General features: G+C 36.2%; 2 protein-coding genes, 1 long non-coding RNA gene and 1 other non-coding gene across 11 annotated transcripts; 3 read left to right on the top strand and 1 right to left on the bottom strand.

Annotated features, from left to right (window-relative positions):
* The first annotated feature begins 891 nt into the window (after positions 1-891).
* Positions 892-1,338, top strand: LOC121250449. Its single transcript, XR_005937789.1, has 2 exons — positions 892-969; positions 1,071-1,338. It is a non-coding gene; the product is annotated as an uncharacterized LOC121250449 (long non-coding RNA).
* Positions 1,339-1,734: 396 nt separating this feature from the next.
* Positions 1,735-3,396, bottom strand: LOC121250448 (phospholipase A1-IIdelta). The gene has a single exon (XM_041149579.1). The coding sequence runs from the start codon at positions 3,157-3,159 to the stop codon at positions 1,900-1,902; it is 1,260 nt and encodes a 419-aa protein (XP_041005513.1). The 5' UTR covers positions 3,160-3,396; the 3' UTR covers positions 1,735-1,899.
* Positions 3,397-34,196: 30,800 nt separating this feature from the next.
* Positions 34,197-34,303, top strand: LOC121251305. Its single transcript, XR_005937973.1, has one exon. It is a non-coding gene; the product is annotated as a small nucleolar RNA R71 (small nucleolar RNA).
* Positions 34,304-44,301: 9,998 nt separating this feature from the next.
* On the top strand, positions 44,302-62,393 carry LOC121249178 (sec1 family domain-containing protein MIP3). Of its 8 annotated transcripts, none has more exons than XM_041147889.1 (9): positions 44,302-44,475; positions 45,057-45,092; positions 45,661-45,858; positions 48,855-48,998; positions 56,585-56,734; positions 59,148-59,651; positions 60,133-61,683; positions 61,763-61,831; positions 62,123-62,393. In XM_041147889.1, the coding sequence occupies exons 3-9, from the start codon at positions 45,811-45,813 to the stop codon at positions 62,249-62,251; spliced, it is 2,595 nt and encodes an 864-aa protein (XP_041003823.1). In that variant the 5' UTR covers positions 44,302-44,475; positions 45,057-45,092; positions 45,661-45,810; the 3' UTR covers positions 62,252-62,393. The 8 variants fall into 8 exon arrangements, with proteins under 8 accessions (XP_041003823.1, XP_041003819.1, XP_041003820.1 ...); XM_041147885.1 differs by having other exon boundaries at positions 44,302-44,652; XM_041147890.1 differs by having other exon boundaries at positions 44,304-44,460.
* Positions 62,394-72,089: the final 9,696 nt, after the last annotated feature.

Here is a 72,089-nt window from a genome sequence, read left to right as displayed (position 1 = left end):
ATTCAATCTTTTCAAATCCCAAAATAAAAATTATATTATAACAATATTATAACTTTATAATATTTTTATTTAATCTTTTCTCTCATTTTTCCAAACTCAATAAAACATTTTAACTTAAACTATTTAACTATTATTAACAAATTATTTCATTATTATTTACAAATGATTTCACTACTATTCAAAAAGTTCTCATCTTATTTCATTCTTCAATCATCCTCTAAGGCCCAATATGGTTTCACATATGATTTCAACTCATCTGATCTCATTTCAGCATCCAAACACCATTCAAACACAAACACTCATCCTCAATTTCAAATTTTTAAATTTTTAATTTTTTCATCTAATCATTACCTAATCAATATAACTTTCACAAACTTACAAACGAAATACAAAAAATAATTTAATTTTTTCAAATCACAAAATAAAAATAATATTTTAATAATATTTTAACTTTATAATATTTTTTTTCAGCTTTTTCTCTTTCTTTTTCCAAAACTCTATAAAATATTTTAATTCAAACTATGTTACTACTATTTACAAACTATCTCATTATTATTCATAAATTTTTCATTTTATTTCATTTTGTAACCAAACAAGAACGAAGTGTTTTAAGTTTTTAACCCATAAAAAAAAAAAAAAAAACACTAATGAAATGGTAAAGGAAAAGGTAAATTGCATGTTTCCATGATCCAAACCAATAGGGCCATGATTTGTAAATCAGAAATGCTTGGGGTTATGAGACTGGGTCCCGAAAGTGCCAACTGATATATTTTTTTAGATTAAGTAAATATCTGTTAATGATGTTGTGATTTTTTTTTTAATATTTAAGAATATAACAAAATATATATGAAAAAAGAAAAAAAGAAAAATGCATTTAACCTTCTTGGGATAATTTGTTGGACTATACCCTCGGTGGACTCTTTGTAAACAAAGTTTGACCTCACCACTCCTTTACATTTCTAAGCATAGGTAACTCAACATCGCTCTCTCTCTCTCTCTCTCTCTCTCTCTCTCTCGGTATAATTGAAGTTTCAAATCAATTCTACTAGAAAATGGCTCGAGTAACGTAGGTTCAGAGTTGCGTTGCAAGCACCGTGTAAACGGCATCTGAACAGAGCAGCTCCGTTCGGCAGGAGTGCACCACAACTGTTTGATCAAAGTCCTATATGGAAATCCTTTCACATTTTGAGTACATGTAAATAGAAAATAATAACAAACCGATCCTAGCATAGTTGGAGGTTACGAATTCCGACATAGATACATGTATATTAATTCCTAACACAGTTGTTCATTTATTATACTTACTCACAAATAGTATACATACTTATTCCTAACTCAGTTGCCCTCTTCCACATCTTACAGCAGCAGTTGCTTGGCTGATTGGAGTAGATTTCTTCTCTGGATTGCCTTCTACAACGCTTTCTCTAATTTCATTCATATTCCAAATTCAATACTATATTTTTGTTTTTCTAAGCCAACGCAAGGCAAGAGAAAAGGAATTAAATAAAGAATAGGCAGCACCGCAGCAAATGAGTACAATCCCTACAGGCTACAGAGAGATTGTAACAAATCCACCATGTCTCACTTGTGAGGAGAAGATGAATCTGACAGCCATCCTAATTGCAGACAATTCTATACATTATTTCTTAACCAGGTTTGGGTTTTGCCTCCTAAACACAGTTATCTTATAAAATGTGAAAATAAAGCACAAAAAATAACATAAATTCCTTGAGCAGATAAGAAGCACATTCTATTATACTAGTTCTAGATGAACAAGGAGGAAGCTGCTGCATCCGTGTATGCCACCGACAGATGACTAAATACAAATTGAAGTTCAGAACGCGGAACAGATAAACCCCAAACCTTCACCAAACATTCAATTCATGATGTTCCTAAGAGTCAATACTCTGGGACAGGAAGGTCCTCATCATCCGGTGGAGCCAAAACCCATTCCCCGTTCTCATCACGCACCAACCCTTTGTTCTTCTCCACCCACCAAGACCCTGGTATTAAGCACTCATCCTTGAGAAACTCACACGACTTGTTCACCAAAGCCAGGCTTCGCTTCACCTTCAGCTCAAACTCCCCCTTCTCCCCATTCCACCCAGCCACCACATGCAGCATGGCCTGCAAATTATGCCAATCAGACGGATTCTTCGAGTCCTTCAAGCTTGTTGACTTTCTTGTATCTATCACCAGCTCGACCCCTGTGTACTTGTACCCCAGCAACAGCCCTGGATAGTGCGGTATCAAATCGATGGTGTTCTTTACATGCAAAACTTTAAGATTTGGATACTTCTTGAGCCTCTCATTGAAAGCTTTGTTCCCAACTTGTGGGCACCCGAAAACAATGGCTGAAACCGGAATATCAGAAACGACATTCTCCACCAAATCAAAAGCGCTCACGACCGACAAGCTTGCACCAAGACTATGCCCTGTTAATGTCACGCTTAACTTCTCCTCTTTGTATTGCTTCATCAGCTCCTTGACCTTGGTCAAAAGTTGTGTTCTTGCGTTTGTTTTTGTAAAGGGCGACTTGGGGTCGTTCGAGATGTAAATGGTAAGCCAACCACTCATAACTTTTGGCACCTTTTCATTATCACCATCGCTATCACTACTGCTGCTGCTACCATCATTGCCCACTTCAGCAGTCGCATTTGAACGAAGCAACTGCTTGGCAGACTCGAGGTCGGCGTCGAACACATTAATCCACTCGTAGCTCCTAGTCGTTCCGCGCCATACGACGTAGATTTCTCGTCGGTCTAAGGCGCGGCTGACCTCATCGGTGGTCACGGCGATATAGCCGATCCAGTTAGACTCACGGTCCCAGGCCTCGCGGGACTGCGAGTGGAAAAGAAAGGCTTCGCGCTGGCCGACTTTGGCAGTAGCATAGAGGAAGGAGACGACTTGGTAGTCGGAAGCGGGCTCGAACATGACCTTGTGGAAGAAGGAGGCCTTGCCGTAGCGGCATGAGCCACAATACTTGGAGTTCTCGTCGTTGTTGAAGGAGTCATAGGTGGCTTGGCAGAAGTCGCCGCATCGGAGGATGAGTTTGCGGAGGGAGAGATTGAGTGGGTCTAGAAGCCCTTCCCAGCTGTTGCTTCCTAAGAGTTCTGACCATGACGGTTCAGCTTCAGCTGATTGGTTTGTTTTGTTCATGGCTTCAATGGAGGCGTGCTTGGGATTGCGAGGGGAATGAGCTTTGTGGGGATGTGAGATCGACTGAGAAGGGAAAGTATGTTTTGTGCTCTTGTTAGTTGTTACCCATCATTTGACAAATAAGGTTTTGTGGGATTTTACGGGAAAAGGAATGGGAAATAGCGTTGGGGATTACAAATGGGTGGTAATGGAGAAGGTAGATTCAAGTTGGCGGCCATGGTGTGACCCACAGGCCACAATGAAGAAGCCATTTGTCAATTTTGCTTCCCAATATATATTATATTGATTAATTATTGGATATTTTTGTTATGTTCAATGTTTACCTTAATTAAAATTTTATTTAAATGAGTTTTATGACAAGAGAGTTGGTGAGAATCAAGATACTGGAATAGTACTGGAGATTTTTAGAGGAATCTTCAGGTATCCAGTGGAAATTAGGGGAAAAATAGAAAGAGGCTATTTTGAACGGATCTGTTAAATTAGAACGGTTAGGTTCTATATGAAACAGATGAGTAATAAATGGCTTTTTCAAATATTCAGATTTTCCTTTTGGGAGGAAAAACTGGGGAGTAATGAAAGTAGGACCTTTTGATGCAATTGCTTTCGCATATGGATCAAAAGGTGTAGAAACCATAGACGCGAAGGTCGCCGGTTGCACAATTTTACCAAGAGGTGTGAACCTATTGGCAATATCTAGTGCTGTTGAGGAGACACTGGGCACAATGGAGGATCCAGACTCATTCTTGATGAGTTTTATACTGGGTATTGGAAGTGAGGGGTTCACTCTCTGTTTCTCTTTTCCTTTATTCTTGCTTACGCTCATGGTTAGGTGTCTGCAAGAACTCTCTGGTAAGAAAATCAGGGATAGAATTATCAGTGCCTTTGATGTATTCAATATCAAAATCAAAAACACTTAAAATACCTTGCCATCGTGCAAAAATATGTTTTGATGCAATGTTTTGAACATCTTGTTCTAAAACAAATTTAGCACTCATGCAGTCAATACGAAGTAAAAACTTCTTGTTTAACAAATCAGATTGAAATTTAGAAATACATAGTACTATAGATAAAATCTCTTGTTTAATAGTACTATATTTTTCTTGTGCATGATTCCAGGTTCCAGAATGGAAACGAACAATTTGTTCGGAAGAACCTGGTGAAACAGATTGTTTCAGAATGCCACCATAATCAATGTTTGAGGCATCTGCTTCAACGATTTTAAATGAATTAGAAGTGGGGATACCAAGGCACGAAAGGGTCTTGACATGTGCTTTGATTTTCCTTACTATTTTAGTATGGATTTCTGTCCAAGGAGGAGGATTTGAAAGAAGTCGTTCGAACAAAGGACGACATTGTTTCCTCATATCCTTGTAGAAATCAGCAACATAATTAAGAGACCCTAAAAATCTCTGTAACTGATTTTTGTCAAGAATGACATAGGGAATTTGTCGGCAAAATCAATGGCTCTTTGAATAGGCCTGATTTTCCCTTCAGGAATATCATAACCAAGGAATCTGATCTTGGTTTGGAATAGTTTGATCTTCTTCGCAGAAACGACAAGACCATTGAGTCTAATGATGTCTAGAAACGAATTCAAATGTTTCCAGTGTTCATCAATAGATTTAGAAAAAATAAGGACATCATCTATATAGACGATGGAAAAAGCAGAGAATGAGTTGAAGACGTCGTTCATGATATGTTGGAACTAACTAGGGGCATTTTTGAGACCGAATGGCATCACATTCCATTCGAAATGACCGAAGGGGGTTACAAAGGCTGTCTTGTACTGATCTGACTCAGCTATCTGGATTTGCCAAAAACCAGATTTGAGGTCAAATTTGGAAAAGACTACAGCATCACTTAAACTATGAATTAAGTCATTTTTTTTGGGAATAGGGTACCTAATCCACTGTAACACTTTGTTCAAGGGTTTGTAATTAATGACTAGACGAGGGGTGCCTCTCTCTAGTTCAACATTTTTTCGGACATAAAAGGCTGGACAAGACCAAGGGGACTTGCTTTATCTAATTATGTCTTTTTTCAAAAGATCTGCAATTTTCTTTTTGCAGAATTCTAAAGTCTGACTATTCATCTGAATTGGTCTGGCTTTAGTGGGGATCGTGTTTTCATTAAAATTTTTTATATAGGGAAGAGAAACGATGTGTTTCTTCCTATGCCAAAAAGCATTTGGTAAATCAGAACAAACATCGAAAACAAGATGCTTGTTAAAATCATCAATTTTTGAAAGTAAAATTGGTGAAGATAATTGTTCAGAAATCTTTTTGTATCTTATTTCCTGTTGGAGGAAATTCAGATGCTTTTGTTTTGCAAAAAACAAAGATTTCAAACCTTTATCTTGATCAATCTCTTGTCGAGATGCAAATTTGAATTTGACCTTTTGACCAAAGGGGTCGGTAGTAATACCATCTTTTTCAGTCAAAAATGGATATAAAGCAGAAATAAATAGAATACCTAAAATTAATTTGTCAGACATGTTTTTGAGTAAAACAGAAGGGATTTTAAAGCAAACATTGTTTTGACAAACATGAGCGTTGTTAAGCTCATATGTAATTTTCATTTGAGATGCATTTGCAGAAAATAATCTCTCAGAAGATTTTTCAAAGTATTTACTAGGAATGAGTCCTTCATGAATGCAATTCAGGTCTGATCCGGTATCAATCATAGCAATGACAGAAAATTGAAAATCATGGGCGACCACAATGGTAACCCTTGAAAACCATTTTGGAGGAATGGTATGATGGATTAAACAAATCTGGTTATCAGTAGCTAACTCATGTTGGCTTGAACCAGAATCATTTGTTTGCTCATTGTCAGAAGAAATATCCTGATCAAGTTGTTTATCATTTTAAACACTAAAAATTATTGTTTTAAAATCTCATTTTCAGACTTAAGGTTGTTTACCTCAGATCTGAGTTCAACGATTTCTTTTTTAATAAGATTTATTTCGTGTTGTAAATCATTTGTAGAAATTTCCTTGGGTTTTTTCTTTTGAAATCTCTCCAAGGGTTCTTGAAAACTAATCCTTTGCTTAGGGAGTTCTGGTTCTTGGCGAGCCATAACCTTTCTTAACTTAAGAAAATATTCTTCTTTAAGCTCAGGATTTGTTATTTGAGAAATCAAGGTTAGCAATAGGTTTTCTTGTTTTTCAGATTTGGACTAGACATGGATTGTCTTACCGTTTATCTGGCAACAAGTATCATTACAATTGCAACCTAGCTTAGGACCAGTAGAATCTGGAGATTCAGTTTCTGAGTGATATTCTGAATCACTAGAACTGGACTCAAGGATATCAGATGATGAAGACGAAACTATTTCTAGGAGTCGAAATAGTTCTTCTTTATCATTGTTATCAATATTCAACTGATTAAGCTTCTTTTTTAATTTTTTTATCGTTTTTGGCTTTCTGAGGGCATTTATCAGCGAAATGTCTTGGATTGCTACAAATAAAATATTTTCCTTGAGAAAAATCCTTAAATTTCTTTTTCTTAGAAAATAGCTTAGAAAATAGTTTTTTGTAAGCTTTCTTATAAAATTCATCACGGGGCTTTCTCCTGATACCGCCATGAGGTTTAGAAAACTTGTGCTTTCTTTTTGAGGGAGCTATAACAGGAAGTCCAAATTGTTCATAAAATGTTCCCATTTCGTATTTGGCTTTCTTTCTATTTCTCATCTGCTCTCGAAGCATTCTTTGATCATTACACATACTAATACCAAGTTTCTTGATTACTGCACAAATATCACCATAGGTGTATGCGTCGTAATTAAGAGACCCAGCAATAGTAAGTTCATTATTCACTTTGTAAGCAAACAAGCGAGGTAAACCATCAATAAATTTCTCCTTCTAGTAAGGCTTCTGGCTGTCATCCCGAAGCATTACTTTGGAAATAAAAACATCTTGGTACCATCTGTAATCAGACATCTGATGACATCTAAGATTGTTTAACTGGTCGCTGATGCGGCTAGTTATATCAGATGGTGTGCCAATAAAATGCTTTAAAATTGTGTAAACCAAAGTATTAACTCCATCAGACTGGGCTAATCCAATGGATTCATCAAAAATAGGTAACCCTTCATCATTACACTTGACAGCGTTCTGAATGGTTTCCTTGGCATCTCTGGTTAGGTGTTTATCCCACTAGTTTCTTAAAACACCGAAAAATCCTTGTGTTAAAATCTTAACAATATCAGGTTGTCTGATACTGTTGTTCACATAAGCATTTGCTACAAGAGACATTTTACTCATGGTATTCATGATTTCTTGTTCAGAGAAACCATCAATATTCCACTCGTAAACCTTGTCGGCAAAGTAAGAAGATTGGCTTTGAAAAACTTTTTCTTCAAACTGTAAATCAGGAGGAGTAGGCCTGGAATACCAGTTCTTCATCAGACTCATTGGTTTGGGTCCTTTTGAAGAGAATCTGGTAATTTCAGGTTTTAAAGCAACATCTTGAAAATTCTTTTCAAGTAGGTCAAGATCCTTTTCTTCAAAGGAGTGATAGTTAGAAGACTCATCTGTAGTTTCAATCAGAACTTTTTCTTCTATTTCTTTGTTAGACAAAACACTAGTAGAAGGCTGTTCTCTTTTCAGATCATTAAGCATTTGATCAATCTTATCTAAAGTCTTTGTCTGGGGATTTTTAAAATCAATTTTGGCTCAACTTTCAGGTAAGATAATCAAAGGTTTTTCAATCATTTTCTTTGGTTGATCTGTATTCAAAACCAAAGGAATAGGATCAGGTTTTTCAACATTTTCTTCAATCTGATCTAACTGTTGTCCGATCGTATGAAGAGCAAGATTCACAAAGTTATTTTGAGAAATAACCTTTTTTGTTTCTTTGAGAATCTTGTCATTCTCAGGATCTCTGGAAACAGTTTCCGAGATTTTGAAAGGTGAAGCAGATATCTCAACCCCTTTGTGGGTGATGAGAACAGTCTCCAAAGGCGGATGGCTAGACTGGACAACCATTTTGCCTTCTTTCTTGACAAAATTAGTTTTAACAACGTTCAAAGTATTGTTAAAAACGTAAATATTTTCAACAAAATCAAAGAAAAGAATATGCTTTTGCTGCTTATTCGTTTCTTCTTTCCATTTCCGATGAGTCATCTTCTTTATCAGATTCATTATGAATAGGCTGGTCTTTAGAGGATCCAGCATCCTGTGCAGAGTAAAAAACAGAAGTAACTTGAGAGGACGTAGAGAGTTCTTTCAGTTTTAAAACAGGATTAACAGGTTGGGCAGTTTTAACAGAATCTTCCAGAAATTGTTTGAGATTTTGGTCTCTTCTTACTGGAATTTCTGACCCTACAAAAGAAGAACTAGATCCAGCAAAAGAATTTCTTCTTAGCCCTGGAGATCTAGTCTGATCAAAACTAATTTTAATGGTTCCATCAAAATACTGTTGAATGTTACTTGGATAACTGTCAACAGGGTTTCGAGGGATTGGAGGAGCCTCTTCTTCCAAAATCCATTCTTTGGGAAGAATTATGTCTTTTCAAAGAATCATTTTTGGAGTTGAAACATCCGCATCTGGGGTCGAACTCTAGATCAGAAGAGTTTTTCCCTGGATGGGTTTTGCAATTACTTTTGGATTTAAACTCGTTTTTAAAAGACGATAATAAATCCTGTAAATCAAAGTAAGGGGTTTGCTACCCTTAAGTATATCATATCCAGAAGTTAAAATATTTAAAGTCAAACATTTTGAAATATGTTCATCATCAATAGCAAGAGTTAAATCTGGATAACAATTAAAATGGACTGGTTCATCCGTTAAAGAGGATTGGATCATTCCGAGAATACTTGTTTCAAAATTATTGAATTTGGCATCCCTTAGACAGAATAATACGGATGCATTGATGCCTCTCCTTGTTAAAGGTTTAGCAGCAATCTGGACAGATCCAATATGAATATATCTAAAACTTTACTGCAAAAATTTTGTCATCTGTTCTTTTGGGAAGAGATAACATTTTTCTTGAGTTTTAGAAATAGCATAAGATTGTTCAACAGTACGCACGCAAAATTGTGTGTGTAAGGATCTCTCAAACCAATTGGTTCGATAGATCGTGCTAACATCAAGTTTTGGAATCTTCCATGATCTCAGCACAGGCGACTCTGTTGCTTCAAAAGTACAGTCTTCCTCATTAACAATGTCAAGCAGCATGGCCGACCTGGAACTAATTTTTGAATTGGATCTATTCATCCAACTCATTTTGTCCTAGAACAACACCGACTGTTACATCTCAAGGGTCTACGAACTTACCACTCTCGGCCCTCGGGTTTGAACCTATAGCCAAAACAGCGGAAAAGAAGGAAAAGTCGAAGCTGACTGAAGAAGAAAAGAAGGAAGGGAATGGAAGGAACAAGATATATTGCACAATAATTAAATTATGCAAGCACAAAATAAACAGGCGATTAAACCGGCCATATGCATGTATGAGTATGTAAAATTAGTTGTAATAAACATATAAGCTTTATTAAAATTAACAAGCATAAGGTAATTACAGGTGCAAGGTAGTGCAGATTTGCACTTACATAAAACAGGGTAAATAAGGAGACTCAAGAACAGGGTAGAGAGGATCAGAAGTTTTTTCTCGAGTGAGTTCTGGTTTGAGTTCTGCCTTAGCTCAGAACAAGGTTCTCCTTTTATAGCATAACGAGTTCTTGTTTACAATTATTAAAGTAAAACAGTAAATCAATCCGTGAGTAAACAGTGAGAACTGTTTAGTCACGGGGCTCATGGTATCATCATTGTGTCTCTCAGCTATCCTCGTGGGTGGTTGCTCTGGGCGCAAGATGACAAATTAGCATTCGGTCGTCTCTGTGTCTTCCAGCTGTCTCTGTGGGCGGCTACTTTAGGCACAAAGTGACAATTATCTCAAAGAGGACTATGGTTGGTATTATTTGAACTCAAGTAGTAGTCAATCATCTTCCAGCTTTGGAATGCCTTCTAAATCATGACCAAATATATTACTGTACGAAGCCTCTCTGAATTCTCATCGTTTTCAGAATTATCACTCGTAGACTTAGACAGTTGTTGCTCCAACAATTTTATTAAATCTTTTTTGCCAAGTCTGTTGAGGATATTATCTTTAGCAGACTTAGAAGATTTCTTTAAGGATGAGCTGGTGGCTTTTCCTCTTGATGAAGCAGTTGGTGAATTAGGAGCCTGAACTCTCAGGGGATATTCGGGGACTGGTGAACCAGATTTGATTGTTGGGAATTCATTCTTGTCTTACAGATCAGGAGCGACTTGAGGAAAATCTTTAATCATCTGGTTGATTACTTTTTCAGTATATCCAAACCTATCCCACCATTTTGTGAAATAAACTCGGTCAATTATATCAGCATTTTTCTCATAAGTCCATTTAAAGATCCACGGTAGTTTGTAGTTCTTGCAAAAATGAAGCTCATAAGGAAACATCTGTGAATGCCGGTTCAGTTTTGTACCAGCAACTTGTTGATAAAATGTAAAAGCTCTGACGAGCTGCTCAGGAAGATTCTGCGAAATTAATCCGAATTGGTCCCACCATTAGAGAAACCAGTAAGGGAAAGTTCCTTTGAATCTTGTATCAAAATTGATGAACCATGAATGGCTCATATCTGGTACCTGAAAGAACATGAAACGTTTCCAGGCAGTTATGTAATCAAAATAATTATAACTCAGTGCAGAGTCTGAGAGTCTTTTGGGAGTCCATGGGTTTGTTCCCCATTCAGCCTCGGTCATGACTCGGAGGATATAAGCACTGTGATAGATTAATTTGGTGGAATCATTCTTATCATAAATGAGTTTTATGACAAAAGAGTTGGTGAGAATCAGGATACTGGAATAGTACTGGAGATTTTTGGAGGAATCTTCAGGTATCCAGTGGAAATTAGGGAGAAAATAGGAAGAGGCTATTTTGAACGGATCTGTTAAATTAGAATGGTTAGGTTCTATATGAAAGAGATGAGTAATAAATGGCTTCTTCAAATATTCAGATTTTCCTTTTGGGAGGGAAAACTGGGGGGTAATGAAAGTATGACCTTTTGATGCAATTGCTTTCGTATATGGATCAAAAGGTGTAGAACCCGTAGACGCGAAGGTCGCCGGTTGCACAATTTTACCAAGAGGTGTGAACCTATTGGCAATATCCAGTGCTGTTGAGGAGACACTGGGCACAATGGAGGATCCAAACTCATTCTTGATGAGTTTTATACTGGATATTGGAGGTGGGGGGTTCACTCTCTGTTTCTCTTTTCCTTTCTTCTTGCTTACGCTCATGGTTGAAGAACTCTCTGGTAAGAAAATCAGGGATAGAATTATCAACACTTTTGATGTATTCAATATCAAAATAAAAAACACTTAAAATACCTTACCATCGTGCAAAAATATGTTTTGATGCAATGTTTTGAACATCTTGTTCTAAAACAAATTTAGCACTCATGCAGTCAATACGAAGTAAAAACTTCTTGTTTAACAAATCAGATTGAAATTTAGAAATACATAGTACTATAGATAAAATCTCTTATTTAATAGTACTATATTTTTCTTGTGCAGGATTCCAGGTTCCAGAATGGAAACGAACAATTTGTTCGGAAGAACCTGGTGAAACAGATTGTTTCAGAATGTCACCATAACCAATATTTGAGGCATCTGTTTCAAAGATTTTAAATGAATCAGAAGTGGGGATACCAAGGCACGGAAGGGTCTTGACATGTGCTTTGATTTTCCTCACTATTTTAGTATGGATTTCTGTTCAAGGAGGAGGATTTGAAAGAAGTCGTTTGAACAAGGGACGACATTGTTTCCTCATATCCTTGTAGAAATCAGCAACATAATTAAGAGACCCTAAAAATCTCTGTAACTGATTTTTGTCAAGAATGACATCAGGGAATTTGTCGGCAAAATCAATGGCTTTTTGAATAGGCCTGATTTTCCCTTCAGAAATATCATAACCAAGGAATCTGATCTTGGTTTGGAATAGTTTGATCTTCTTGATAGAAACGACAAGACCATTGAGTCTAATGATGTCTAGAAACGAATTCAAATGTTTCCAATGTTCATCAATAGATTTAGAAAAAACAAGGACGGACATCATCTATATAGACGATGGTAAAAGCAGAGAACGAGTTGAATACGTCGTTCATGATATGTTGGAATTCACTAGGGGTATTTTTGAGACCAAATGGCATCACATTCCATTCGAAATGACCGAAAGGGGTTACAAAGGCTGTCTTGTACCGGTCTGACTCAGCTATCTGGATTTGCCAAAAACCAGATTTGAGGTCAAATTTAGAAAAGACTACAGCATCACTTAAACTATGAATTAAGTCATTTTTTTTTTTGGAATAGGGTACCTAATCCACTGTAAGATTTTGTTCAAGGGTTTGTAATTAATGACTAGATGAGGGGTGCCTCTCTCTAGTTCAGCATTTTTTCGGACATAAAAGGCTGGACAAGACCAAGGGGACTTGCTTTCTCTAATTATGCCTTTTTTCAAAAGATCTGCAATTTTCTTTTTGCAGAATTTTAAAGTCTAACTATTCATCTGAATTGGTCTGCCTTTAGTGGGGATTGTGTTTTCATTAAAATTTTTGATATAGGGAAGAGAAACGATGTGTTTCTTCCTATGCCAAAAAGCATTTGGTAAATCAGAACAAACATCGAAAACAAGACGCTTGTTAAAATCATCAATTTTTGAAAGTAAAATTGGTGAAGATAATTGTTCAGAAATCTTTTTGTATCTTATTTCCTGTTGGAGGAAATTCAGATGCTTTTGTTTTGCAAGAAAAAAGATTTCAAACCTTTATCTTGATCAATCTCTTGTCGAGATGCAAATTTGAATTTGACCTTTTGACCAAAGGGGTCGGTAGTAATACCATCTTTTTCAGTCAAAAACGGATATAAAGCAGAAATAAATGGAATGCCTAAAATCACTTTGTTAGACATGTTTTTGACTAAAACAGAAGGGATTTTAAAGCAAACATTGTTTTGACAAACATGAGCGTTGTTAAGCTCATATGTAATTTTCATTTGAGATGCATTTGCAGAAAATAATCTCTCAGAAGATTTTTCAAAGTATTTACTAGGAATGAGTCCTTCCTGAATGCAATTCAGGTCTGATCCAGAATCAATCATAGCAACGACAAAAAATTGAAAATCATGGGCGACCACAATGGTAACCCTTGAAAACCATTTTGGAGGAATGGTATGATGGATTAAACAAATTTGGTTATCAGCAGCTAACTCATGTTAGCTTGAACCAGAATCATTTGTTTGCTCATTGTCAGAAGGAATATCCTGATCAAGTTGTTTATCTTTTTTAAACACTAAAAATTCTTGTTAAAATCTCATTTGTTTTAATTACCTCGCATATATTTATAGATGACTCGTTTAGATAGTGAGATAAAATAATATAATATAATTTTATATGAATTAAATAAAATATTATTAAAATATTATTTTTTAATATTATTATTATTTTGAGATTTAAAAAAGTTAAAGTATTTATTATATTTTATGTAAAAATTTAAAAAATTATAATAATGAGATGAGATGATTTCTATATTCAAACGAATATGTGAAATACCACTATCCCTACTTCGAAATGTCTTACAATTTCTCTATTATATATCGCTTAGGTAAAAGGACTCATCTGATTGGCTATTTTGTAATGACACAATGTGGGGAAAAATTTGACCAGTGTGGGAACGTGTTAGACAGAGTAGATGCACGTAACAACCTATTGAAAATGTTTTAAAATGTTTGGTTAGAGATATAGAAATACTCTCCCTTGATTCGACAGTGTTTCAAATATTGTTTAAACAAAATGAGAATTTATTAGTGCAAGTTGGGTTGGGGTCAAATCCCGCGGGAACTAGGCCGGCATCAGTTGAACAAACTAAGGCCATGATACATTAGCTTTTTTCTAACTCTGAAAACATTTTTGTTAGATATTAGGTTAGTTTTACCTAATCATGGTACAATATTATTGACGGTTTGATTTGGAGGGTTGGCAATGGGAGGAACATAGGCATTTAGAATGACGAATGGTTACCAAGGCCGTGTACTTTTAAGATTCAGTCTCCAATTACCACACTTGATGCTCATGCAATAGTTGATGTTTTAATTGACCCATACACAAAAGATTGGAATTCTCGGTTGATCAAGGAGATGTTTTGTGCATATAAAGGATATTTAATTCTGAGCTTACTCTTAAGTCCACTGACATTAGATGATAAACTCATTTGGAGGAGGACTTCATCTGGTTATTTTATGGTGAAGAGTGCTTACAATTTAGAGAAAGATTGGTGTAATGTCCCGAAAGAAATTTGATAGTAACATCATGAAGTCCAATAAGGACTTCAAAAATCGAGCGATTGATTTGGTTTCTGTCTGTTAGTATATTTGGATCCCAATCTACTATGTTGAGGGAATTGCATTTTTATTTTATTGAGGCCCTTAAGAGTATAATTTTACGAAATGAATTGTAAAATTAGACTCGTTTAAAAATTTAGGATTTTATAGTGTAATAAAAAATTTTAAATTTTTTGGGTGAATAGTAATCATTCGGGAGAGCGCCACATGTCATATATTTCAAACAATTGTCAAATCGCCATGTAGCATGTTTAAATCTATTTAGAAAAATTAGAAAACTTTTTCTTGGACACATGCTCTATTACACTATTTATTATTTCATCCAACCAGACATTATTTGACCAACTAAAAGAGAGTTTCAATCTTAATGAAATCCCAGAAAGTTGGAGGCAGGCCGAAACCCCAAACCCTAAATCTTCCCAAACCCTAAATATGGTTGGTTTTTAACTAAAGTATTTTCTCACTTGGTTAAATCACTTTCACAAGCAACCAATCCCTCATGTACACACTCGTACACCCACATCCACTCTCTTACACCTTGATAATTACATTTGACCAAGACAAATTAGGATTGGACCAAACCCAAACCGTAATCCCAAATTAGGAGTGTCAAATCGTGTTAATAGGTCGTGTTCGTATCGTGTCAAGACATGTACATTATACTTAATGGGTCAACCCTAACACAACATGTTAAGGATTTCGTGTCAAAATCTCAAATCCTAACATGACCCATTAAAATAACGGGTTGACACGACCCGACTTGACCTGTTTCAACTCGTTTACGTCAATGAGTTAAACAAACCCGCTTCAACCTATTTGACCTAATTGATTTTATATAAATATTAAATTATAAACAATATCTATAAAAAATAAAAAATTAACTACAAGTCCAAAATTATAATCCAAATAATAAAAATACCAACATTAAAATCCCAACAATACCAAATATGATAAACATACAAATATGATAAACACGCATTGTAATAATATTAAAGTTACAATCCCAAATATGATCAACACACATTGTAAAATATTAATGTTATAATATCAAATATGATAAACAAACAGATCTAAACAAATTTAGAACTTGAAGAATGAAGTGTAGTGTCCTCCTTGGCTTTGTTGTTCCCCAACTATATTACATGTTCAGTTAACTCGTACAATCCAAAAAAATGTAAATCCCATGCATTAATTTAGTATTTGCCATATTCATGAGTATTGATAAATGCTGATGACGAAATATATGTACCATTGAATCTCAAAATATTGTTTGAGATATATATGAAGAAACGTTTCATTTAATTGATAGAATAACCTAAGAACTAAAATGGATCTTAATATGACATATGTAACATTCATGTCGACACTTACAAGTTGCAACTCAATAATTGTATAAATATATAGTGTGTTCAAGAGTTATTTTATTTTATATTATTTTTAATCACTTTTCATGACTAGAGAATAGTTTGGCCTTCAAAAAATGGTGAGAAATCATTTAAGATCACTACCTAACCCTATTTATACCTTCAATTGATATATATGTAGTAGTGCAATGGATATTATACTCCATCGGACAAAAGAAAAGTAGAAAAAACTTCCCTCAAATACAATAAACAGAGTTTTAATTTAAAGATCAAAAGGCTGATTAGTGATCAACATACACACGCACACTTCAACAAACCTAACAACTCAACATGCATAATCAAACTTGATAGTGGAGCATAACTTAATCTGGGAATCAAGTTACATTTGTGTGAAGATCTATGGGTTGAGGTTTTGAGTTGATTGAAGATCTCTGGAAGAATAGGAGAGGAAGAGACCGACAACCTTGGACTGGGATGCCACGAATTTGTGCCTCTGTGTGAGGAGGACGCCGATAGCTTGGGCGATTGGGAGATTCTAAGACAGAGAGAGATTTGGGCCGAGGCTAAGTCGCTGCGTGGCTTACGGAGTTATAGAGGCTGCATGGGTTATGGAGGTTGCGCCAATGCGTGGGTTATGAACTCGTCAGTCGTGACTTTGTACCGTGGGTGACGAGCGAGGTTAGGGTTACTGGTTGAAGGGGGCAGCGTGAGACTTGGTCACTTGAGTAGTTGAAAAGTTGAGATTTGAGAAAATTGAGGGACTTGAGGGCCGGAGGGTTACTGGGTTAGGGTTTTTTGAATTTTTTCAATTTTAGATTTAAGGGTATAAATGTAAATTTAACTTTCTTAATAGGTTATAACAGGTTATAACGGGTTGACCCATTAAGCAATCGTGTCTTGACGGGTCAACCCGTTTTGACACGAACCTGTTAAGGCCAAATACAAACCCGCTTTTTATTGTGTCGTGTTCGTGTTTGGTTAACGGGTCGTATCACATATTGCCACCCCTACCCCAAATGGATGCATTCGGTTAGCCCCATTTTAGTCCACCAAAACTAGTTAGTCCAACCAATCTTATTCAACAAGCTTCCACCTCTTATAAGGCCATGCCTTGGCTACCATGCCACCTCATTTGCTACCACAAATAGTGCATTTGATGGCAAGTCAAACAAGACACGTCAAGCCCTTCACCCATTTGGTAGTAGCAGCAGAAAATCGGTCCACTCCCATAAGTTTGTTCTCTTCTCTTTTCACAAGTCAACCTTACCTCACTTGTCAGTCATTCAACCACCAAAGCTCCCTTCTATACCCCACGCCACCCTCACTTTCCTCTCTGACTTAGCACTTTTTTTCATCCATTTCCACGAGCAAACTGAGAGTGCCAGAGAGAAAATTTTATGGGTAGCTTTGCTTCTTGCTTGGTTCTTACTTTTGTACGTTTTTTCCTTAGCTCAAATCTCTTCCATATTATTTAGTAATGAGTCTAGTTTACTTGAAAGTGTTTAAGTTAATTTTTTTTGGAGATTTGTTGGATGAAAGCTGGTGTTGATAGTGGAAGGAGTCGGCTTGGATGATTGTTGATGAACCTTGGGAGTGTTGTGTTATTTTTATGAAAAGTTGTGTAGATCTTGGTTTGATGAAGTGTTAAGATGATTATATTTTATGACTTGATTTTAAGCATGTTAAGAGTTTATAAAATGGTTTTACATGACCTTTGAAGTGGTAGAAACCAATTGGTTCAAAATGAGTTTATTTGGTTTAGATTGTCATTTTAGCTTTAGGATCTTGATTCAATGGTTACGATTTTTTAAAATATTATTTTTAAAACCTTAATCTATGGATTAAGAATGGATTTTGAAGATTTATAACTTAGTTCTTTGATTGGATTGTTGAAGAACATGCAAGAGTTTGAGTTTAAGCATGAACTCAAGGCTCCCTCGGGTGGAATGTTTATTTTGATGGATTATTTGCTATGACATGTTAGATTTGATGCTTGGATTAAGTTAGAACTTGGATGTGAGATATATGATGATATTCTTTTAAGATTTATTGCATGAAAATAAAGGATCTAGTCACTATGTTTCAAGTCAAAAAGCATGCATGATTCGATTTCAATGTTTTCATGCAAGCCGAATTGTCATATGTCGTGTTTTGTGATTGTTGAAGTTAATCAAGCATTCTATCACCTAAGTTTGTTTGATGAACATGTTAGAAATTTTATTTATGGACTTTTGGAGTTCTTAGAGTTGATATGAAAGTGTTATATCAAGAACACCAAGATTTGGTTTTGTTTGATCCAATCTTGATGTTTTGGGCATTTCCTTGAAGTGTTGAGTTTAAGGTTTTGTTTAATGTATGGTTTAGTGTCTTAGCATTATTTTATAACTAAGGATGTGATTTTTTAGAGTTTTTATATTCGATTAAAGCATGTTAGTGTGTTAATTGGCCATTGACAAAAAAATCATGGATTTTAGCCTACGAGTGAATCGGCCAAGAGGAGTTTTCATACTCAGGTTTCGTTTAAAAATTTTAAATTCATATTTAGATTTAGGATGACATTATATGAGGAATGTAAATTTTCATAAGTTCTAGCGTCCATTTGTAATTTCCTTAAGCTTAGGGACCAATTTATAATTTCTCAAAAGTTGAGGAGTAACATGTCTCATTTCAGCTTATGTTCTTTTTACTCTACGCATACGTTTTGCACGACATTCTGTAAGTTAGCTTCTAACTTACTCCCAGTATTTTTATGCATGTACGGTGGTAAGATTTCATTGATTATATTCATGTTCGTTTATGCTTATTATGATCATTTATAACATGCCATGCCATGTCATCTATTACTATTACACGATTATCTGTTACATGATTATCTGTTTCATGTCATGAATGTCATGTCTTCATATTTGTTACATGCCATGAATTTCATGTCATAAGCATTGAATATGTCATGAAATATTTCTAAATCATGCATGAGTCTTTTATTTTTATCATAATCCCAAGTGTTAGGATGTAAAGTTATCCTAATAGAACTCATCTGTCTACTCTAGAGTGTTTATATTGTATGTGAAATCCTCTAAGTTGACGAAGTACAGCCAACAGGCTTTAAATAGGACCTAAGTAACTAGTTTCTAGAGCGAAGTCAAGCACTCAATGCCAGTAGTGCAAAGATTATACATTTACAAATACAAATTATCATGACGTAGTCATAGCTGGTATAGAAATCTATGACGTGATGCGATATTTGGCGAGAGCACACAATCCTTGGGAGTTGTGGAGCATTCATTTTTTCAAGTACACAAACAAGTATAGGTAACAAGGTCTCATGTTGACACAAGCATGTCATGTCCAAGTCAAGTCATATTATGTTCATGTCAAGTCATGTTATTTCCAAGTCAAGTCATGTTACGCATGTGCAAATCTATGTCACGAAGTATACATGTCATATGCTGAAATTTTAGAAATCTTACTTGGTAGTCCCAACTACCATTCCCCCTGGAATGTTAGTTGATGTGATAAGGGACTTGAGATCAGGACGCGATCGGCTGGACGAGTTTGAGTAGGCCAAAGAGGACACTTGAGGAGCTGATGGAGGTGATCCTCTAGTTCCTGGATTATATTATGGAGATCATTGTCGAGCGACTTGGTGTTTAGTTCAGTAGTTTGTATTTTACGTTTGTACTTATGGTGTGCCGTCTCCAGGTGCTTCAAGTTTTTTCAAATCTCAAGTGGAGTTTGGGGGTGTCACAGTAGGTCTATGAGACAATTATGTGGAATCTCTAACACTCAGGCTAGTGCAGATTTTTGGACGTTTATATGGTCTACCAATATCCCTCCAAATGTTAAAACTTTTATATGGAAAGCATGCAATAATCTTTTACCAACGACATACAATCTTTGTAAATGCTAGATCTTGGATAATGGAGATTGTTCTGTCTGTAAACTAGAGGTTGAAACCATTGAACATATTCAGTGGGAGTGTCTTTCTACACAGCATATCTGGGATGATTATTATACCACTCTTAAAAAATCTTCCCTACGAAATGTCACATTCCAGAAATTATGCATGCATTTTTATCAAAGACTCTCTACTGAAGATAAGGAATTAATGTTGTGTTGCCTAAAGTATCTGGTTTAGAAGAAATTCTCTGGTGTTTAGACATTCTTTTTATCATCCTCTACATCTAATTGATTAGGCAAAAGCATCTCTTGTTGAATTTCAAGAATTGCAACACCATGACCTTCCTGCTCTGCATCAACAGAGAACACATCCTAGATGGCAGGTACTAAACAATGGTTATGTCAAAACTAATTAGGATATAGGTGTTGCTATGGGAACTGGCAAGGTTGGTGCTCGGATTGTAATAAGAGATTCTATGGGTCAAGTATTGACTTGTAGATAAACTCCTAAACTGATTTATCTTTCCCCTAAGAATGTTGAAGCTTGGGGTGCTTTTATTGTTGTTAGTCTTTGTCTAGACTTGGGATTTACACGTGTGATGTTTCAAGGAGATGCAAAACAAATTGTGGATGCAATTAATAGTGCAGCTAAGGATCTTAGTAGTTGTGGTCATATCATTTCAGATATTAAGTTATTGTTGTCTTTTCAATCTTGGTCTTTTACTCATGTTAAAAGGTTTGCTAATCAAGTAGCTCATCACTTGGCCAATGTGGCTTTATGTTTACAGGATGATGTAGTGGTTATAGAGGATGTACCTTTGAACATCCATCATTATGTAACTATTGACATATCTATTTAAGTAATAAAGTTTCTGTGTTGTGTTAAGAAAAAATATATATTATCTCACTATGAAAAAGTATTGCAAGAAAGACTCTAGATTGTCGTTGACCATGTACATTTTATAATTATGAGACCCACTATAGATTTGCTGCTAGATTTATATACCCTTTTGTTTATAACTAATTTTTCTTTTCTCGAATAATATTGGCTTTTTAGCCAATTTTCCACTATTTTGACTGATCATTTACTTAGTAGCCCTAATTAGATGCATCTAAACTATTTAAAAATCAACTGCCATTGCATTCCATCTTCTCGTATTGTATTGTAACATATTAGACCAGATACATCTATTGAGTGAAAGAAAGGGAGAAAACTCTAATTATATATTTTTCATTTTTTGATTTCCCATTCATTCCTAGAGTACATGGTAGTGGTCTAGGGAGTGCCATTGCTAAAGCACGGAGAATAAAGAGTAATGATTTTAGCAAGAGCAACTGGAAAGGACTACTATAGCGAGTTTAGTGACTACTAGAGTAAAGTTGAGTCAAAAGGTATGGTGTAGTAGCCTTTCCGAGTGAGCCTCTGGGAACTAAAGTAAACCTCCATGATGTGGTAAAGGGAGGATATTATGGGATATAGTGAGTGGAGATTTCCCTGGAATGAGCAGGAAGAGGGGAGACCTTCACGTCAGGTTTGGAGGGCGGGGATATCCCGAGTAGACTTCCTTTGATTCTAAAGTGTTTCCAATTTTGATTTAACAAAATGGGAGTTTATTAGTGCAAGTTGGCTTGGAGTCACATTTTGTGAGAGCCACAGCCAGCCCTGCGTCAGTTGGCCGTTAGGTCCGGATTACCCTGACCAAAGAAAAAATATTTGAACCATCGTACCAAAATCCCAACTTCTCCCATCCTTTGCGTTTGTCTATATGCATTAGAAACCCTTACAATGATTTAATAATCAGAATGAGTTGTGATGCTCCAACCTTTAGTTGAGATGAAACGGAGACTTGGAGTATCAAGATATGCAACACAAAATTACGTATTCTCGTTCATGTCAGATAGTATGCAATGCAACCTAGTATGTATTTAGCAGTATGCAATAATCGTAGCGAAAACAGGATGACTTATAAAAAATTTTACACCAGAATAAACGAAACATCCCAACATTTAAATTAAACATAGATAGAGCCTTACCTAATAAAGGTCCAAATGGTAAGGCATATGTTCAAACATGGTTTGGAGATGACATCTCCTTATTGCGTGCTTTATGAGTGAACTCGTAATTGACTCGTTTATTAATCTTATTTATCCAGTCATCTATTTTAACGTAAATTCATTTATATTTCAAACCCGCTTATTTTATGTAAGGCAAATGGGTCGCTGAGTCTTATCACTCAGCGTGCCTGCTTGACATGGCAGCCATTTGGCATGCTTATTATTATCATTATTTTAAAAAAGTAAAAAGCTACCGAAACCAAAATGCTTGCATTTAAAAAATTGAAACCATGGAGTTTAGACGTTCTCCCTCACCTCCTTCCCTCCTCATGTCGACGAACCTCATTTTCGGTGCCAATTTCTGTAAAGAATTTGAAACCTGCACAAACTTTCCTCTCTATTTCCTGATTGAGCATGTGAAAAAATAGAGAAAATAATGTGAAAATAATCAATCAGAAACCATAAAATTGAAAGGGACTTGTATAGTTGATGAGATCTCCTCGTGTTCATCAGTTGGACGTATCTTGGGAGGGGCACTCAATGAGTATCTCTCTCACGTGTTGGAACGTACATAGAAGGTGAAAAGTAATATTTTGTAGGTCCTATTGAGATGTATTTAAATGTAAATAAATTGAAATATGTGTTTAAAATTTAAATGTATGAACTAGGTTCAGATGAGTTTAATTTTTTATGGAAAGTTGAAAAAGTAGTAAGTCTTTTCAATGATTGGTTTGAGATGGGTTGAGGTGAGTTTGTGTTCCAAATATAGCCATAGGCTGCGTTTGGATGTTGAGTTGAGATTTTTATGAATAATAGTGAGTTGAGATGGTGGAGTGAGTTCTGTGAGATCCACCTAAGATGAGTTTAAATGTGTTTGGATATTAAGATAAGTTTAGATATATTTATGGGAAGTTGAAAAAGGTTGTGGGTCCCGCGTGTAAAGAAGTGTTGAATTGAAAAGTCCCACATGTAAAAAGGTTTTGAGTTGAAATTAGTTTAATAATTTGAGAGTTGAGTGTTTGGATGTTAGACTTAGCTTAAAATTAGACTGAAATGAGTTGATCTCAGTTGAGTCTATGGATGATTTATATTTATCTATCTTTTCAAATTGCAAAAAATGGTATGAATTAGGCTCCGTTTGGATTGCAATATGTTTTCATTTCATCTCATCTCAACATCTAAACACCATAAACACAAACACTTTTAAATTTGAAATAACTTTAAATTTTTTTCATTTAATTATTACCTAATCCTTAAAATTTTCAAACAAAGCACAAAAAATAATTTAATTTTTTCAAATCCCAAAATAAAAATAATATTAAAAATAATATTTCAATAATATTTTAACTTTATAATATTTTTATTCAATTTCTTTTCCCATTTTCCAAAATCACATAAAATATTTTAATTCAAACTATTTAACTACTATTCACAAACTATTTCACTGCTATTTATAGATCATCTCATCTCATTTAAAAGTAAATTGAAGAGAGACGAAAAGGGTTTTTTTTTTTTTTAAGTTGCAGAAAGATGGATCCTCAGTGAACGGAAAGACTTCAAGTTTTTTATTTTTTGAAAAATGCTAAATGACCCTCTAGTTTTACCTCTTTATTTTCACCGTTCGTGTATTTTATTTAGTTTTTTTCTTACTGATTAAAAAAGTAACTACTAGTAAATTTATATATTTTTTTAAAAATATTTAAAAGAAAAAAAATACAATTAGATTAATAATAACTTTGAATGAACAAAATGATGGAATAATATTACTCTTTTCTTTTTTAATATTTAGCATGTCATGTGGTAGCCGCGTCAAGGGACAAACTGAGCAGTATGGCTCAGGCAGCCCTTTTGCAAGACTCTTCACATAGTGTTGGCGTCTGAACTCGTGATAGTGTCGAACAAGGATGGTGCTACTTAGGGGTGGGCAAAATTTTTGAGCTTCGAACTTAGTCCGAGTTTGGACAAGGCTTTGACTTTAATGGAGTTGAAGTTTGCGAAATTCGAAGTCAAAGTTACTCCGAATCCAGTAGTCGGAGTTCGGAGTTGAAGTCGGAGTCCATGTGGGTGCGTCTTTCCGCTTGGAACGATGTCGTTTCATGAAGGAAGGGGTCCAAAATGCAGGACCCCCTTTTTCCCCTTCCCTTTCGGACAACAGCCTCTAGTCTCCCTCACTTTCGCACAACTAAGTTCACCCCCCCTCGCCGTCAGCTGTCACCTGCGGCCATCGTCTGCGACTCTACCGTCACCGGAGTAATTGTAAGAATGATTTGTAACTTCCTCCTCCAATAGATTTGTTGTTCCTCCGAGTAATTGTAAAATGTGAAATGTGATTTGTGAAATATGATTTGTAACTCATTTTGTGAAATGTGTATAATTTGTTGTTCATTTCAACTTCTTTGTTGTTTTATTTCAATGATTTCAGTTTTTAGGTTGTTAAATTTAAGAATTGAGGGATTTAAGTTTTGTAAAAATCGAGTTTTTTGTTTTAGGTGACATACGCTCGAGTGTGGCTCGATCCAAAGTTACACAGATTGTTCACTTGAGTGTGGCTCGAGCGACATCACACAGATTGTTCGATTGAGCCTTCGCTCAAGTGTGATTTTAGCGAACATTCATTTTTTTTGTATTTTATTTATTTTTAAAATCACAAACATGACGAGACAAATATGTTTTTCCTTTTCAATGTGTTTCCAATTTGTAGATAATTATCATAACATTTAAAATGAAGGTTGTTTATTAATTGTTTCAAATTATTTGCTCGAATTATGGATGCTACACAATCTCATTCTCATTGCGATTCTCCACAAGAGGATGACGCACAGCCGTTGGTGTCACCAACTGGTACTTCAGGCCGTAGACCCCTATCTAGAGCAACTACCTCCTATGCAAGTAGTCGAGTCCCAATAGATTTAGAAGACGTTGATATGCTTAATGAAGAGGGGTTGATAAATTTTGAGGCCGATCCACCAGCACGACCTAGTAAAAAAAGGTCATGGACATGAGAACATTTCACCAAAATTTCAAATGATCGTAAGAACCCATAGACTCGTTGTCGAGGCACCTAGTGATAAATTCAAGATATTAACTTGGTGGGAGGTGAATTCTGTCAAGTTTCCAATTATTTTCTGAATAGCCAGAGATGTACTAGCCATTCCTATCATTATGGTTGCCTCTAAATCGGTGTTTAGCACCGGAGGTTGTGTCTTGTATACTTATTAGAGTTCATTGTCTCCGACCACCGTCAAAGCCCTCGTTTGCACACAGAATTGGTTAAGTTTAACGCTCATTAGAATAGATACCGTTGATGTTGAGAACTATAGGCTTGAATAAGGTAATGTTATGATTTTAAATGATTATTTACATAATTTTAATGTTTTTATTATTTAATTTATAATTTATATGATTTTGTAAACCTAGTTGTGAACCCCAGACTAATTGTGGATGATTGAGAGTCTGAGATCGACGCACCGTGGGATAATTACCATCATGCAAAACTCGTCAGAGTTAGAGGTGACGGTGAGTTCGTAATATCACTTGGCTGATGATTTAGAAGTCTATAGTTAAATGACTAAAAAAGATAGTGCATCTAATCAATAAAAGTTAAAACTTCATGCAAGAAGTTTGGAAATCACTATCGAGTCATTGACTCAAATGGATGGACTATCAATACTGATGCGGGACATTGTGGTTATTTCATATTTGAATGAAATCTATGACATTATTCAATATTTTGATATTGTAAATTTAAATTTATTGCAATTTATAATTTTAAATTTAAATGTTTGGTTTGCGATTTGTAGTTTAATTTAGTTCTTGTGTTTAAATTTTAGTTTTTTAACTTATTTTTTTACAATATTTTAGATTTTTTTTTAATTATTTTTTTACATTGTTAAATAGAGGTTCGTATTGGGCCGATCATAACCCATTTCTTAGTAGGGAAACTAGGCTTGAGTAGGGCAACAAGGCCTAAAAAAACCCATTTTCTATTTCAATTGGAGCTTCGACTCTTAGCTCCAAACTTCGATCGGAGTCGGACTCTGACTCCCATTGGAGTCAGAGTCGAAAGGGGTTTTGATCTTCGATCTCAGTCGAAGTAGGAGGTGGGCATTCTGACACTATCGGAGTCGGAGCCCACCCCTAGTGCTACTATGTTGTCTTGCGTGTATTGTTATATGTGTCCCTAATATATTTATATTTTTTTTAATGATATTTTTTAAATATCATTAAATATTTAAAAAATATATTAATTAACTAATAATCAATTCCTTAATTATTAAAAAAATTGCATGAATTGTCAAATTTACAGGCAAACTCAGGTTGTGTTTAGGTAGTTGGGTGATCTCAGATATTCTGTGAATAACAGTAAAAAATTAATGAAAAAATATTGAATAGTAGTAAATGTTGTGCTGAAAAATATCTACAAGTGCACAGAATTGTAACAAGTAGTAAAGTGTTTTAAAGAAAATAGATATTGAACCCACAGGGAATAATTATGTTATTGAGTATTGAAATTGACTAAATTAATTAGTATTTGGAAAACTGAAATTTGAAGAATGGATGATCTAAATTAAACTGAAGAAAATAACATTAAAATTAAGATTTTAAAGATAATAAGAATAGATCTAGAGCGTTTGATTTCATCTAGTAAATCCCACACAATTTATTCTTTTTTATTATAAAATTCCAATTATCCTAAGTTGGTGATAAAAATCCATTAACTATTCAATATTTTCTCTCAAACAATACCAAAAGTATCTCCAACTAATAACTTCATATCTCTTGAAAATCGCATTAATCTCAATAAAGTATCTCTACTTCCGCTCAACTAATGATGCTTAATCCTAGAGTTTTAATCACAAATCACCACTCGGTCTCATTGCGATTCAATAGATTGAACAATAATTAGTTAAAAAATTGCAAGCATTAAGAACAAGAAATAAACATTCAATCATGAAAATATTGAAAATACAATAGCTTAGAATATAAATTGTGTGTTCAATGCTAGACTACATAAAAACTCTATAAAATAAAAATTAGTTCATAATGAAATTGAAAAGAAAAAGAATAAAACTAGTGTTCTTCATTAGAGTTGGTTGATGAAGCATGCGGCTCTCGTCTCTGCTCCCCAGATCTGCCTCCTTCAAAGAAATTTCAAGAATAAACTTTGGAATGTTTTTACTCTAAAACTCAAACTCTCCTCCCCTCTATTCATTCCACAAGATGAGATTAAATAGATGTCAAAATTCAAATCCAGAAACATGATAAATGCGGCTACAATCTAGCCTAAAGATCTGGAAAATAATTTCTAAAGATAAAGTTAACATAAAAGAAATTATTCCAAAAATAACAGAATTATCTAAAATGGAAGATTTAGTAATAGACAGCTTGATTTACATAGTTTGGGCAGATTCGGTGGTTAGTAGATTGATTACGGAACTCGAAAGGGTCCCACCAGGTAGACAACATATGCACTGAATATAACTGGTCTCCTCGCCTACAGAAAGGAAAGACTCCCAACCAGGATGATAGACTCATCTCGCCAACTTACAAAGCGGTAAATCTTCTCGCCTGTATTACTTGTTGCCCACGATGTCGTTTAGGTTGGTCGGTTAGACTAGTAGCCCAATCTAACTGCCCAGAGCCTTATCGCCATGTCTTCTCGCCAGAAAGGTAAAATATCTCTCTTATCGCCTAACTCTTGTCGCCAATTCTGGTCGCGCCTTTTGGTCGAGAGTTTCATCGCCTAAATCTCCTTGACTCTCTTCAAATCTCGCTACCTCTCATTGGTCTGGATCTGTAGTCTCTTCTTTTGTACCAAAATATTCTCCTTTCGCACTAAATGTTCTCAATCCTTCAAATCCAAAAAAATAAAATAAAATATATAGAAATAAAATAAAAGTAATAGTATTGAAGAAAAATTGACACTTTTCATAAATAAAAGAGTAATAAAAATCACACTTATCAAATACCCTCAAACTTAAGCTTTGCTCACCCTCAAGCAAAGAAGAAAAGAAAGATAATTAAAACAAGTATTGATTTGATTCATAAAATTTATTGTCTCAAAGAATGCCTAAAGTCTATAATTTAAAGGAAGCATTCAAGATCAATCAAGTCCAAAAGTTAATTCAAAACTCAATTCCACCGCACTATCCATCTCCACATTCATACATACTCATCATTCTCATTTCATCATTAGCTCCCTTGATAATTTTATGCAAACAATTAAATAAATAATGAATCTCTAAAAATTCCATAGGCTTGTTTTTGAAATCACTCTCCACTAATGTAGAACATAAACTATCACCAGGGATCAATATGTCCTTATTAAGTTTGTAATGTAAGGCCGGGGTGAGGGCTACAAAGAAAATGTAGGATTCAAACAAAGCAATAGAACTTAAGTTTGAACACCAACAGACAAATAGAGCATTCTCACTTCTAACACAAACATCTCTTCTTAATCATTGTGAATCTCTCTACATACCTCTCTTTATTGTTATTTCACGTATCTCTTTCTTTACCCCTCTAATCGGCAAGTTGAACATTTTCTTTTCTTTTCTTCTTCTTCTTCTTTTTTTTTTTTTTTTTGAAATTATGGAAATATTCCATACATTTTCAACTGCTTTTTTGTATGACTCTTATCGGCCTTTTCTTATTGGTCACACAGTAGACGAGTTGTCTTTTCACACCTCCAAACTTATGATTTTGATAATATTGCTATAATTAAATTTACTTGTAGACATTCTACCTCTCTTGCCTTTCATGCTCTTGCGAGTTTGTGACTTTGTGTAAACTTAGTTCTCTTGAAAGGTAAGGAAATAAGTGTTTAAGCTCAAATAGGTTAGGGAATATGAGGTTTACAAGAAGAAAAAAAATATAAGGCCAAGATATAATTCAATAAAGCTCAAATGGGTGACTAGGGATAAAGAAATTAAACAGGTAAGCTTGAAAGGCTCAGTTGGTCCAAAGAATGCCTTAATCATTTTTCCAGTAATATTCTGTCTTGGATTTCGCCTCGAGTGTAATCGAACAAGTTCTAGAGTAAGTTGAGACCATACAAATTCACAAAATTCACATAAAATTTTTCTAGGTACTCAAAACGATTAATGATCATGATAATCATTCATTGAATATAGAAGATATCGAATTAAGTGAGATCAAGTAAAGAATTAACAACTAGACTTAAGCAATGAGAATTTTCCTAAAAATTATAATCAATTTCAATCATATTCTTGTCATAGGTTTTTTGTTCATCAAACCATACTGTTTTTATCATCATCATCATTATTATTATTATTATTATTATTATTATTATTATTATTATTATTATTATTATTATTATTATTATTATTTTCAGTTTTTTTAAAATGAAATAATATCTTTTCCCCCCCAAACTTAAATATCACATTGTCTTCAATGGAAAAAAATGAAGAAAAACTAAAGCAAAGAATGAAAGAAGGTGATGCTCCCTTGATTTTTTTTATTTTTTATTTATTTTTCCAATTGAATATATTCCTTAAAGGTGCAACCGTGTACCCCTTGGAGATCTCCCCATCTCTTCGTTCCTGCAAGATGAAAGCAAAAGAATAATATTAAGAAAAAGAAATCAAATAAAATAAAACCTTGGGTTGCCTCCCAAAAGCGTTTTATTTAAAGTCTATAGCTAGACATTGTCCTCTCATCATTTATTACTAGCGAGATCGATAAAACACTTTTTCGAGTTAAAGTCTCCATCCATATAGGGTTTTAATCTCTGTCTATGACTCTAAATGTGCCTTTTGTCTCATGATGGACTTCAACCACCCCATAGAGAAAGACACGGATCACCACAAACGATCTCGACCACCGAGAGCACAGTTTTCTTCGGAAGAGTCGAAGTCTTGAGTTAAATAATAGAACTTTATGCCCGACTTCGAATTCCCTTCTGAGAAATATGCTTATTGTGTCATCTTTTAGTTTTATCTTTGTAAATCCGAGCATTCTCATAAGCATCATTGCGGAACTCATTCATCTCGTTGATTTGCAGTATTCTCTTCTCGCCAATCGCTTATAAATCAAAGTTTAGTGTTCTCGTCGCCCAATAGGCTCTGTGTTCTAGCTCCACAAGTAGATGACAGGCTTTTCCATAAACGAGCTGATAAGGCGACATCCCGATCGGTGTTTTGAATGATGTCCGATAAGCCCATAGCGCGTCATCTAACCTTCTTGCCTAGTTTGTCTGAGAGATACTCACGGCCTTCTCCAGTATACGCTTCAACTCCTAATTAGATACCTCGACCTGGCCGCTCGTTTGAGGATGGTATGGTGTCGCCAAGTGATGGGCAACTCCATACTTAGTCAGTAGCGCTTCAAATTGGCGATTACAAAAATGCTTCCCGCCATCACTGATTATGGCCCTCGAAATGCCGAATCGGGAGAAGATGTTCTTCTGCAGGAAATTCAATATAACCCTCGCATTATTGGTTGGCAAGGCGACTGCTTCCACCTATTTGGAGACATAATCTACAGCCACCAAAATAAATTTATTAAAATATGAGGATGGAAAATGACCCATGAAATCTATACCCCAAATATCAAATAATTCAATCACTAAAATATTATTTAAAGGCATCTCATATTTCCTAGAAATGTTGCCAACCATTTGACAATGATCACATAAATTAACAAAATTAAAAGTCTTTAAAAATAGTCGGTCAATAAAAGCTGTATTATAAAACTTTCGCTATTGTTTTTGCTCTACCAAAGTAGGCGCCCGCTTCCAATGAGTGGCAATGTCTGAGTATGCTCTTCATCTCCTCCTTGGGCACACATCTCAAGATTATCTGGTCCGCGCAATACCGGTATAGAAAAGGTTCTTCCCAAAATAATATTTCAAGTCAGAGAAGAACTTCTTCTTTTGTTAATATGTCATCTCGGCCGGTAGAATTCTGGACACAAAATAATTTACCATGTCGGCATACCATGGGACAACATGTATAACCATTAATTGCTCGTCCGAGAAGGTCTCATTAATTGGAAATTTCTTCTCGCTAGCCGCCTTTTTAAGCTCAAGATGAGATAAGTGGTCGGCCACTACATTCTCGGCACCTTTCTTATCTTTTATTTCCAAATTGAACTCTTGTAATAGCAAAATTCATCTTAACAGTCTTGGTTTGGCATCCCTCTTCGACAACAAGTATTTAAGAGGTGAGTGATCAGTATAAACGACCACCTTTGAACCTACCAAATAAGAACGAAATTTGTCAAAAGCAAACACAACTGCAAAAAAGTTTTTTTCAGTAGTAGCATAATAAAGTTGAGTTTCTGTTAAGGTCCGACTTGCATAATAAACAACATGAAAAATTTTATCTTTTCTTTACCCCAAAACAGCCCATATAACATAATCGTTAGCATCACACATTAATTCAAAAGGTAAATTCCAATATGGTGATACAATGATAGGTGTTGAAATTAATTTCTTTTTTAATATTTCCAAAGCATGCAAGCAGTTCAAACCGAATATCTTTAATCAACATATTTAAGAGAGGTTTATTAATTTAGAAAAAATCCTTGATAAACCAACGATAGAACCTGACCTGACCCAAGAAGCTCTTCAGGCCCTTCAAATTGGTCAGTGGTGGGAGTTTGTCAATAACTTTTATCTTTGCTTGGTCGACCTCAATTCCCTCGAAGGAAATGCGGTGGCCAAGCACTATTCCCTCCTTGACCATGAAGTGACATTTTTTCCAATTTAAAACAAGATTTGTCTCCTGTGCAAAACCAAAAATAAATTAGATAAGCAATTATCAAAAGATTGACCAAAAACCGAGAAGCCATCCAGAAAAACTTCTAAAAGTTTTTCCACCATATCTGAGAAGATGAACATCATGCATCTTTAGAAAGTGGTTGGCGCATTGCAAAGACCAAAAGGCATGCGCCTATATGAAAAAGTGCCACAAAGACCGGTGAAAGTGGTTTTCTCTTTATCCTTGGGTGCAATGGCTATTTGATTGTAACCAGAATATCCATCTAGAAAATAGTTTTAAGCGTGGCCGGCAAGTCTTTCAAGCATTTGATCAATAAAAGGTAAGGGAAAATGGTCTTTCCAAGTTGCATCATTCAATCTTCAATAGTCTATGCATACTCGCCATCTCATGACCGTCCTCGTCAGTATGAATTCGTTGTTGTCATTCTTGATCATGGTTATCCCTCATTTCTTTGGGACGACTTCCACTGGACTTACCCATGCACTATCTGAGATTGGATAAATGATCCCAGCATCTAAAAGCCTCAATACTTCTTTATGCACCATTTCTTGCATTGATGGGTTCAGTTTCCTCTAGGGCTGGACGATCGGTTTAAAATTATCCTCCATTAAAATCTTGTGCATGCAAATTGAAGGACTATTCTTTTGATGTTCAAGATGGTCCAAACCAAGGCAGTTTTGTGTTCCCGCAAGACTCTCAACAACTTCTTTTCCTCTACATTACTCAATGAACTGTTAATAATAACTGTAAAAGTAGAGTCCTGACCTAAGAAAGTGTACCTTAAATTTGATGGAAGCGGTTTGAGTTCAAGCTTGGGTGGTTCCTTACTTGGAGATGTCGGTCGAGATGAGTTTAGTTCTTCCACTTTTGGTTTTATTGAAGGAGAAAGAGATGATGTAGCTTCCAAATATCCCTTACACTCCCTAACCTCTTTATCTTCGGATTCAATAGATGTAGAGTGAGTAAGATATACCTCAAGTGATAGTTTTGGAAATTTAGCTCCAGAAGTCTCGTCGGCCATGACCACGTCTTGGTCGCTTATTTGAAAACAAGATTGTACTCGAAAGGAAATTCCATAGATTTAAATACGTCAAAAGTGACTTGCTCCTCGCTCCTCGCCGACCCTCAAAATGACTTTCCCTTACTGGACATCAATTAAGGTTCGCCTCGTCATAAGGAAAGGTCGGCCCAGTATTAAAGAGATCTTCTCGTCCTCCTCCATATCTAGTACAACGAAGTCGGTCAGGAAGATGGACTTATCAACTTTCACTAGTAAGTCCTCAATGAGTCTTCTCGGATATTTAATAGATATGTTCACCAACTGTAGAGAGATGGTGGTCAGTTTTGCTTCTCCAAGACCTAGTTTCCTGAAAATAGAGAGAGGCATTAGATTAATACTTTCTCCTACGTCACATAAAGTTTTATCAAAATAGGAATTTCCTATAGTGCAAGGGATCGTGAAACTCCTCGAATCTTTCAACTTAGGCAGCAACTTCTTTTGTAAAATTGCACTACTCTCACTGAGTCAGCATTACCATCTCATGTTCCTCCAACATCCGCTTGTTTGATAATATATCCTTAAAAAATTTTGCATATTTAGGCATTTGCTCCAAAGCTTCAATGAGAGGAATATTAATATGCAGTTGCTTAAATATACTCAAAAATTTAGAGAATTGATTATCAATCTTATTTTTTCTTAATCTTTGTGAAAAAAGAATTGATGAATCATAAATTGAAGAAGAAAACGTTTCAGAAATAAACTCCCTGGATTCCTTTGGTTTTGAAACCCCTTTATTCTCTTTAGTCTTTTCAGTTTGTTGGTCAGTCACATCCCACTCTGCTTCTTTTACCTCATACTCGGTTTCCTCCTTCTCGGACTCCACATTTTCGGCAGCTTCTACATTTCGCTCGTTCCTTCAGATTGGTCACGATGTTGCTTAGTAAAGTCCTTACTGTCCTCTCGGTAAGCATGTTTGAGAGCTGACCGATTTGTGCCTCAAGATTGCGGATTGAAGTCGAATTGTTTTGGATCACCATATCAGTCTTTTGCATTAACTGCATAAACATATTCTCAAGTGTCGGTTTCTTCTCTTACTGTGGAAATTGTTGAGGTGGTCTAGCCGGCCCTTAATTATTGCTCCATGAAAAGTTAAGAGTGATTTCTCTATTCGGGATTGAACATGTTGGAATAAGGATATTTTTTACTTTGAAAATTGGACACATAATGTGCTTGTTCATAACTCGGTTGGGCAAAAGGATTCTTCACTTGGCAATCTACACTTAAATGATTTACTGCGCAATGATCACAAACAACATTAGTTTGAATAGCATTAACGTTCATATTACCTAGTTGTTGTGATAGATTTGTCATCTACGCCGCCAATGTGGTAATAACATCAAGTTCAAAAGCTCTAGCCGTCTTTCTTAGCATTGCTCTCTCTGTAGACCATTGATAGTTGTTGGATGCCAATTCTTCTAGAAATTCATATGCGACTTCATGTGTCTTACTCATTAATGCTCTTCTTGTGGCCGCATCAACCATAGATCGATTCGTGGGTCCCAAACTATTGTAAAATATCTGTACTTGAAGCTAGGCTGGGAGGTCATGATATGGACACTTGCGCAATAAATCCTTGTATCTCTCTCATGCCTCGTATAATAATTCACCTTCAAATTGGGTGAAGGTAGTAATATTATTCCTTAACTTTGTTGTCTTGACTAGAGGGAAATACTTTGCCAAAAAATTTTGTACTAACTCTCCCAGGTAGTAATGACACCAAGTGGTAAAGAATTCAACCAGGCTTTCGCTTTTTCTTTGAGTGAAAAAGGGAAAAGTCTCAAATGAATATCATCATCCGTCACTCCATTGTGCTTGAAAGTGTCGTAAATCTCTAGAAAATTTACGATATGAACATTAGGATCCTCCTGCGACAGACCGCAAACTGAACAATTTGCTGTATCATTTGAATTATAGCCGGCTTAATCTCGAAATTATTAGCTTGTATAGCCGGCCTCCTTATACTAGACGTAGCCCCATTAACTGAGGGCATAGCATAGTCCCTCAAAGCCTTATTCGCATCTCCATTCCGCTGATTCGCCATAGTGATGGTAGATGTGGTGACTTCTTACTTCTTATTTTTATTGACTCGACGCAAAGTTCTCTCAATATCGGGATCAAAAAGTGTAAACTCTAATGGTTTAGATAGGAGCATATACTTCTAAATCCTGAAATAAAAATAAAAGAAAAGCAAACCTGAGATCTAATCACCAATCTTAAAAAAATAATAATAATAAAATAAAATTCAAATTAGTAATAATCAAGCTAATATCAATATCAATAACAAATAATTAATCCCAGCAACGGCGCCAAAAACTTGTTATACTGGAAAATATCTGTAAGTGCACAAAATCGTAACAATAGTAAAGTGTTTTAAAGAAAACGAATATCGAGCCTACAGGGAATAATTATGCTATTGAATATTGAAATTAACTAAATTAATTACTATTTGGAAAACCAAAAATTGAAGAATAGATTATCTAAATTAAACTGAACAAAATAACATTAAAATTAAGATTTTAAAGATAATAAAAATAGATCTAGAGCGTTTGATTTCATCTAGCAAATCTCACACAATTTATTCTTCCTTGTTACAGAATTCCAATTATCTCAAGTTGATGATAAGAATTCTTTAATTATTTAATATTTTCTTTCGAACAATACCAAAAATATCTTCAACTAATAACTCTTATCTCTATGTGAATTTTACTAATTGGAGACTCATTAAGTTCTTTGGATTTTTCTTAAATCACACTAATCGCGGTAAAGTATCTCTACTTTCGCTCAACTAATGGTGCTTAATCCTAGAGCTTTAATCACAAATCACCTCTCAGTCTCATTGCGATTTAATAGATCGAACAATAATTAGTTAGAAAATTGTAAACATTAAGAACAAAAAATAAACACTCAATCATGGAAATATTGAAAATACGATAACTTAGAATATAAATTTTGTGTTCAATGCTAAACTACATCCAAGCTCTAGTTAATAAAAATTAGTTCATAATGAAATTGAAAAGAAAAAGAATAAGACTAGTGTTCTACATTGGAGTTGGTTGACGAAGCATGCGGCTCTTGCCTCTACTCCCCAGATCCGCCTCCTTCAAAGAAACTTCATAATAAACTCTGGAATATTTTTACTCTAAAACTCAGACTCTCCTCCCCTCTACTCATCCCACAAGATGGGATTAAATAGATGTCAAAATTCAAATAAAAAAATGAGATAAATGTGGCTACAACTAGCCTAAAGATCTAGAAAATAGTTTCTAAAGATAAAAGTTAACATAAAAGAAATTATCCAAAAAATAATGGAATTATCTAAAATGGAAGATTCAGTAATAAACAGCTTGATTTACGAAGTTCGGGAGGATTCGGTGGTCAGCTGATTGATTGCGGAACTCGGAATGGTCCCACAGAGTAGATGCCGTGTGCGCTGAATATAATTGGTCTCCTCGCCTACCGAGATGAAAGACTCCTGACAGGGATGAAAGACTCCTCTCGCCAACCTACCGAGCGGTAAATCTACTCTCCTTTACTAATTGTTACACACGATGTCGTTTAAGTTGGTCGGTTAAACTAGTCACCCAATCTAACTGCCCAGAGCCTTGTCGCCAAGTCTTCTTCCCCAGAAGGTAAAATATCTTGCTTATCACCTAACTTTTGTCACCAATTCTAGCTGCACCATCTGGTCGTGAGTTTCCTAGCCTAAATCTCATCGGCTCTTTTCAGATCTAGTTGCCTCTTATCGGTCTGGATCTGTAGTCTCTTCTTTTTGTACCAAAATGCTCTCATTTCGCACTAAATCTTTTCATTCCTTCAAATCTAAGAAAATAATATATATATAGAAATAAAATAAAATCAATAGTATTAAAGAAAAACTGACACTTTTTATAAATAAAAGAGTAATAAAAATCATATAAAAATTACACTTATCTGTAAATAATAGTAAAAAATATGTGAAAAATGATAATAAAATAATGAATTGTAATGGAGTTCAATACCCAAACTAGCCCTCAGTCACAATATTATTTTCGAGTTCCGTTATAGATATAGGAATCCCACAAAGAATCCACATGCTGGCATGGCAAGAATTCAACGTTAGTATTTTTCTTTTTCCTCTCTTTCAGAAAGGCCCCGTTTGGATTCAGAAAGTATTTCATCTCATCTCATCACATCTCATCATTAAAACTTTCCTAAATTCTCATATAAAATATAATAAACAATTCAACTTTTTCAAATCCGAAAATAATAATAATATTAAAAAATAATATTTTAACAATTTTTTTTAAAATTTTCATCTTTCATCCAAAACCATTTCATCTTATCACTGAATCAAACCAGCCCAAAGTCTGCCATTCCCATTTCTCCTTCCCGTTCCAAAACGTTTCCAGCCCACTCAGAAACTTTGTCATTCTCGTCCCTCCTGTAAGATCGACTTTGTCATTCCTTCTTCTCCTAAGCTGCCATTCGTGTACATTCAATTGTGTAATGAACCTAGCTATTCTTCACCTTGTTGTAATATGAAAATTGTATGAAAATGGAAGATAGTTGGTATGATAAATAAATTGACTGCACACAAGATGTTTGATGAAATGAGAAAGATAATCACAACTAAGAAGAATATGAAAATGACTACGTCTTGGGGTATTCAAGGTCCCCAATTCCTCCTAAATGAAATAACAAATTGTTTATGCAATTTTCTAGATTCAAGATCCCCTTCCCACAAGGACTCCCTAGTACATATACTTGAAGACAACATGTCAACATCTCTAATCGACTCTAACCAAAGTAAGGCCCTAGACTAATTTCCTACTCCACTAACTAAGCCTACGGGCCACTAAACAATTTAACAACTCAAATACAATAAAAGTAAAAACTAATTTGAAGGCCCATCAAGTCCGACCCAATTTAATTGGGTTCATAACAAATTTTCTCCCTTTAAAAAACCTTGTCCTTAAAGTTCAGTTATTAAAGCAACTCTACCCAATAGTTACCATCAGTTCCATCAAATAGCATATCAGTTTGGGAATTTGATTTTATTGAAAACAGAGATTCAGCATTTGTAAGCTTTGTCTGTAGATCGTTCTGCACAGGTTGTTCATTTTGTTGAACTGGATGAGTGGAAAATGGCTCAGGAGCACTTCTCGCACTCATATCAAGAGTTCCAGAATTCAAAATTTGATAACTGGTTCATAGGCCATGTGGACAACCTCATCCCTCTCTCTAATACCTCCATTGATCTTCCTAAAATTTTGAACTAAAATATCTACCTTAATGATGGGATCCTTTATGTTTGCAGGAAACATCTTTGAGGCAGGTGGAACAAGGAAGCCATCATCAAACACTTCATTACTAAAATGGCAAATTTCCGATAAATTCCATCTAAACTTGACTATTCTCATTGACAACATTTTCAAGCTTATAGCAACATCAGATATCATTCTGTCTTTCGCTTGAAAGATGATCCTCAATTTACCTTTCAGCCAAATCTCACACAATGCTGTCAGCAGATATGTTATTGCAAGTAGTATAGCCATCCATCTCATATGTTCAATATCCACCCCATAAGTTAAATCATTAAGGCCATGGAAGATGCCACCTTGAAGAAGCAGGCCTAACATTAAAAACTTTAGAGCCCATAGTCTTGCTTTTCTAATTGCAACAGCTCTGCATGACAAATTCTTGTAGGTAAGTGCAAGTGAGATACCAACAATAAAGAGGAAAAATGACGTGTCAAAATCTGCAAGTGTTAAACCATCCCAAGGTGAATGATTATTGTAGGTAGAATTCCACCATCATCATCCATGAATTCTTCTAAGATAAACAAAACCCCAATTTTCATAGGTCCCTTCCGCGTTCCCCTCCCAACACAAAAAATGCGTCTACGCATTTTATCAAACATGTTAAGTGCAAATTTTGTACAACCATGAATACCTTGGCTTGCTATGGTAAAAAACCAGGCAATATAAGTTGTGATGCCCACAATCATCGCTTGGGATGGAATGAAAACTTTGAGCATCGGGACATGCAACACAAGGTTACGTACTCCTGTTCATGACAGTTAATATGTACTGCATCCTAGTATACAACAAACAATATACAATAATCGCAGCGGAAATAAAAGGTTAAGGTGAAAAATATATCAGAATAACTAAAACATCCCAACTTCATTAGATAATTATGTTCAAAATACTAAAGTAGCATAGACTTATATACAAAGTCATATCATTCCCTTCATGCGATCTAAGGTATAAAGGACTTGAGCTATAAATATCAAAATTAAGTTCAGCTTCCTCTCCAGATCTAGCTCATTCTCAATCATGCGAATCCAGTGCTCCATCAATCTTATCCTAGTCGATCCCTAATACAATTTCTATAATTCTGAGTGGAATGATAGTGGTCTCATAAAATGGTGAAATTTACTTGAAATCTCAGTAAGTTAAATAACTAACTGACACAAAGATAAATCAATCATGAAAATGATAAATATGCAATACATGAAATGCAAAAAATCATTATGCATGCCTTTCATCCAGATTCCTCAACATCTTTTAAAAATATGGAGACACGAGTTTTTGAAAAGACATAACTTCTTCATAAAAATTTCATCATCATAAACTTACATCATTATATTAATTAATAACACAATGTGTGATAATGTCACAGTTTCCCATATGCACTATGAGTACCTGCCGGTGACAGTAGTATAACTTACGTTGAAACTATATTATCTATAAATTTGTTCTCAATGCATTGGTAATATAACATAACATCATAAAAATCATAACGTGTACACCCACCAGCGTTAGGTGTCATAACATGTTGACTTCGCTTCGACGTTCTTTAAAAAGAACCCATTCGAAGCCTGTTGACTGTTTTTCGTCAATCTGAGGGTTACCACTCCATTATTAAACATTCTAGAGTGGCCATACGAGTTTCACTAGGATAATTTCCCATCCTAACCTTTGGGGTCATGATAAAAATTATTTTTATGCTATACTTGAAAAATGTATTTCATGACATATGCATATGTAACAAGTTTTCATGTGAAAATGACATTTATATGCATATGCTAAAAATGGTGAAAATCTCACATGTCATGTAAGTATGCACTCAATGTATCATATAACATGATATTTTATGCTCAAAATGATAATTGAAATATGAATGAAATATTTATCAATAATTGATAAATAATTTATCAACGTGTAAGTTAGAGGACAACTTACAAACTTCTGGGAAAATTTGAAATTAGCGTCATAGCTACGTAAATCATGTGTATACTAAGTTAGGTTTAATACTCTTATGGATAGGTTCAAAATCAACGGCTTCAAAAATTAGGTATTTACAAAATATCCATAGACTTTCAAAAATTGTCATTTAGACCCTAAATTTTCACTAATTACAAGCGAATTCCAAATTTAACCAAATTTCATGGACTTCATATTTTTTATATTCTAAAACCATCTATGCCCTTGGATTTTCTAAATCTAAAGTGAAACTTTTCGAATTAGTCTCAACCCATGGCATGCATCCTGATTGATGCCTATGTGTATTTTCAACAATTGATCCCTATGAATGCATGCATATGATATTTTCTTTAATCACTAATGATCACTAACATCTTTAGGGACATTATGAAGTATAATTCTTGAGTAATCAAGTTCATCCTAGCACTTAATCAAAGCTAAGAAATCTTTAATCACAAATATGCTTAAAACCGATTCATGCTTGAAAATAAAAACAAGATAGATTTAAAACCTATCATGGCATGCTTCTAACCCCAAGTTTAACCTTCCATAATCATGTTAGAATAATGGTAAATCATATAAAATTATGCTTAGGACATGCCATAGCTAAATATCCAATTAAATACATTCAATTATTCAAACCTTCCTTTAATTGACCCGGTTTTGTATTAGGCATCAAAACCTTCTCAAAACTCAACCCAAATTTCGTACCAACACTTGGAAACAAAACTTGACATGCTAGCTAAGATCAAAAGAAAGAAAACTTACAAAATTTTGTGGCCTTCCAAGCACTCTAGACTGCCTTATACAAGAACACTCAAGAACTCACCAAAACTCACTCGGTTTGCACTCTTTTGATCTCTAAGAGGGAGAAATGCTCTCAAGGCTCAAGAGGATGCTTGGAGATGTGGTGTGGGTGAAATAAGAATGGGAGTGAAGTATTTATAGGTGGCCAAGGGGTGAGGGGCATTGGATTGGGTGTTTGGTGATTAGGTGAAGTGAGAGGTGCTCAAATCTGGAAAATTTCTAGATTTGCTCTCATGAACTTAGGTCACTTGTGCAGAATAAAATAGTGCCCTAAACCCCCATAATTTCCTCTCCACAATAGCTACAAGGGTCTTGTAGATGACTCCAAGTCGTGGAGCATCATTTGGATGGCAGAAGATCCCTCAAACCACCCTTGAAAACTGGTAGATGGAGGTGGTTTTGTGGTAGCAGAAAATTAGTTCGGTTTTGGATGTTTTTGGGCAGAAAAAATGAGTCAAAATCCTTCATGATGGTCATGGGACTTCTTTGTGATTTGAGGGAGAAGGAGGTGGCGTGGGTTGGTGGTGCAAACCATGGCAGAAGGCTGGTTCAAATTCAATCCAAACGGTTCCTATACAAATTAAACCAAGGTGCACCCGATTTGGTTCTTTGAGTTGATTGATGCAAACAATTTTGTCCATTGATCAAACTGAGTTTGGGATGGTCTCATGATGTGTTTAAGGATCATATTACCTTTGAGGACAAACCATAAAAATGTTGGGTCCAAGGGCAAAATGGTCCAAGCATTACAAAGGGCAATGCATAAAACCGATTGAAGCATGGCTTGGGCTTGTTATGTCATTTTTCTTAATGACATGTGGGATGGTTTTGCTAGGATATTAACATGGTCTAATCATGGTTTAAGGGAGTATTAATTCAAGAAAAATTGAATTAAAAAGTTTAAGAAAAGATTAAGCATGATTAAGCTTCAAAGTATGGCTTAAAGTTCACTAACCTCAAGTATGATGGTTAATGGCCTTACGCAATTTTTAAAACTTAATTTGGATACTTTGAGTGTGATTTGGGCTTAAAAAAACCAATGATATGGTATATTGGAGTTTTGGTCTTTGAATGGTGAAATGAGTCTAAACATGACTTTGGGCCATATAGGCTTGAAAAGAGCCAATGTTCCAATCTACACCAAATGCCTTATGCCTTCCTATACTTGGGCTAAAACTAGCCTTGATTTCCTAAGGGTTTGGTTCAAGGTTTTTTTGGGCTAGGCCCATGAATGCGCTTGGGTCATAAAAAGTCTCACCAAAATTACTAATGTGCTTGCCTCTCTAATCCCTAGCTCATTAACACTAAGTACCAATATTAATACTAATCCCACTATCAACCTTAATGAAAGTGATTAACCCATAATTAAAAGTTTAATCTAGAATACTTAAGGATTAATCAATGGTTAATTAAGCAGGGTGTTACATAAGTGGTCATTTCGAGACCATGAAAAAACCAAATGCGGTAGTTATGAAAGGAAGGTATGAACGTTGTAGTAGCATAACAAGCACCACAAATATAGACTACCTGAAGTACTAGTTCTGGTGGAACATTATCATCACAAAGAACAGGTTCCTCACCCAAGGTAACCCAATCTAACTCCAACTTTTTTTAAGTGACCATCATCTCAAATTTTAGCCAACCACAATACTCTCTAGTCAAAGTTATATCAAAGACCACAACTCCCGTAGTACAATCCACAAGATTTCTTTTTCTTCCACTATCAAGGGGCTTAAACACCACTTTAAGTGGCAATATGTCAAAAATATAGTGAGCAAAAAATTTCTTCCCCATACCTTTTTCAGCAAACTCACCCACGTTGCCTTCTTCATCAATGTTCCTCCACCCAAATGCAGAGACACAAATATCCTTACCCCAACCCATGAATAGATTCAACCTTCTCAATCCATCTAAAAAATTCATGCAGACCCATACCATGAGTACTTTTTTGTCCTCTATCAAAGGGTGTAAAAACACCCTTAAGTGGCCATTCAACAAACAACTTGGGTGCCCTTAAAACTATAACATTCAAAGACCCCACATATTCATGAGGCATTTTCTCAAACAACTCTCTAGCATCACCTCTATTTCTGCTATTTTTATATTCTCTCAAAATTTCCTTCTTTTTTGAGCTGCTCTCTTCTATGGCAAACCAATCATTCTACTCCCGCTTTCTATAGAAATAAAATCTCCAAGAAATAAAATACCAAAATTTTCTTCTTTATCTCCGTTGCTCTCTTCCATAACTAATTCTTCTTTTGCAGATTCACTTTCTCTTTCTCTTGAAAGTGAATCTCCGAAGTTTTCATTCGAGTCCATAGAGAATTTCCATAGAGATTGCCAAACCCGACGAGGTCTAAGCTTCACTGCTTGACGAGCTTTATTTTTTACGATCACATCTTGTAAATTAAATCCATTCGAGAGAGGACCCCTGCAATCTACGGTTTGAGTTTTGTTCCCATCAATTTTTAATGTAAGGGTTCGTAGGACCCCTATAGTCGTTCCTTGTACCCTTGCACCTCCATACTTAGGCAGTAGAACAAGAGGAAGAATTTCATTACCGCTTTGGTGTCGGTGCTCTCGGTCTTCATGATGGCAGTAGTGTCAATCCCATTTGACGACAACCTTGGGCGAACATAAGCCCCATATGCAGAGAAACTATTGGCTTCAGAAGCAAGACAGGGAAGATTGGGAGGAAGCTCGAGATCGGCCTTGAGTAGAGACCGAGAAGAAGCTTCCAGCGTGGAAACTCTCGAATCGCTTGGTCTACAGATCCATTCTTCATCCTTTGCTCCACTTTCATCATGCCCTAGCCCTTTTTGTGTTTCTTCGGTTGAGTCCATCGAGTTTTCTATCATTTCTTTGAATTTTTCTGATCTATTTTCTTTGCTCGTTATCTCAAGAACAACATAACCATCGTCAAATATCGCCGTTTCTAACAGCATAACATCATCTTCTAAAAGAACTCCTCTGTGTCTCACTTGTTGTTGCTCCAACGGATATATGTTTCTTCCATAAGCATATTCGATATTGAGCTTTACATAGTAAATAGTGAAGGAAGAATTGACTAAGATTTTTAGATTTTTTCCCTCGGAAGACTTCACTATAAGCACCACTTGGCCAGGATCTCTAAAGAGCTCATCATATTGTGTACGGTGATAATTTTGAAAACATTCTTGAAATTTTTCATTAGTCAACTCCATGGCAAGATCGGTGTCTCTATATACCAATTGTAATGAACTTAACTATTATTCATTGAATTGTAATAAGAAAATGGTATGAAGATGGATGATAGTTGTTATGATGAATAAACTGAATGCACACAAGATGTTTGATGAAATGAGAAAGATAATCACAAGAAGGAAGAATGTGAAAATGGCTATGTCTTGAGATATTCGAGATCCCCAATTCCTTCCAAATATAACAAACTGTTTATGCAATTTTCTAAATTCAAGATCCCCTTCTCACAAAGATTCCCAGTACATATGCTCGGAGACAACACGTCAACATCTCTAATTGACTTTAAACAACAAAGTAAGCCCTGCACTAATTTCCTACTCCACTGTGGCCACTAAACAATTTATAACAACTCAAATAAATAAAAGTAAAAACTAATTTGGACGCTCCGGCCCAATTTAATTGGGTTCATAACGCAATTTAGTTTTGCTGTTTGCAGTTGTCGCCGGTCTCGTCCCTGTCGTCATCGCCGGAATTTACAGTCCCCGACGTTGGAGCCCTCCTCGCCGGCAGGTATAACTGAGATGGGTATGTTGATTAACCTTAGCATTGCACTATGCCGTTGCTGCGAATGCTAACTTGCACCGAGCTGAAAATGTCGCTCAAAACCTAGACATTACCCCCAAACACCCCCCCCCCCCCCCAACCCTCCTCTCTCTATCGTGCTTTCGAAGGTCAAACATATACTACCCCTCGCTGTTTCAGGTTTTGTTGCATATTTCTTTATTCAATTTCCCTTACGTTTCTGTTATTTCCCTCAACTCTTCTACATTTAATGTGAATTGAATCACAACAAACCCTTTTACAACTTCACCGCAAAATTTCCAATCTAGGGTTTCAATTTTGAAGACGTTTTTATGTTTTCTTTGCTGCTTTTTTCTATCATTCAACGAAGACAAGACAATGGTGTGTGATTGACTGCTCTATATCATATATACCATCCGATTGTTTTGAACGTTAAAAATATCCGATTTTTCTGGAACTAAAAGAACAAAAATTAAAAAGAAAAATTTTCCCGATGGGGCTAATGGTACTTTACATATTCTTTGTTGTAGACATTACATAATCTTTACTCTCTCTCCCTCTCTCCCTCTCTCCCTTTTTTTCAGCTTTCTTAGCGACCAAACGGAGAATTATGCATTCTTGTAAGTTTTTCAGTTGTGGAATTTGTGATGCCTGTGAAAATAGCGAATCATTTGGCTCAATTAGTTCATATATTTCTATTAAATTCCCATTTAGTTATGGCTATACTTTTATTAACTGAATTTTCAATATTAGCAATATAGGGCTCGTTTGTTTTCAGAGATGAGATGAGTTGAGATTAAAGTTAAAAAGTTGAATAAAATATTGTTAGAATATATTTTTTAATATTATTTTTGTTTTGGAATTTGAAAAAGTTGAATTGTTTATTTTATTTTGTGTGGGGATTTGGAAAAGTTGTAATGATTATGTGAGATGAGATGAGATGAGATGTTTTCTAAAAACAAACGAGGCCATAGTTGTTGTCTTTGTTTTAAATTTTGGCTTCTTAGATATATTTTGGGAAATGTCCAAGTGCCACTTTAACCGATCTGTGGATAAGCAAAAACAATTGATGCCAACAAATTTTGTTTTTTTGAATGTCCTTGAAGATATAAAATTGATTGAATATTACCTCTTCTATTTTCATTGCATAAGTTTTATTTTTTTAAAAATCAATGGTTAAATGTGTAGGTTTCTCATTAGTTGAAAGAAGTATTTGTGGGCATGCTGATGAATTGGTCCAGCGACTTGCAAAGATTGGAATTCTCATTAAATGATCTGAGAGATTATTTGTTCTGAGTTTTTCTTTTCGTCTTTTACTGAAGTCTAGTAGCTTCAAAGATGGCTTTGGTTGATGTGACCAAATCTTGCCTTGATTCCATTCACCAGGTATGTGATATTTTCTTATACGAATGTTGAGTTCCCCCTTGTCTAAAAGCTATGCTTTCTAAGAGTTTGTTGCTTATCTATTCATTTATAATTAGTTGACACGACGTAAAATATTAATTGTATCATAACATGAGTTGTATATGACTCACTGACAAACAGAGAGGTGCGTGAGAGAGGGAGAGACCGTGCGACACTCACCGAGGAGAGAAGGGCAAGGTGACGGCCATGGTGGCTCTATGACACCTTCTTTGTGTGGTGGTGAAGTTCTGAGAGAGAGAGAGAGAAAACTATTTTGGTGGTGCTAAACTGAGAAACGACGAAGCAGAGGGAGAGGGTGGTTGATGTGGGCTTACCAAGAGAGAAGGTCGTGCGTCTGAACTCAGGTGTTTGGGTCGGCGGTTTCTGTGGCTACTGAGAGGTGTTCCAACTTTCTTGGCAGTGAACTCTGGGTGATTTCTGGTTGTTCTCGGTGAGGTGGGGGTCTTGGTTGGAGAAGGGAGGCTACAGTGGCTTTGCTGTGGGAGTCGTTTCTCGGGTTTTGCTGTGAAAAAAAAAAAAATAGATTTCATGTGGGGGAGGTTTCTAGCTGCAGGAGTATTGTTGGTTTGATGGTGGGAATATTGTGGGAAAAAGAATGTGTATATATATATATATATATATATATATATATATATGAGGGTTTTGGTGCGTAGCTCGGTTACGAGTTAGGCTGCTTCCAGATTAAGGAATCACCATGGCGGCATGAATGGGGTAGACGATCTCAGTCAATTAGTCTCACGTAGGAAAGAATAATAATAATACCCAATTATAATAAGAATCATAATAAATCTAAGTCCCTAATTAAGAATTTGTGTGTATCAACTTTTATTGTGAGTTTGAACATAATGAATTGATATTGTAGTTTCTAGATGAATAGGTGTATATGTTACGCTAGTCAGTTCAAGAAGTGGAATCAATAATGTGTTGTATGGTAACTGGTTGAAGAAGCATTTTGATGCACTAAGATCTGGTACTGCTGCTGGAACTGAGAAACCAGCCTTGGCTGGTCAAATCTGTCAGAAGAAAAGAATTATATAAGTCTAGGTGTGCTGCCACATAAATAGCCTAATATTTTCTGCCCACTGAGGAAGTAGGAGTGTGATCTTAGAGCATTGAGTTTGGATTTGAGTTTTCTAGCTGAGGCCTTCATTCATTATTGAGTTTCTATTGTGTACAATCTTGGCTGTATTTTTGGATAGCAAACCATCAGCTTTCTTTAGTTTATAGCGTGCAAATCTTTACGTTTCATATTAGACATAAAATCAATAGCCCTTGGATTGGATCCCTCCTTTATCATGAACTATAAACAAAAGCTGGATGCTTTGTTGGCCTGGGCTCCTACGTTAACAGAGTAGCTCCCACTCAGATCATAGTCAGAGTTAAGAAATGACTTTGGCTTTGAGTTGGAGATAACTCTGGCTTTGCTCCACATGCTTGGTGTCAGGGTAGAGTCGAAGTTACTGTTTGGAGTTGGATTTTTGTTTTTTCATTTTCTTGCGCTTTCTCAAAATCCAAAGGAGGAAATAGAAAAATTCTAATTAAAAAAAATACGTTTTCCACACTAGAACGAATCCAAGGACTACCAAAATGCACCCAAAAATTCTCAACAAGTCCCGCATTTTTCCCCAAGTACAATAGAAAGACAACTACAAATTCACAGATCTGTCTCACAAATACACCAACAGCTACCAACAAGGGATCAAAGCTTCTAAATACAAGCATAGATCTTACCGTTAGCACCATAAAACCCTTTTACCAATTCATATACAAATTGCAACGAAAGGCGTGGGAATGAATCACTGAGATGAAGACCTAAGACTGAAGCAAGCCACAGGAACGAGTGCTGGAGCGAGGACCAGAGCAAGCTATTGAGACTTCACCATTTGCACAATTTTACACAGGCAAAAAAAAGGAGATCCAGTTCTCAACATAATGAAACCGAATATGAGAGAGAGAGAGAAATGAGATGGTGCGAAGAAATGAAGGGTAGGTCGTGTGTGGTGGACTGATGAGAGAGAGAGAGAGAGAGAGAGAGAGAGGAGTGCAGAACAACGTAATGAATGATGCTAGGGTTCTAGAATGTGATGAACATAAATCAAGTAAAACGATATCGTTTTAGTTTTGTTTTTCTTTTAAAAAAAGGAAAATGAAAAGAAATAAAAGCATACTTGAGACATTTCAAACACTAGATTTGGAGGAACTATCTCAAACTATCTCACTTCTATTTACAAACTATCTTACTATTCATAAAATTTTCATCTCATCTCATTTTCCAAGCATGCCCTAAGGTAACGTTTGGATGCTGAGATGATCTCAGATGATTTGTGAATAGTAGTGAAAAAGTAGTGAATAGTTTATTAATAGTAGTGAGCTGTTTGTGAATGGTCTAAAAGCCTAAAAGCGGCAAGACCATTAGACTGCTAATTGCTACTGGTCTGGTTTAGAATGGCGCAATCTAAATATATCAAGTAAATTTTATTTATTATAAAATAAAAGTCTGAGTCGAAGTTGAGCCTGCGAAGTCCTGTTGGACTATACTTCAGCTCCAGTTTTTTCAGAATTTGAACTCCGACCCCAATTCTGAATCCCAAAAACTCCAACTTATATAAGAATGGAGTGGAAACATAAATTTGAATGAATTCAAATTTAAGAGTGTTTGCACGCCCCTATGCTCTACTCTATTTATCTCCCTAATCAATTCTTCATGAGTGGATTAGAGGATCCTTTTCTTTCTTCTCTCTCTCTCTCTCTATTTTTTTTTTTTTTTTTCATTTTAAACTTTCTTGAGTTAAAGGGGTTTCTATGATATGAATTTTTTAGCCATCAGGGTACAGTTCTGCAACTTGTGCTACACAAATTTGTCACTAAGAAAATTTGTTGGTTAGGTATTAACTGGGCATGTGATTATAAAAGTCCATTGCTCTGCTGATTAATTGAGTAATTGATCTTGTCTTTAGATATCAGAGCACATTGAAGGTGCCACTCTCTACCTTGATGCTGGTTCTACAGAAAGTTTCCAACTTATTGGGGCGTTTCCTGTGTTGCTCGACCTTGGAGTTTGTGCTGTTTGTAGTTTGGAGAACCTGTGTTCTCTTGACGTGGTAAGTTAATTGTGTCCTGTGTTTCTTAAAATTATTTTATTGCTTCTTTCAACTTGTCCTGAATAAGTTTCAATGCTTTACTTTTTTTTTTTCACTTGTCAAAAAAAAAAAAAAAAAAATAAAGCAGATTTGAATACTTCTGTATGTTAGCTGAGCCTACTTCATGAAAAGAATGTGTTTGTGATGTTGTGTTTGTGTTTATGTTTGTCAATACATGTTTGTGCTTATACATTTACGCCTATCTCTTCCAACATCCAGCCATATAGACATTAATAAATTAATGGGCCAATCCATGCTATTTAATCATCTCGTCGATAACATGATTTATTGTCTACAAAATCATCTTATAGACTACAAATATATTGCCCCTATCAAGCATATTGTAATTTCTAGAGTTGGAGAGGACTACTTTCATGGAGGGGATTAGTTGGGGACAAAATCGAGGAGTTTGTGGTTGGAGGGAAAGTGTACAAAATTTTTCCTTAGCATGACTAATTCAGATAACAAGAATAACTCCATTGAGTTCTTGCCTGTTAATTGTGTGGTTTCTTCTATTTGTTTCAAAATTCAAAAGCGTATTATGTAGTTTTATAAGAGTTTATATACTTAGTTGTTCAAGTGGAGGCCTAATATTGACAGTGTTTTATTTGATTCTGTTGATGGAAAGGAGGCTGGTTAGTTGAATAGATCATTCAAGGAATCTAACATTTTTGAGTTACGAAAGCATTGACTGGACATAGAGACCTGGGCTTATTAGCATTTTTTCTGGCTTGTTCTAAAAGAAGGTATCACCAATGCTTTTTAATAAATTCTGTGTTAGGAATTTGTAGGTGCTATATTGTTTTCTCTTTGTACAATATTGTTTTTCCGATGAGGTTTGTTGGGTTTTCACAGTAAGAGTACATCTAAGATTGTGTTCTTAAGTGTGAGTAATGTAATATGGGGCATCTAAAACACTCAGTGATAGAATCAAAAAAGTGTTCGACTTGTTGAAGGATGGAAACGCCTTGTTCATTATTGAGAGGAGTAGGAGGGTGGTGAAAGAGATGAGGCTGGGGATGGCCATGGTGCAATGGTTCATTATTGTAGGTGCTAATATTGTTTTCTCTTTGTACATTACACTTAGTAATGTAAGTATGGGACGTCAGAACACTGGAGGACTGCTTGATGGGTGATAAAAAGGATCTGTACACCACCTCAAGGGAGGAGACCAGAAGTTTCATTGTGCAGAGGTGTTCGAATGCCCGTGGCCGCTACATGGCTCTAGCAGAGTACGATGGTGGCGGCAGACGCAGTTTCATTTTTATACCTGAAGAGTCGAGAGGTAAGGGTTGGAGGAGAATGACAGATGTATTGTGGGAGGTGGTTAAAGAGGGAGGGAATGCAATTCTCAACAGAGGAGGGGTTACTCAGCGGCCATTGGTGGTGGTGAACCACCCACAAAAGCGGTCGTATAGGGAGGCTTTGTTGCAGAAGACGATGTCAATACATTCCAGAGAGCAGAATAGTGTTGGAAAGGCTACTCATACCTCTAGCACAACATGCACACAGTGGAACAGTGGAGATGGTAGGCTTGTCGTGGGTCTGGCAAAGGAGGACGTGCGCAGTGCTTTGCTGGAAATGAAATCACAGCTATTGACATTAACAGAGAAGGTGGAGGCTATGATACGGTGCGTTGAGGAGAATATAAGATGGGCTTCGGCCATGAGGTAAGTGGACTGGCAATTTATTTAAGGCATCGGGCTCTAAAGAAGTAGTTGGGCAGCTGAGGGTGGCTAGGTCAGTTACAAGCCAAATGGGCCGATCCCTTGGGCTTTAGGTAAAGGGGCAAAACAGAGGTAAGGCTGGGGTTGGAACCTAGCCCATGTGGAAAATCAGAGAGGGGGGAGATGTCGGGCCTTCTACTGGCGGGAGGTAGTCAACCTCGTTGGAGAAGGTGTCGATCGACTTGAGTACGGTTGAGGAACCCTCAACGGTGGCCCAGACGATGAACACAGCAGCGGCAGAGTTGGCGACAACCAACCCAATTATGGATTTCAACGTTTCCTTGTTGTCAGACGTTGGATCTATGGCATTGTACACAAACAACGTCGATGGGTGGCGGCGACGAGTCTTAGGTGGCTTTTACTCTAGTGAAGGGCTCTGGGCTTCTCTAGTTAGCTTAGTAGACACAGACAGTGCTGACAGGTGGCAGGGAAGTGTCTCAAATGGATTTTACTTCGGTGAAGGGTTTTGGGCACCTCCAGTTAGCTCATTACACACAGATAGTGCCAATGGGTAGTAGGGAAGAGTCTCAGGGGGCTTTTACACTGGCGAAGGGCTCTAGGCATCTCTAGTTAGCTCAAGGTATGGTGGTAGGGACAGAGAAAGGTATGGGGTTCGGTGAGGAGAAGTCAACACCGTTTGACTCTATGTCGGAGTTAGAGGATGCATACTGCACTCCCCAGATGGTATATAAGGAAGTTGAGGTGGATCCAGAGCCACTATGTACATTGTCTCCGCTGCTTGCAATGGGAGGTTCACCATCAGATTGGGTGACTTAGAAAGTGAAGAATATACAAGATTGTGTGGGGAAACAAGGATTTCTTATGAAGGGTTTGAGGAGTAGTTCAGGGCATTACTCATCATTATTGAGGTGGGTCGATTTCAATCCCCTAAATTTGCTTGGAAAAAGTGGGAGTTGAAGCGTCTCACTTGTTTGATTAATTATGATGGATGGTGGACGGGAGGGGAGTGCCATAAAAGGAAGATATAAGGATTACACTTATCAAAAAAAAAAATAAGGATTATGATGGACGGTGGACGGGAGGGAAGTGCTATAAAAGGAAGATATAAGGGGAAGATTGTTTCTTACCATGAAGCCTAGAATCCTTTCTTGGAACAATTGGGATCTCAATGATCCCAATAAGTGTCTTCGGGTTAGAAATCTCTTATGTCACTGGAACTAGTATCTGGGCTGTCCATATGTGAGATGGGTGTATCTTGCTTCTGAGGGAACGTCCGGGCGTTTTCTTATCATGTGGGATTCACAGGTGGTTGAGTCTATTGAGTAGTGTGTTGAAAACTATATGTGGTTTGTTTGTTTAAAGATGTGGTGGATGGCTTTTGTTGGGCTTTCGTTGGTGTGTATGGACCTAATGTGGATAGATATAGGAAGGTTTTATGGGAGGAGCTTGCGGATTTCGGCTGTTGGTGGAACTTACCTTGGTGTATTAGAGATGACTTTAATATTACTAGGTTCCCTAGTGAAAGATCGGGCGAAATCTATAGCCTTGCAATGAATGAGTTTTCTAAATTTATCTTTGATATAGATTTGGTGGATCTACCACTTGTTGGTGGCATGCACACTTAGTCTAATAATCAGGCTTGGTCTTGTTTGGACAGAGTTTTGGTGTTTCCTTCATGGGAGGCTCATTACTCCACCTTTTTGCAAAAGAGATTGGATAGAGTGTGTTCGGATCACTTCCCTATTGTACTGGATTGTGGAGGCATTCATGAAGGTAAAAGATACTTCAAGTTCAAAAATATGTGGCTGAAAATTAGGGTGTGGCAGTCCTCGTATCCTTTAGAGGGTTCACCAAATTTCAGATTGGCTGGGAAATTGAAAGCATTGAAGAGAGACTTGAAGAGGTGGAATGTAGAAGTCTTTGGCCATATTGATGGTAAAAAAGGGCCACTTTTGGAGGAATTAAAGGGTTGGGAGGAAAGGGAGGTGAGCACTCCTTTTTCTGAGAACTTTTGCAGGAAAAGGTGCTACTAATGGAAGAAATCTCGTGGAGACAAAAGTCATGTGCCCTTTGGTTGAAAGAAGGGGACTGTTGTACTAAATTTTTCCCTTGGGTATCTAACTCTCATCATAGGTATAATGCAATCGAGATGCTCTAGGTTGATGGACATGTCTGTTCTGATCTTGATAACGTTAAGAACCACATTGTTAACTTCTACAAAGATCTCCATTCTGAAAAATTCCTTTGGAGACCCAAACTTGATGGCATGCCTTTTGAGACTATTGATCATTCAAGTTCAATTTGGCTAGAAAGATCTTTTGAAGCAGATGAGGTTCTTCAGGTGATTCATGGGATGGCTAAGGATAAAGTCCCGGTTCCAGATGGGTTCTCTATGGCCTTTTACCATGATTGTTGGGATATGGTCGGGGAGGATATTATGCAGGTTTTTCGAGAACTCTTTGGTAAATTTCAAAACAGCATTAATACGTCTTTTATTGCTCTTATCCCTAGGAAAGTTGGGGCAGTGGAGGTGAAAGATTTTCGGCCTATTAGTCTCATTAATGGAGTGTATAATATTATCTCTAAGGTTCTTGCTAATCGCATGAGTGCGGTCATAAGTAGTATTATTTCAAAATCCCAAAATGCTTTTGTGACGGGGAGGCAAATATTGTATTCGGTTTTGATTGCCAATGAATGCTTAGATTGTAGAATCAAGGAGGGAAAGCCCAGACTCTAGTGCAAGCTAGACGTGGAGAAGGCTTATGATCATGTTAATTTGGATTTTTTGTGTGTGCTATTTACTTGGGAGATGTGATTTTGGGGAAAGATGGATATCTTGTATTTGGCATTGTATATCTACTGTCTGCTATTCGATTTTGGTGAATGGTGCGCTGGAAGGCTTTTTTAACAGCTCTAGGGGATTAAGTCAAGGGGATCCTCTCTCCCCTTTATTGTTTGTTAGTTATAGAAGCATTGAGTCGCTTGTTGGGAGTGGCTGTTAATGGAGGTTTCCTTGTTGGATTTTCAGTGGGTGGTGTTAATATATCCCACATTCTCTTTGCTGATGACACACTACTTTTTTGTGAGCCGGACAAAGATTATATGTAATATTTGAGGGTTGTACTGGTTGTGGAGGAGAGTTTGTGGAGAGAAGTAATAGATTCTAAATATGAGAGTATTTGGGGGGGATGATGTTCTAAGGAAGTTAGGGGGACATATGGTGTGGGGTTATGGAAAAATATTCGAGCTAGATGGGGAAGATTCACTCCTACGACTATGCTAGTAATGTGGGGTTAAATGTCTATGTGATTGTTGAGGACTTCATATTCTACTTCCCACTCCATTTCTCTCATGAAAGTGTCTGCTTTGTCATTATGGTTATTGTCTACTTTGATGATGCGATTTCAGGGATCGGGTTGAGTGATTCCCTGTACCATTCCTGGCGGTGTGCTGCCACGTGTTTCACTCGGGTAGAGAGATTTCCCCTATTGATCCGGGTGGGGCATTTCCGTATTGTTCTACATGATAACAGGGGTAGAGAGAGTCCCTCAGTTGATTAGGTGGAACGATCCCATATTGTTTTCATGGAAGTATTCACGTGTGGATTGGGTGGAGAGATTCCCCATGTCGAATGGGTGGAGTGGTCCCTATTGTGTTTTGGTGGAAGTGTTTCACTTGTTGACCGGGTAGAGAGATTCCCCATGTCGAATGGGTTGAATGATTCCCCCGTATTGTTTTAGTGGGAGTGTTCCAAGTGTTGGTTAGGTAGAGAAATTCCCCGTGTCGAATGGGTGGAGTTATTTTCTGTACTCGGTGATGTGTATGGTGATTCATGATATATGTGCTTTACTCAGAGGGTGATTCCTTGCCTTATGCTATATGTGGTTTTAGCCTTTATTTATATAAAATTTGTGCATTCATATTTATCGCCATTGTTTTTCATTGTTAGTGCTGTTTTGGGTTTTAACTTATTGAGGTTTTGTTGAAATCTCATCGTGGTAGTTCCACTACGGTTTCGCTCCCTGGAATCATAGACTTTAATGCAGATGTAACTTAGGAAGGTTACCTCGAGCACGAAGTGCACAACTTGAGGAATAGCCATGGGGGCTTGTCCCCATTACATTTAAAATCCTTTGTAAATTTTAAGCCGTTTATTATACTTAGGCGACGAACAATGTATGGTGTTTTATATTATGATTTGGATAGAGAACAAATGTTGGTATGTAATTATATTTGGGATGAAGGAATAGTGACTTCTGGATATTTTTACCAATGGATGAGTGATGAACAATTTCTTTGGTACTACTAGTGTTAGTCTCCAACTAATACCCTTTACTAATTCCATTGCGATGATTTCGACACATGTGTGTTTGGCATACAAGCACACAAGAGTCCCATGAACACAAGGGATGTATTCATCTGGCTTGCATCCTGGTTATCGCGTCTCCTTAACTAACAGACAACCGGGTGCCGGGGCTGCCACAGTTTATGGGGTGGATGGTGTTCTAATGAGGTTACCGGTTCATTTGGAGTTGGTCTTTGGAAGAATACGAGGTCATGGAAGGAGTTTTCTAACTTTATTGCTTTTAAAATGGGAGGGTTCAGAAACTCGTTTTTGGCATGTGGAGATAGGTCTTCTAAGGATAATTTTCCAGAATTATTCAGCATTGCCTGTTCGAAGTGTCTATGGCGGACAACTTTTGTCTCTATATTGTGATGCTGGACAACTCAAAATTGAGAAGACATTTTTAAGCAACAGAGGAAGAGAGAGAAAAGAAGAAGAAGAGAGAAGCACGGGGAAGACTGCAAACAGCCGCTATATTATTAATTCATCAAAAGCTGCTAATACAACAGAAACCTAGGTTTAAATGTACAAGAAATTAAACCCTAACTTGAATATTATATGGGCTTATAGCCCACCAAAATAAAATAACAAGCTTGAACAATAAATACAACCCAGAGCTTGATAACAATGATCAAGGCAATAAAATAAAGAAACGAAAATAAATATCAATTTTTACCTCCAATTCAGTTGTTTGATGTCAATGTGGGCAATGTCGGATGTCTTAATCAAGCAGGACTTGGAGGTGGAACTCTTCACTTCCTTTGTTGATTAATTATGTTCTTTTAGGAGAAGAGGTTGAGAAGATAAGATATGTTGGACCCTTTTCTAAAACTTGAGTCTTTGAAATCAGATCTTATTATAACGCCATATATCCACATGCTAAAAGTTATTCTCCTTTGGAAGAGCTTTAGGAGGACTAAGGCTGCGTTTGGGTGTTGAGTTGAGTTGAGATGATAAAATATTGTTAGAATATTATTTTTTAATATTATTATTATTTTGGGATTTGAAAAAGTTGAATTGTTTATTATATTTTGTGTTGGAATTTGAAAAAGTTGTAATGATGAGTTGAGAGGAGTTGATGATCCAAACGTACCGTATCCACATAGAGTGGCATTTTTTTCTGGACAACTCCTCAATCAAAGATTCTCACTTTGGATCATTTAAGGAAGAGATATGCGTCGATGATTAATTGGTTTTGTATGTGAAGAAGCAATGGAGAACCTGGCCATCATCTGACTGTTTTGCTTGATGTGATGTTTATGGGAGAGAAATAATTGAAGCTTTTGAAGTTATCAGTGGAGAGCTTAAATTTCTCTCTTAAAAACCTCTATCTTGGGTGGTCACTTGAATTTGTGATACTATTCCATTTTTTTCTGGATTTTGATTTTCTTTTTCCTTTTAATGTTTAGGTCTATCTTGTATACTTCCTGTACACTTGTATTTTCACCTCTGTTTTGAACTTGAATAAAATTTCAGTTACTGTTCATAAACTTTCTATTTGCTCCTGTCCCAAGGTGGTTGATTGGAACTTGAAGTCTGATAATGTGAGCAAAATAGCGGTCATCACATCCCGTCTACTAAGTGATGCGCATCGGTACATTTTACGTTGCCTGACTAGTCATGAAGGTGTTCATCGTTGTACTATATTTACACCTATCTCAGAGGTGCTTCTTCTGATTATTGCTTTTGGCTTTGATTTATAGATTTTATTATTGTTTTCTCCCTTTAACATTTTGTTCATTTCCTCCGCTTATGTTGCTGTATATTGTTTGTAACTTTGATTATACTTGTAAAATAAATTTTATAAGTATTTGCTAGTGAACAAAATGAGTTGGTCATACTTATTTTAACATTGAAAATCATGTGAAATTATGTCTCCAGGCTCTATTTTTTACCAATTCATTGATTTGATCAAAAGTTAGTTGAAACTTAAACTAATTGATTTCATCACGAGAATAAATAGAAGTCTCATTCTCCACTTGGCCCACATACCCATAAAAGTAAAACAAAACATTTATTTTGGATTTTGAAAATCCTTTACAAATCATTTTCCTTTGAAACGATTCTTATGGGTTTATGACAAGAAAACTATACAGTTGCACATTTAATTTTGGAAAACCTACCTGGCCCAAAATACATTAATGAGTTCCATAATATCAATATTGAGTTAGTTAACAATGTGAGTCATGGCGGTCATTGTTATATAACCTGAAAATGATCTTTAATAGGATCGAATCTAAATAGAAGTCCCAGTTAATGATTTACAAAAATAATATTACTGTAATAAAAAAATTTTATTATTTAACTTGTTGTTTCTTGACAGCCATACAAGAACTGAAAGTACAAGTTTCTTCTCCTTTGTTTTTGAAAAACCTACGAGGAGAATAGTAGTAGAAAGGGGAAAAGTAGCTCCTTCTCAAATATTTTAAGCTTGAGTAGTTTTGCTTGTGTTTGCCCATGAAATGAAATATGCTGGAGATTGTTACTTCTGTCTCTGAGATTATGCATATGGAACCCTTTCTAAATGATGCCTCAGATGGGAAACATCAAAAGCAAAGAATTAATCTGTTATTGGCAAAGCAAATAGCACCTCCTACAGTTAAGTCAGCACCAGTGCCCGTAGCTGCCTCTATATCTAAGATAAGATGTAATTGGACAAAGTAGCATCTCCTCTTCCAATTAACATGCCGCATAGAATGACCTCACGGGGTCGATCCTGTAGGTTTTTATGTTACATCTCTTTGCATATGAAGTTTGCTAAATGTCTTCTCCCCCCCTCCCAAAAAAAAAAAAAAAAACTGGAAAAACCCTTCCAAAACTTAAAAAACTTAAAGCTACATGATTCTAACTTTCTTTGTCTGAAAATGAATCATAAAGTCCAAATACTGTATGCCATATCCACACACCATGTATTTTTATCTTGAACAAACAATTAATTACTTTATATTTGAGAAGGTTATTATCTAGTGTTGGTGTCACATTAATGTGTTCCTGGCTATGGCCCGCCCTGAAGCACTTTTGCATATGATTCCAGGACTCAAACCCATGCACTTGCTGGGAACTTCTTGACTTTTCCAATGCACCAGATGATAGTCCCTTATTTTTTTTTTCTTTTTTTAAAGTCAAGAGCTATAGTCCCTTACTTCTATTATTACTAGTCGTGTACCCACGCGATGCATTACAAAAAAAATTATTAATTTTATTTTTTTCTATTTGTTAATTGTGTTTATAATTTGAGTGTGGAGCTACATAGCAGTCCTCAATTACTCATTGCAATAGAGTAGATGGAAAAATACAAAGTTATGTGACATGGCCTTCCAAATTACTCATTTAGAATTCTTCAATTACTCATTCTTCAATTACAAAGCTACATTGCATTCCTCAATTCTTCAATTACTCATTCTTCAGACCTTTGAAATTTCAAATTGTCTATTGACATGGCCTTCTAAATTATCTTACATTTATGTGACCAAATTATGGTCATTAAGCAAAAGAATGGATGGCATGGCTTAACAGGAGCAAAGCTCCTACTTCAAAATTCATATTTGTTATAGATGGTAAATCATGAGATTAGTAAATGCTTGTATTTCTGGTAATAATGGTGTCATTTAGTATTGTAAATCTTTCTATGTTTTGAGCTGATCAACTGTAGACAGACACAAACCCCAAGGAGTTGGTTCAAGTGGTAAAGGCCTTGGGCTTGGGGGTATGCTCCCCCTAGGTCTAAGGTTCAAATCCCCTTAGCAAACAATCTCTAGGGGCCATTGAACTGGGGTATTTTTCCCTTGAATTACCCGAGGTGCACTTGCGGGAAACTCCTTGCCGAGGGCCCGCATACCCTCAGGATTAGTCGGGACGCTGTTCTTGGACACCCAGTGCCAATCAAAAGATAAAAATAAAAAACTGTAGACAGACACAGAATCGTTCCTTATGTCATATCAACCCGACAATTATTTTTGAAGGACTAATGGCTTGAAAAAGAAATACAACATCACTTTTGTGGCAAGTGAGAGGTCATTTCTGGTCATCTATTTTGGATGTTGCCACCGAATCTTATTGAAAGCTTCCAAAATGCAGATGGCTCACTCTTCATATCCTGATTCGCCCCTGGGACCAGATGCATATCATGAATACGAATCCTTGCTTGTCCAAGATTATGAGGAACTTGTTAAGAAATCCAAGACAAAGTCTACAATGCTCAAAGATAACAACTTAAGGGAAATTTCAACCTTTCAAGATGAGGGATGGTCGCAACTCACCTCCAGTGAAGGGGACATTCCTCACCTTGAATCTAGTTTAACTGGAAGTGATATATACGATAAAATAGGTCACCCCGAAGATACAGGGCAAAAATTGGTTGTTTCTGTGCATCACTTCCCCATGATCTTGTGTCCTTTTTCACCAAGGGTCTTTGTTTTTCCTTCCAAAGGATCAATTGCTGAAGCGCACTTGTCAGCTGAACACAAGGATTCCCTTAGTCCAGGATTGCCTCCCTTAAGTACTGGATTGCTTTCTGATGGTGATGATGTTCCTCCTGGGGCAACTCTTACAGCACATTTTCTTTATCATCTGGCTGCCAAGGTATTAAGTTCTTTGCATGCCCTTAAAGGATAATTGTAAATGTTAAAAACAATGGGACACAAATAGATAGAACTCTAGAACTTGCCATATCAAGGAATTGAAATATCCCAAGTACTTGTACCAATGTTATCTTTCCTTTTTCTTATTAAAAAAAACAAAATGTTGTCTTTCCTTTTTAATTGGTCTTTGGATAAAATGGCTTCTCCTTGCCACAAAAAGTGGGGATGAAGGATAGGATCACAGGTTCAATCCCTTATGGTGCATGAGTGGCATCTACCTAGTTACCAAATATGCTTACTGTCATTTTCGTTGATATAACTTCATTGAGGAAGAGTAGAAATAATTCTCGTGAGAACATGTAAGATGTCTCCCGATTGAAAGCATGTCATCAGTCCTTCCAGGACTTGACAGGTGAGTGTTCCCCTTTTGTAATTTGTTAGGTTGTCTTCATGACCATGGTCTCTTTTTCTTAATCTTGTAGATGGACTTGAAGATGGAAATATTTTCCCTTGGTGATCTGTCCAGAACTGTTGGGAAGATATTGATGGACATGTCAAGTCTTTATGATGTTGGCCGCCGTAGACGATCGGCGGGGCTGTTAATAGTTGACCGCACACTTGATCTTCTAACCCCTTGCTGCCATGGGGACTCACTGGTTGACCGCATGTTTTCATCTTTGCCCCGTAGGGAAAGAACAACATCCTCTAACCAAATGAAAGGCTCGCAAACCCAACTCAAGCATGGTCCTTCTAATCTGCAGCGTGCTCCTCTCGATGTTCAGATACCACTTCAAGAGATTTTAAGAGAAGAAGATTGCATGACAGATAATCTTCGGCTTTTGGAAAGCATTGAAGCTTTTCTGTGCACATGGGATTCTAGTAACTCTGCCTCTCAAATTGTAGATTTAACTAATCCAAGCAAAAAAGTTAACAATAAAGGGTCCCTTAACTCTGAAGTTGAGCTATTTAGTGGATCCTTTGTCTCCACCGAAAATTTCCGTGGAACACCATATTTGCAAGCTATACTAGATAGACGAACCAAGGATGGGGCCATACTGATAAAGAAATGGCTCCAAGAAACATTTCGTCGGGAAAATATAAATGTGAATATGAAAAGTCATCCTGGCTTTGCAATATCAGAGTTGCAACCTATGATTAAAGCACTAGCTAGAAGCCAACCATCTTTGCTGAGGAATAAAGGAATTATTCAGTTAGCGGCAGCTGCATTAGTTGCCCTTGATAAATCACATTGTGCCAGATGGGATGCATTTATCAGTGCTGAAAACATATTGAGTGCAAGTGCTGGAGACACAACCCAGAGTCTCGCAGCTCAAATTGGAGATATTGTCAATAAGAGTGCTTTGGTGGGATCACGTCAACAGAAGGATGGAAAAACGAAGGCATCACAAGGGGTACTTTCTTTTCAGGATGCTTTGCTTCTTATTGTTACTGGTTATATATTAGCAGGTGAGAATTTCCCCACCTCTGGATTGGACGGGCCTTTTTCTTGGCAAGAGGAGCATCTACTGAAAGAGGCTATCGTGGATGCTATTCTTGAAAACCCATCAATAGCAAAACTAAAGTTTCTCCATGGTCTAGCAGAAGACCTCGAAGCCAACCTGAACAGGATGAGATTTGAGGAAACCAGACAAGTCTCTTCAAATCAATTACAAATTGATGATTTTGATGATGATCAATGGGGTAGCTGGGGTGATGAAGAAACTGATAACAATAATGACAAAGAGCAAGTGTACGGTGATATGCAGCTGAAGTTGGAGTTGCGTGATAGGGTAGATAACCTTTTCAGGTTCCTTCACAAGTTATCAAGCTTGAAGACAAGGAACTCACCATTGAGAGATGGGGCATTTACTTCAGAAAGTAGTTTCATTGGAGATCCCTATACAAATAAAGGATTACTTTATAAGCTTCTAACCAGGGTTTTGGGCAAGTATGATGTACCTGGGTTGGAATACCATTCCTCTACCGTCGGGCGACTTTTCAAAAGTGGTTTTGGAAGATTTGGCCTTGGGCAGGTAATGTTTACCATTACCATGATTCTGAGTCTTGCTACAATTGTCAAAATAAGCTCACATTGCCTTTTCAATTCTGCAGGCAAAACCTAGTCTTGCTGATCAAAGCATCATTCTTGTTTTTGTTATCGGGGGCATCAATGGTCTCGAGGTTTGAAATTCTTTGATACTTTAGATTAGTTTTCCTCTGCCTTTCCTAACATGATATGCTCTATTTCTATTTTTGAGCGTTTGAATAAGGATGCCAACTAAAAATGATGTCCCTTTTCTTTCCTAAATGAGTGTTATCCGGACTGGCAGAGTTGTGTTAGGCTGTTGGTCTTTGTCCTTCAAAAGTAGTTTAGTCTATTTTAGAACGATTCTTCGTCTTCAATATGAAAAACATGGCACCTGGATCCCTTTCCGAAGAAACATAAAGTTGTTCTCTCTTTTGTGTCTCAAGGTACGCGAAGCTCAGGAGGCTTTCTCTGAAGCTGGAAGACCTGACATCGAATTGATTATTTGCGGAACTACTTATCTATCTCCCGATGACATGCTTGATTTGCTATTGGGGGACTCTAGTTACTTTTGATTCCTTAAGTCTGTAAAAGATAGAGAAAGATGAATAGAATGAATCTTAAATGTTGGTTGCAAACAGTTCATGTGCTGTTTGTCGAAGTTTCCAGCCATTTAAATATATATATATATATATATAATTCCTATTGAAAGTGCTACTGTAATTTTGATATGGTAAATATTAATTTTAAGATATATATCAATTAGAACAAGTATGATAAATGTAACGATAGCCATAAATTTATGCATTAAATTTTATAAATGATTATCATTATACTTGGAAAAAAATGAAGGAAACAGAAAAGTTATTAAACACATAACAAATCAAATGTTTAGAATTCACTTTGTTGAAATTATAATACTCGTTACAATTATTATTTTTCTAAATGAAAAAATAAAATAGTATTATTTTTAATTGTTTCAAAAAATTACATGGATAGAATTGTAATTGTTGTTGGAATGATAGAATGTTTTTATCACAAGTACATGTCACATGCTTTCAGGTTATGCATTAAAAAGAAAAAGGTTTTGCCACGATTTCAAATGCTAGGATGAAGGAATATTAAAGTGGAACTCTTCTGTTCACTATAAAGTGCCTAAATTAGAGTGGTAGCTTATGTGTTAAACGAAGTACAGTAAACGAACTTCGAATAAATTCTTTTTAAAGGATTCAGGAGTAAAGTAGCTGCACTTAATGCTAGTGGGTGCAATGCATTGAAAATACGGTGAAGGCGAATTGTGAATTGTCGTATCATATTGTAAATGCGGTGAAAGCGAATTACGAATTGCCGCATCATATTGAATTGAACGTATTCACACCGTCAAAGAGCCGATAATGTGATGCAGTAACTAGTAAAGACCCCATGATGCTTAGGGGAGCCGTGAGGTATCCATCCATGTTATATTGAAAAGATTACAACAGATTAATAAGAAATGATACTTTGTTATAGGGCTATATTGTTACTTTGTCACATGGTTATAAGTTTAGTATTTTTGAAAAGGAATCTAGATAGTAGAAAAATGTGTTTTGTCAAAATTCATATTCATTTTCATGTATCTTGTTCACGATTTACTTTACATATGCTTATGTTATCTCTGTGTATATATTTTGTTTAGTATATTGTTACTTATGTTATCTCTTTGTTATGGGGCTATATTGTTACTTTGTCACATGGTTATAAGTTTAGTATTTTTGAAAATGTGTTTTGTCAAAATTCATATTCATTTTCATGCATCATGTTCATGGTTTACTTTACATATGCTTATGTTATCTATGTGTATATTTTTTGTTTAATTTGATGAGATTTTTGAAATATTACTGTGGTAGTTTCCATTACAATTTCCTTCGAAATGGTAGAAGTTGTGACAGGTCTAGAAGATTACAATGGGAAAATACAAGTGCGAGTATCCCCCAATAGTTAAGGAGGAGGCCCTAAAGAGTCCCAAGCATCCCATGGACCCTTTGTTAGTAGAGCGGCTCGAAGCAGTCGAGAAATTTATTTGCGAGGCTTTAAGACTTTTTGTTGATATCTAAAAAATTATGAAGAAGGATTTTTAGATTGTAGTGACATATGAACATACAAGGTATAAACCGATCATGTCGTGTAATAAAAATAGCATTTCATTAACTAAAACAAGTAACCAAACGTAAAGTTTACACAAAAACATAAATATATCATCCAAGAATAAGTTAGAGGCTAAATTACAAAGCTCCAAAAAATTTTTTTCCCATGTTCAAGCAGAAAATGTATATTGTAATTATTAGACTTGGAAAGCAAAACATCCAAACCAAACATGTGTTTTGTGCAATAGGTTTTAGACTTCCTAACCCTAATCGGTCACGAGCCCTCTTTTTGTGATTTTCATAAATATGTACACACAAGCTATAAAAACCCTAGGATTGAGTGACATTACCACTCCTTTCACCTGGTTGAAACCCTGGTGGTTAGGTGACAAGTCATCTTTGTAAGATCAAGAACCCTAATGGCCGTGTGTGTTCAATGTGTGAAAACATTGAGATGTGCAAGGCATTCTAGCTTGTAATTTACTAGAAAGAAAAACTCTCATGGAAACTCTAGTGATGGTTGAATATGACTTAGCTCCACAAAGGTCCCTCCTTTTCCGTTTTGCCATCAAAGATTCAGGTTCTTAGAAAAGAAAACCCTAGACAAAACCATACTCAATAGGATTTAAGCATGGCTGCCCTCTCATCGTCGAACCAATCACTTCATCTCCATGGTACTTCTTACAAAATCACAATCACAATACCACCTTTGGTCCTTATAAAACGAAATATTCTAACAAACTCCCTTGCAAGTGTGCATGTGGAAGAGAAGAGAATGAGGTTATGGCTTGAAGGTTCTTAACGTGCTAATCTTTTCCAACAAATTTTTCTTTTCCAACTCCTGATCAATTGGGATCACTCTTTGATCCTTGTAATATAAAGTCTCATCTTATTTGATACTGAGTCTTTTGGCCCTTTAGACTTCTCAACTTTTTTGATGACTTCCATCAGTTTGTTGTCTTTGCTCTAATGGTTGTTCAGTTCTTCCTAATCCAAGGAGATCTTACTGTTTAAATCTTGAGACTCAAAGCATCTGCTACCACATTGGCCTTTCTGGAGTGGTACTTGATGTCACACTGGTAATCACTGATCAATTCCAACCATCTCATTTGCCTCATATTAAGGTTCTTCTGCTCAAACAGGTACTTGAGGCTTTTGCGATCCGTAAAGATTTCAGAATTTTCGCCATACAAGTAGTGTCTCCAAATCTTAAGAGCAAAATCCATGACAGCTAACTCCAACTCATGAGTAGGATAATTCTGCTCATGGTCCTTTAGTTGACGTGAAGCATCATAGGCAACTACTCTTCCTAAGTCAGTACACATCCGACAATGTAAGTACCGGTACTATCGTAACTCTTTTCATAAGCTCGAGAAAACCTGCCTTGCATTTATCTCTCCAAACAAATTTCGCATTTTTCTTGATTAGGGTGGTATGTGGTCTAGACAAACTGGAGAATCCTTCCACGAACCTCCTGTAATTACTAGCCATTCCTAAGAAACCGTGAATCTAGTGCACATTGTTCTGCCTCTGCTAGTTCGTTATGCTTCAATCTTACTAGGGTCCACTACTACTCCTCTACTATAAATCACAAACTTCACTTCACGAACCCAGAATTCGCACTTACTAGTTTGGCATACAACTTCTGATATTAAAGTATAGTCAGAGCCATACCTTGGTGATTTCTATGCTCCTCTTCACTCTTTGAGTAAATTCAGATGTCATTGATGAACACATCAGTTAACAAACGTACAACTTCAGCTAAACCTTGCCTTCCATCCATTGGAGGATTCTGCCCTTCCCAATTATCATCTCCACTAGGGTTCCTGGGTACTCTACCATGCATCATGTGTTACTTCTTGAAACACATTTGTACATGTATCAGATTAATGTACAAACTCTTATACTTAGAACAATCAAGCCTAAAGAAAGACTAAAATTCAATCCTAAATTCCGATACAATTCCTAGAGACATGTGGGTTTAACCTAGAGACGTATTACTTTGATACCACCCAGTGACGCCTCCAGATTTCACTTGGGATCAGGCAGACTCTGAAGCATTGAGACAAGCAGCGCAAGGTTGCCTGCCCTCGTTCATGACAGTTAAAGATGCAATGCACCTAGCAGGCATCTAACATTAGGCAATATATGCAGCGAATAATTTTTTTTCTTTGAATAAATAGCACTATACCACAAACTATATCCCAAAACATAACATGCTTCGTAACTTCATAACAGACTGCTAACTGTAATGTTACAAATCTTGTCTATCATGATTGTAACATAAATAAGTACTGGAGTCAATGCTCCATAAGTACATTATTGAAAAGCATAATTACTAAGCTAACTCGTTGAGCCGCTCACGCTACTCGTTTAAGATAGCCATAATCCGTATCTGTAATTTGGAGGATTGAAGTAACAATCTCCTCATCATCACATTGGGGCCTAATTGACCTCATCCAATTTGTCCTCTGTTGGCTCTCCAGATCCTAGCACATAGTTTACCATTCTGAAGGGAATGGTAGTTAGGACTACCAAGTGAGATTTGATTATAAATCTCAGTAAGTTAACTACAACTTTAACCAGCAGTATACAAATGCATGCATGACAGTAATGACATGAATGCAATGTGACATGAACATGAATGTGCGTGACATGAACATGAATGTGCGTGATATGACTTGACAAATAGCATGACATGTGCTAACATGAACTTAAAATCTTGTTCAACGTAAACATGGTTAATTAAACATGAATATGTGGATGCTACCACACAAGTCCCCTTGAGCCATGTGCTCTTGCCGGTGCTGCATCACATCACAAACATCTGCTCTTACTGTGAGTACGTCATGATAAATTGATACGAACCCGTAGGAATGTAATCCCTTGAACCCACAATGAATTTGAAAACTCACTCAAGAAAGTCAAAATCAAGTCAATGGATGGAGAACCTAGACCCGATGAGAACTCGTTTCAAGAACTTAGATTATATTAAAATCTAGACCCGTTGAAGAACCTGTCTCAAGAACCCAGATTGCAAGGAGGAACGCCACAAAGGTTGTGATTTACCTTTGATAAGTTCAAAAGTTCAATCAAGAACAAAAGGAGATAAACTCAACTCACAATGAATAAATTCATCAAATATCATAAACTTTTTAACATGAGGCTATAAAGAGTATTTAAAACAAAACCTAATTAAACCCTACCCAAAATAAAGTCCCTTTTACTCGAAATTCCCCTAGATGAACAGTGCTGCCGCTACAGTACTCTCTACAGTAAAACCCTAATCCTAGTTCAATAAAATAATAATTTTTCGAACATGCCCTTGCATAGGCCCCCTAAGTCCTTCCATAATAAACTCAATTATTCTAAACCAATAAAATAAGTCATTTAAATGAATTAAACAAGTTGAAAGCCTTCAAGTGACCAAAGCCTTTAAGTCATGTTATTGCCTTCTTCCATAGCTTATCAAATGAATTAAAATTGGATTTTCATCCTTCAAGCCCATCTTGAATGTTGGGCTCTTGCTAAACTTGTCCCAAGTGGATTGCATCAATCCTTGCATTGCCTTCTTGATCTTTTTGGCTCTTGACCTTGTAATTGACCTATCTGGAACTTGCAAAAGATTTTTAAGACTCAGTCCATGTTGGTGCCCATCATAAATGAACTGATTAAAATTGATAAACATGAGGTTGGCACCACCAGCATTGGGTGCCTGACTTTGCTCTAGTAACAAGTTACTTAGGTTCCATTCAAAGCCTAGTGACGATACTTTTTCAGTCTAGAGTATTTCACACCAGTTTAAATACTCCAATGTGAACAATGGTGTGAGATCCCTAATTTTCATGTGTTTTAATTCCTTGTTATTTATTTAAATGTGTTATTTTATTTTAATTTATTTGGGTATGTTTTCGGTTTGGGCTTTTGATTTGTAGTGTTTCTATTTTTGTTGGGTTGTGTGTGTGTGTGTTTTATGTGGCCCAACCCGTGTGTTTAAAAAGGGCCAACCCATGTGAAATGAAGGCCTAGCCGTGTGGTTTAAGGGCCCAACCCGTGCGGATTAAAGAACCCAGCCCCTTAGGTGTTAAACGACGCCGTTTTGGAGAAAAACCCCTTAGGGTTTCATCTCTTCTCCCTTGCGCCGTGCTAGCTCCTTCTTCTTTTTTTCTTCTTCTTTCTTCTACCTTCTTCCAGCTTCTTCTTGTTCCAGCTGCTACGATTGCCGCCACCTCCTTCCTCCACCTTATGGCAGCTCCGTGTCGTTTGGCAGTGGCTTCGAAGAGTTACTGTCAAGTTGCCGCTTCACATGGCCACCACCACCTTCCACCTCGAGCTTCCATGTTGTCCCCGTGTCAATCGGCAGTGCTTCCCTCAATTGCTGTCAACTGGCCATTTCACCAAGCCACCTTCACTTCCAGTTCCACCTCGAGCTTCCATTGCATGTGAACCGTGTTAGTCATCTTCAATCAAACTGACTTTTTCGATCTATATATAGGCCACGGGTTCCCTCATTTAAATGTTCCAGTTAATCTTCCTCCTCCCTCTCTGGTTATAAGCTAGTTTTTCTCGTATTGATCTTTGTTTTGTAAATGTTTAAGCCTTTTTGCCGTGTGCACCACCATGAACAACCACACATAGTGTCTTTTCGTGGTTGTGCAACCATTCCTGTGAATCACCCGTTTGTTACAACTTGTAAAATAGCCAAACCCGTGAGTTAGGAGCTCATTTCGGCACTGCTTCGCCGTGAGCTCCACCGGCCACTATGCCGCCACCTTTAGCAACACCTCCATTCACACGATGTTCTAGAAAATTTTCCTTCTTCGTGTAAGTAATTTTCCAACTCAACCCATGAGGTTTAAAATAGAATTATTATAATTAATGTAGTTGATGTTGGATTTGGGTCTTAGGCCGGGTTGGAGGATGACATTACACGTGTAGTTGGTTGTGAAACTGTGTATTTGTAATTGTTGTGATTTTATATAAATGAGCAATTTACTATGTCATCCAATATTTGTTGTCATGCATATTTATCGTCTTCAATAAATTGTGTTATGAAGTCATGTTGTCTGATTGGAAACTGAGATCGATGGTATTAATTATGTGGGTGCGTGTGTATCACGACCCCAAGCCGAGATGGGGCATTATCTTGGTGGAGCTCCTCTGGTCATTCGGGAGAATAACAGACTGACGTGACGTTCCCTGAGTTGTTGCTGAGTGAAGACAGGAACGGACGAGACAGTAACGCTCTCGTACCGATTCCATGGTCTCTTGCTGGAGGGGTTAGAGGATACTTGGCCATGTACGTGCCAGGCGCGAAACTAGGCATCGCTCCTTACGAAGTCTCATGCACGGACGTTACCTGTGGTGTGACGATGAGAGCTAAGGTGTGCAGATGATCCATAGGGGAGACCGTGGTGCATGCATAATAAAATAATAGATATACATATATATGGGCCAAATGGAATTTTGGCTTGTGTAATTAAATACGTAGTTTTGGGAAAGATGTGGAAATTGTTCCTTCCTATTTGACCGTATGTGGTCGTGTTGGTTGTATTAATGTATTTTAAATCTCTTGGATGTGATTTTGGTTGATTACTTGTTGATATGTCATAATTTCATTGTGGTATATTACCCTACAGTTCCGTCTTATGGTACCGTAGATTTTGACGCAGAGGCTGAGTATGAACTAGAGGGACCGACTCTGTCGGAGGCATGACTTACTGATATGTTGTTAAGCAATATGGGATTTGTCTCCCTAATTTTATGTTGTTTTACTGTAATTATCTGTAAGATGACTATATAATTCTTGTAAAGATATTTTACTGTTTTTGAACCTTTTGGTACTTAATAAAGAATGGCCTTTTTATTTCTCCGCTGCGAGTATTTTATTGTACACTTATTGCATGTTGTACACACTTTGAGCACTGGTCGTTAGGGTGTGTGATCTGTGTGGTCAACATCTCGGTGTCACGAACTCCACTAAAATAACACGTGGGGGTCGAGGGCGCCACAAATGGAGTTCCATTATGATAATACTCCATGCTAGCACTTGGGGTCTTGATGAAAATCACAGACTCCATTGAATTGAAAACAATTTTCGTGACATACTCTATGTATGGGACCTCACGCGAAATGTAAAAATAGATGTGTGACAGATGGCATGGCATAACATGGTATGTAACAGATAATCATGTACTTGAAATAATTGACATGGCATGGCAGATTAGGATATTTATAATAATCATAAATGACAAGTATTTGGCAATTATGGCTTACCATCGTACATATAAAAACACATCGGAAAGTAAGTTAGAGGCTAACTTACAGTGATTGGCATGATGTAAAAGTAGTGTGAACTAATATAAGATATTTCTAGGCGTTAGAATATCCCACTAGTTACTCAGAAATATAAAATTCATTGATGTATGGAAAAAAATTACCATTTTACCCCTAAATTAAGGATTTTGCATATTAATTCCAATTTCTACCAAAATTTACATTCATTTTGTCCTAAATCCAAATATCCAATTAGAAAAACTTGAATAAAACCACAACTATACAAATTATTAGGGGTGTAAAAAAAACCAAAAAAGCAGTTGAACCAGACCACCCGCCGGTTATGTCCAGTGCGGTTTTTAAGTTGTACCGGTTCTTAAGAACCAAAACCGGCTTTAAACCAGTGCGGTACCCATTTTCATATTTTGAAAATCGGTTTAAACTGAACTAGACCGATATTTATATTTATAATTTTTTATATTATATTACATATATTCTATGCTAAATTGCTAATTAATATAGCATGAAATTCTAATCTTATTATTCAAGTCTATAATCTTATAGCATAAAATTAATATAAAATGTGATATAGCATAAAATTAATCTTATAATTTTTAATAGAACATAAAATTTTAATCTTAAACATAAACACTAATATTAAGTTATTAATATAAACTTACTTTGATACATATATATATATATCAATCATAAATACATTTTTGGCATAATAAATTAATATTTATATTCTTTTTATAAATATATTTTTACACATTTGATCGTTTATACTCATATAAAATGTCTAAAACTTATATAGACTAGTTAAATTTAACACTATACTACTATGTGTTGATTATTATAAAATAATATACTTATACCACAATATAAATAGACTAATAGTTTAGTATATGTAAACATCATATTATTACTAACATAAATAATCTGTAAAACTGAAAAAAATCGGATTGGAAGTTTCGGTTCCGATAGTGAATTGGTGCGGTATAGGTTCTTAAATTTTCAAAGCCAGTGTATACCGGTTCGGTTCTAAGAAATGTAAAAAATCAGAACGAACTGGATTGGTTACGCCCTTACAAATCATGCATTGGCCAATTCACATTAAGGCTTCAGAATTTGAATTTTTGTTACAATTCTTTCAAGCCTCAAACCATATACTTAAACCGATTTGTGTAACACTAAAAGCCATATCCAATATTCCAAGGTCATGCTAAGATATTAAAATAAACACTTCATAAAAAAATAAAAAGAAAGAAAGTAAATTCGTCATAACAATAAAAATGCCTAAAACTCTAAGTTTTGGTCAAATAGAGCAAACCCTTGATGTTCTTGGTTTAGCATTTTTCAAATCAACTCTAAGAACTCCAAAAGTCCATAGCACACTCTTAACATGTTTATAAATCCAACCTAAATGATAATCATGCTTGAACGACAACCAGAATTACAAAATTTATCATCAAACCAATCGGCTTGCATACTAAGTCCAAACTGAGTATCACATATTTTTTTACTTAGATCAAAAACACTAAATCCGAAACTATCATGAAGCAAACCTCAAGAAATAGAATCATATACTTCATAATCAAGTTCTAACTTGAGCTAAGTATTTAATCTAGGATCACATTGTAAAACTCTCATAAAAACACAAAGCAAACCCGTAAGCTCAAGTTTGTGCCATTCTGAATCTTCTCATGCATAACATGCTTCCAACAAAGATTTAAACCAACTCTGTTCGAAACAAAAATCTTACGACCTAAATGAAAGTCTTAAGAATAGGATATATGGATTTCATATCCATTGGACTAGGTTTCTAGAACCAAAAATCATTATAACCTCAAAACATAAACCGTTTTGTGTGTTCTAGTTTCAACCTCAAAGAAAATATATATAACTCTTTAGTAAAAATGCTAACATATTTTGGATCAACTCATAACAAGTATAAAAATGTGCTAGCGTTTCATCATATCAATATCTACCCCTAACTTTAACAAAAACTTCATAA

Source organism: Juglans microcarpa x Juglans regia, chromosome 2D, assembly GCF_004785595.1.
Source record: "Juglans microcarpa x Juglans regia isolate MS1-56 chromosome 2D, Jm3101_v1.0, whole genome shotgun sequence".
NCBI classification, from domain to species: Eukaryota; Viridiplantae; Streptophyta; class Magnoliopsida; order Fagales; family Juglandaceae; genus Juglans; species Juglans microcarpa x Juglans regia.
This window is presented reverse-complemented; position numbering and strand designations above follow the sequence as displayed.

Excerpts from the sequence above, each read along its gene's own strand:
- LOC121249178 (XM_041147886.1), top strand. The coding sequence starts at position 45,811 with ATGGCTTTGGTTGATGTGACCAAATCTTGCCTTGATTCCATTCACCAG. Across the intron at positions 59,652-60,132 it reads TTTATCATCTGGCTGCCAAG|ATGGACTTGAAGATGGAAAT; the intron begins GTATTAAGTTCT and ends TTAATCTTGTAG. Across the intron at positions 61,684-61,762 it reads GAAGATTTGGCCTTGGGCAG|GCAAAACCTAGTCTTGCTGA; the intron begins GTAATGTTTACC and ends TCAATTCTGCAG.
- LOC121250448 (XM_041149579.1), bottom strand. The coding sequence starts at position 3,159 with ATGAACAAAACAAACCAATCAGCTGAAGCTGAACCGTCATGGTCAGAA.